Source organism: Mesocricetus auratus, unplaced genomic scaffold (genome assembly GCF_017639785.1).
Source record: "Mesocricetus auratus isolate SY011 unplaced genomic scaffold, BCM_Maur_2.0 Super-Scaffold_100021, whole genome shotgun sequence".
NCBI classification, from domain to species: domain Eukaryota; kingdom Metazoa; phylum Chordata; class Mammalia; order Rodentia; family Cricetidae; genus Mesocricetus; species Mesocricetus auratus.
Genome location: NW_024429202.1, coordinates 17,151,260 through 17,223,348, shown reverse-complemented (window position 1 = coordinate 17,223,348; position 72,089 = coordinate 17,151,260). Strand labels below are relative to the sequence as shown.

General features: G+C 39.8%; 1 protein-coding gene across 1 annotated transcript; it reads left to right on the top strand.

Moving 5' to 3' along the window:
- The first annotated feature begins 30,527 nt into the window (after positions 1 to 30,527).
- LOC106021321 (60S ribosomal protein L39-like) lies at positions 30,528 to 30,843 on the top strand. The gene has a single exon (XM_040729618.1). It carries the CDS (start codon positions 30,620 to 30,622, stop codon positions 30,773 to 30,775), a length of 156 nt encoding a protein of 51 aa, XP_040585552.1. The 5' UTR covers positions 30,528 to 30,619; the 3' UTR covers positions 30,776 to 30,843.
- Positions 30,844 to 72,089: the final 41,246 nt, after the last annotated feature.

Genomic DNA, 72,089 nt, shown 5'->3' with positions numbered 1-72,089 from the left:
TATGGTACTGCAAAAAAAACCTCATAGATCAGTGAAATAAAATAGGGAACTAGGGTACACATCCATGCAACCAATAGCCACTTTGTTTTTGATAGAGAAGCAAAAAAATACATTCAAGAAAAAGAGAGAGCACCTTTAACAAATGGCACTGGGAAAACATACATGTACACATTTAGAAGAATATAACTAGATCATTTTCTCTCATCTTGCACAGAAGACAACTCAATGCATCCAAAGCCTCTGTGTTAGACTTGAAACTACAAGAAGATTAAGGAGTGAGCACACTTAAATATATATGCCTAGTTAAGAACTTTCTCAATAGGACTCTGATTACAGAAGACAAGGTCAGCAGTCAACAAGTGTGATCTTATGAAATTAAAAGGCTTCTGTACTGCAAAGGGAACTGTTAACTGAGTAAAGAGGTAGCCTAGAGAATGTGAGAAGATCTCTGCCAACTATATATCTGACCAAGGAATCGTGCCCAGTATACACAGTGAGTTTTAAAAGCAAGCAACTAAATAGAAAAACTGAACAGACACAGATAAATACTTTAAAAAGTGTTCAGCGTCTTTAGCTATCATAAAAATACAAACTAAAACTATTTCATGATGTTAACTCATTGTATTCAGGAGGCTATAATCAGGAAAACAAAGAATTAAAAATGCTGACGAGGATGTGGAGAAGGTGGAACCCTTATTTACTGCTGGTGAGACTATAAACTAATACAGCCACTATGGAAATCAGTGTAGAGGTTCCTCAAAAAGCTAAGACTAGAACTGCCATATGATACAGCTATGTTACTCATGGGCATATACCCAAATGACTCCATATTCTACAACAGATATGCCTATAATTTTATGTTCATTGTGTCTCTATTCACAATAGTATGGAAATGGAACCAGCCCAGATGTCCTTCAACTGAATGGATAATGAAAAAATGTAACAGAAACACATATTGGGATTTTATTCAACGGTAAAGAATAATGAAATTATGGATTTACAGAAAACTAGATAAGTGTGGTAAATATATTGATTGAGAAAGACATTTTTGGCAAATTTTCCTTAGTATGTGTATCCTAGCTGTGAATTTTTACAGCAATGTGCTTAGCACTGAGTTCTGGTAAAGGCCAGAAAGGTGGCAATGGGTATTAGAGGGAGAAGGGGAGTGGGGAAGAGACCTTAAGAAAGTGGGGGATAATAGAACAGGTCAGATGTGAAAATGGAGCAAGGACTACTGCATGGTGGGTTGAAAGGTCTAAGCAAGGAGAGGGGACTGGAAGCACAGGAAAGAAGAGAGAAAAGGAAAAGTAACCAACTAAGGATATATGAAAAAAATGTGATCCTACAATTTTATAACACTATAATAAACATACATTAACTATATAAGTATACATGATACATATGCATATGTACATATATATATGAATTTGAACAGAAGTACTCTCCATGAGTGGACAATGCTCTTCCCAGAAGCAATTAAACAGAAATTCCAGTAGTAGGTGTGTGATACCTCCCTGTGAGGCCTCAGAGGCTCAAAACAACACAGGCTATTGCTACTACTCTTAGTTATCCACCAGAACTTGGTGGCAAGGCCTGTCTTAGCTAGGGTTCTATGCTATGACCAAATACCATGATCAAAAGGCAAGTTGGAGAGGAAAGGGTTTATTTGGCTTATACTTCAGCATTGCTGTTCATCACTGAAGAAGTGAAGACAGAAACTCAAACAGGACAGGATCCTGGAGGCAGGAGCTGATTCAGAGGCCATGAAGCGGAGCTGCTTACTGGCTTGGTTTCCTGGTCTGCTCAGCCCACCTTCTTGTAGAACCCAGGACCACCAGCCCAGGGATGGCACCATCCACCATAGGCTGGGCCTTCCCTCCATGATCACTAAACAAGAAAATGACTTACAGCTGGATCTCATTGAGGCATTTCCTCAACTGAGGCTCCTTCCTCTCTGATGACTCTAGCTTTCATCAAGCTGACATATAAAACCAGGCAGGACAAGGACATGGAGAAGTGGAGGAGCTAATTAAGAAGCTCCCTCTAGCTATCTTACTCCTTCTAAGGCTTAGTAAACATCACAGAATAGGCGACCAGAAGAATGAAAGAGTTAGAGGATGGAGAAACATGCAACAAAAAGGATGACTTTGTGGACATGTCATAGCTGTTATATTCATGAACTCACTGTATTAATTATCCATACGAGACTTGTACTAGATTGGGCCAGTCAACATTTCATCATGGGTGGGGAAATGGCTGATTAGGCCCTGTCCCTCCCTTCCTTATATCTTGATATCCTGAAAAACTAAGAAAACAAAAACCATGATAACTTTTAAGGTATGAATCATGGTGCTTGACAATTAGCAGTTGGTGGGATGGGGGAGGTGTTGCTTTCTTCAGTAGTATGGCTACTGATAAGTTTTTCTGGATTTAGGAAGTAACTTCCCACCCTCACTTGGAAATTAAACTCTAACTGTATTCTGGGAGCACACACAAGGAGAAGACATGAGTATAGGAGGGGGGCTTCTTGAGAATAAATGTTGTAGTGGGAGTAGAAAAAGGATGCTAGAAGGGAATGTGTGTGCGTGTGTGTGTGGTGTGTGTGTGTGTAATTGACTAAGAGTCATTGTGTAAATGTAATAAATTATATAACCACAAACATCAATTTGCTCTATGGAGAGTTCATCTGCCTGCCTCTTCTCAGGCAACTCAGACCTGTAGATTCTAGGTTTGACTCAGGAGCCCCTCTTTGCTGTCTCTTGTAGTCACTAGTCTCGACTGTCCTTAACATGAAATCTCAGCTGGCTGGGCTAGATTGTGATACTCTCAATAGAGACAAAAAGACATCATCATCTTCTTGGCCAGAGTCAAACTTAATAATCAAACAATGTAACATACTGAAAATTCTGGGAATGCTTAGACTGTTGAGCAATTTCCACAAATGTCGTCATTATTAGTGTCTAGAATTCCCAAGTAAACATTCTTGAAAAGTCTTGTTTAGAAGTTTGTTATTAAATATTGCATTTGATAAAGTGATAATAACAATGGGTATATTTAAAGAACACATCCTGTGTAACAAATGTACAAATGTATATATGATAGATAACAGATAGATAGCTACATAGATGATAACTAGATAGATGATAGATAGATAGATGATGATAGTTAGACTAATAGAAAATTATCCACCTAAAAATGTGACCAAATATGTATTTCCAAGAAATACATAGTCTTATTCTTTAACCACTCAGCAAGGAAAAGCAGCAATTTACTTCTTCCAAATAGCTAGAAACTAAAGGGAGTTAAGATACGAAAGAATTAGAGATCTACAAAAACAGAATTTGATAATTCATAAGAGAAAATAAATAAATCTAATTTAGATTCATTAACAATATATTTTAAAAGAAGCGTGTTATTAATAAGCATAATGTTAATTTATTATGCATAGTTTTATGAACTCACCAAGAGTGTATGGAAACTAACTCTGAGTTTCTGTAACAAGTGATTGCTTTATTAGGATAAATTTCCTCCTTTGGAGAAATAGGATTAATTATATATCAATAATTTGTATTCTTGAAGATATCGTGATAGTATCTATTTTCATTATTGAAAATCAATTAAGGTAGACCCTCCCAAATATATATATACATACATATATATGTATGTATATACATATATACATATATATCAATATCAATGAAATAATAGTAAATATATGATTGTACACTTGGAGCTGATTTTTTAACTTCATGAAACAATTACAGTAAAAACTAGAAAGAAAGACAAGCCAGGCATGGTGGTGTCCACCTTTAATCCCAGTAATCAGCAGGTAGAGGCAAGTGGGTCTCTATGAATTCAAGGCCAGCCTGTTCTACATAAAGAGTTCTAGGTCATCTAGGTTTAGTGAGATCCCATATAAACAACAACAACAGCGATGACTACAAAAATTACTAGAGAGACAATGCTCTACATGGAAGAAAAGCATGAAATAATGGTAAGAAGAGGGATGAGTGTAGAGTTTTCTATACCTTATGGTTCAAATTAAGATCTCAGCCATAGTTGTAGAGTGTGTAGTTGCTTTCAAGTCATGTTGACAGAAATAATTTTCATTTTAGCAGGCTGACTAGGGAAGGTGTGCTGGTGGAGATTTTATTTCTTTGAAAACTTCATTGCAACTTAGGGAAAATAGTTGAACATGGTGAAGTTCAAGACTAGTACTGATCACTGAGATGGTGGACACAGGACTCTGGAGAGTGGTGAGGACACAAGGAGAGCACGGTGTCACTGAGAAGTCCACTAAATAAAAAAGAGAAGGCACCATGGTCCATGAGCTCTTTGCAGACATTGATAGACATTTGGGTGAGGCAGAAGAAGAGGTCAGCTTGAGTACAGTACTTAGTAAAAAATGTCATTTGGATTGCTTTCAAATCCAGTCTCTGCATAGGCTTTTGGATAATTCACAAGCAATTGTGCCAAGTTTGGACTGAGGCTGAATGCACAAATTAAACAGCATGTGTAGATGATATAAAGAAAGTGGAAATTTCCTGTTTTGTGTTTTGAAAAAGAATTTAAACATCCTTAAGTAATGATCAGTATAAAGCAAGGCCAGAATCCCATCTATGGCAGACACTCAAGCTGTGGTCAGATGGATAACACTGGACAGCAACACGGGACGTGATGGGCAGTTGAAAGCATATGGTTTCTGGGTGAAGTGGGAGGAAGCCTGACTCACACAGCTGACTTAGGTCCTGGACAGGGCTGTTTCCAAAACCCTGGGACCTACAAGAAACTCTCATGTATGGATTTTAGACATAGATCTGGGGAGTGCCAGCCTACAATCCCACAGCCAGAGAGTCTGGGGAACGGAACCTTCATCCAATGGCTGATGGAAGCAGAGGCAGACTCCCACGGCTAAACACTGAACTGAACTCAAGGAACCCAGTAACAAAGAGGGAGGACTGATGAGCAAAGGGGTTAAGACTGGGCTGGTTTAACCCCCCAGAAACAGCTGACCTGACAAGGGTTAGCTCTTGAATCCCAGATTAATGGTTGGGAATCCAGCATGGGACTGATCAAGAGCCCTGAACGTGGGTGTCAGTGAAGAGGCCTAGACAATCTATTGAGCCTTGGGTAGTAGATCAGTATTTATCCCTGGCATACAAATGGATGTTGGGTACCCATCCAACAATGAGAGATGCACTCTCACCCTGGACTCTTGGGGGAGGGTCTAGGCCCTGTCCTGGATGAAATGACAGACTATGGACACCCCCGTGGAGGGCCTCACCCTCCCTGGGGAAATAAGGGGGTATTGGGGGGGTTGGTGGGAGGGCGTGGGAGGAGGGGAGGGAAAGGGAGAGGGACTTGGGATTGACATGTGAAGCAACCCTGTTTCTAATTTAAATTTAAATTTAGAAATAAAAATATAAAAAAAGAAACCTTTGAAGTTGAAGGGCATATGCCAATACTCGAGTTGGAATCTGCTATTGCCAACTTCTGATGTGTAATCTTCCCCAGATTCCATGAACTTCTTGGATAAGTTGCCTTCATCTAAAAACAAAACAAAACTACAGCAACAACAGCAAAATAGTTTTAAGGATTGAGTCAGGGAATAACAAGCGAAGAATGGTTTCTAGCAAGCCAAGTTTAGCCACAGGGTACTAGGGACTATGTTACCAATGATCTGGGTTCAAAGCTGTGGAAATAGTGGGAAATTCATCACACACACACACACACACACACACACACACACACAAATAAATTAATGAAACAAACAAATTAATCCACTGATATTTTTAGAAGCTATTTATAACATTTACTTTTACCATCAACATCAGATTTCTATACAATCCAGTTTTCCCGAGCACAAAGGTATAAAAGGCAGAACTGATTTTTCTGCTTGAGCATTTAAATCACACGAGGCTGACCTGTCCAATCACATCTGCTAGCACATTGCAAGGTAAAGGAATGTGTGCCAGTTAGACTTTCAAACACTTCTGAACTCCAGAATGGTGTTGCAGGAGCATACTCCTGACTATATCACAGTGAGGAGGGAGGAACAGAAACTTAAAAGAACCACTTTTCTTCTCTGTGGATCTGAGAACTTTGGAGGTGATATGATGGACAGAAAGTCACTCTTTGAAACAACAGACACCTGGAAAATTTAGGAGAATTTAAACATTGGGAAAAGATTTCTAGCAGGGACCCAATGCTACAGTTATTGTTTTAATTTTACCATTTCCAATGTTGTTATTTTTATATAATCAAACTGGTAAGACCCAAGGACAGGTAGATTTCAAGGATAATTAGACAATATGAGTTGTCTCATTTTTATTTGAAAATGCATTTGATGCCGACTTTGTGTTGTACAGCGTTCTAGATGCTGGACACAAAACCAAGACTCAAGTAGTCATTTTGTGCTGGATCACATTTGTGAAAACAGTGAAGGGCGCTGCACACGGCTGATCTTCTCTGAGCAGGGAGTACACAATGGCTCAGAGTAGTGACCAAGTTCATGTGCTGAGGAACAGTAAACAGTGGTTTTGTGTTTTAAAAGTTCTCTATTATTTTAATGCTTCTTTTAGATAAGTTATCATAAACTTTCTTTCTATAAACAAATGGAAATCTTGGCAAAAAGAACCTAGTAGCTGTCTTGGAAGAAACTCATGTTTTTTTTTTCTCACACACCAAGTAAATTAAAAATCACTTAATTCTCTGATGAAGAAGCCTCCACCACTCCATCTCTGCAGCCCCTGCTTACCCCAGCCAGCAGCTTCCATCTGCTCCTCCCCTTCCTCACTCCACTTTCGAGCTCCTTTACCTTTGTCGTTTTCATTTTTGAAAATGTTGCCTTTAATGTTTTCTTCTTCATCTGCACAATACTTTTGAAAGCATTAAGTTGTTGTAGGGGAAAAGTCTTTCGAAAGTAAGGAGTGAGTCAAGTTCCTACCAGAGGAACTCAAAAGGAGACAGTGATGTCTGCAGTGGTTTCATATAAATCCAGAAAATCTAGGTTCAGATATTCAGGAACATTGCAGGGGAAGATGAGTGTGGATTAGCAAACTCAATTCATTCTTTTACCACACACACACACACACACACACACACACAACACACACAACACACACACACACACATATACATACTGTGCACAAGTATTCAAGACGCTGGACATAAAATGCCTCAACTTAGTCTATGGGCTAACTGTAGGTTAAAATGTCAAATTATTAGTAAATTCAGACTATGGTATGAATCAAACTCCTAGTTAATGATGTCAGATTTTCTCTCTGGAAATGATTCTTTTCTATTAATTTCAATGTAACTACAAAGAGTGCCCCATCTCAATGAAATGTATGTGCTTCTCCTGGTTTCATAAAAGATATCAATTGAATCGCAGTTACAAACTGAATTGACAGCCTAATCTCACACACTCACTGTGTGTTTGAGCTGAGGACGTTCTTGGTGACTGACACAGTCCCAGACTAGAGACCCCAACAGTGGTTGGCACTGGGGAACTGGAACCTGTGAGGATAATTGCAAAGTGGAGAGTGCAGTCGAAGGACAGGAGGAGAAATGACAGCAGGCGACTTGGGTAAAGTAAACAAGAGCATAGCTGTGCATATTTCATTTGCTGATTATGAAAATCTATTCTGTTTTCTACACAAACCCCCAGACTAGCTTTTAGACCAAATAAAAGTTTTATCTCACTTATAAAATCTCAATAAGTTAATTTTAAATAATTGTAAAAAGTACAGTATATTCTACATAAAACTGATCATGTTTGTCAAGAGATCTCTGCTAAAGACATTGTTTCTGTGAAAATAGTAAAAGAGATTTCAGTATGGAAAGAATTAAAATATAAAAAGTTTGCTTTAGTAAAAGTGAAATAAAATGCTTATAAATTTGCAAAAATAGTGACCTTCACAGCTGTATGATGCAGTTTTTAAAATATAGATTTTTGTACCATTTTGGTTTTTAACATTTCATTAACAATACGTCTTAACTTTAACCACCCTCTTATCAAGTATAATTTGCCAAACTCGGTACATGACTGCAACCATAGGCTTAGTTGGAGGAATATGAAGGTGTGTGGGAACTTGCCAAAACGTTCTATTATTTGAGTTGTTGGACACTGTTGGTCAGGGTCATGACAAGTAATATTAAAGTTGACAGATGGAAACTCAAAATAATTTCAAAGTTATAATTTGTACTTAATTGAACTAAATTTATTCTGCTAGCTAACCCTGAGACAACTGTTCTATTTATAATTCTAGAGCCAGGCAAATCTTTTTGGCTCAGTGTGGGGGGGACTTACAGGCTTAAAGAAGAAGAAACAGGGGACTTCTTCCCAAATGGAGGCCACAGCTGAGCTGACTGTGTCCCACGTTCGATCTAAATCCCCATAGAGCGAACCGGCCTCTTCTCCCAGGGAAAGGGAATAAGAAACGGACATGAAAGGATCGGAAGACTTTGGAGCATTTAGGGAAAAACCCTTCCCCTCAGAGACTGGGACAGCTGAGAAAATGTGTTTCTGTGTAACAGAAATAACTCCCTAATCCCGTGAGACTTGTTCTTTCAGTGCTCTTGGTGGTTTCTGCACTCCTTTCAAGGTGGCTTTGAGTGATTAAGTAAGCATCAAACATGGAGGATGTGCAGTGCCGTGCAATTCCTGCTGTTTTCTTGTGGGTCCCACATTCAGAGACGTGTCAATGTGCTGCAATGGTTTCCAGCTGATTGTAGCCAGCTACAACTGGCAGGAACACTGACAAACAAGCCACAAAGACCCTCACTCTCTTCAACCAGTCTACATCTACAAACAAATCAATGATACTTCTTCTCACCCCACAAATGTTTGTTCAAATACTTCCCTTACATCATTGTCTAGAACTTCACATCTGAGATTTAATGCTAAACAGTGAAAGATGTTTCCGATTTCCTAAAAGCATGGAAAACGGGATGTTCTTGTGAGACTAAAAACACAGAAATTCTATTTCACATTAGCTTTTCTGTGTCTCTTTGTTCTAGTATCTGTCCATCTTTCCCAAAGTCTCTCTTCTGCATGCATTTGCTAGTTGTGTTGATGACTAAGATGATCAAATGAGTCTTAAGAGGCCCCAAATGAAGCTTGCTTTTCAATATACAAAGAGAACCAGCAAGGAGTCTCAAATGTTAAGTGTTTTGACAAAAGCTACACATTTTCATTTTCAAGACGATGCTGAAGAGGCATACGGGGCTGGCTCACAGATGTGCCTCTGGTCCATATTGATTTCCATGTTTTTAAAACAAAAACTGAGAGAATAAAGGAGAACTTGGGAACTAGAAGTCCTAGCAAGAGTCATCAGTATTTAGTGATTTGGTGGCATTTGAAGGCTTCTTACAGTTTGGGGGAGGAGACTGTTCTTGGCTGAGATCCCTGAGTACACACAGGGCCTGAGGGAAGCTGAGTAGAATTCCAAAACAAGGCAATATTTAGAGTATCCACAAAACATGGGCGACCTGCAGTCAGGTCTAGTTTCCTCTTCTTTACAAAGGTGCAAGGGTACCCTCCTGGGCCCTGGCTAAAAAACGAAAAAAAAAAATCTCACACCCTCTTAAATTTTCTGGACTTTTAAGACAGAAACTTCAAAAGTCATTGGCAATGCTTTTAATTAGCTGATTTAGCACTGGGAAAGTGATAGAAACTGGGTGATTGAAGTCACGTTGCTTTTAATTGTGATTTCTACCCTTGATTGTCCTTTGGGCTCTTTTCAGCAGTGTGTGGCATCATTTTTGACTTTCCTCATCTCTTCATCAAAAAAACCTTGCTGAATCTGTATAGACAGGCTGATTTGCATTGTGAGCTTGTCAATAATGTTGTATTTTTATGTAAATGGCGTGACCCTGTTATTATTTATTTACATTTTAGCGGCCTATAAAGTATGTCATGATATTTTATGCTGAAACCATAGACACTTGACACTCTGAGGCTTAGAATAATGTTGGTGTAAGCTATTTTTTCTCTCAAAGAGTAATGGAAGATTAGAGTTAATATTTAACAGCTTTAAAAGCCCAAGGTTTGAAGCTAGAACCTGTTGTCTTGAGGCCAAGTTGAAGTTACCATTACACAATTCTCACAATAAATATATGAACGAGTCAGGGTAGATATTATTACTACTAATTGGTAAAATATTAGATATCATGGAGAATAAGTGACATAAGAGGCCTATGTGACTAAGGTGGGTCTAAACCAGGAAGAGACTCTGTTCCTTAGACTTCCAGTTAGTATTTTTTTGCAAAGAAAGATGGGAATCGAACTCAGAAAACTGGCCACCAAATTAGCCGTCAATGTGATAGTCAGTGATCAATCAAACATTTAGTTTTGTTTCCTAGTTGGAGGGAACTTTTTGAACAGAGTGGAGTCAGTAATCTCCAGGATGTGGTAGTGAGCATTCCACATGCATTCTCAGTGACTGCTGAACAGTGATATCCACATCTTCTCGTCTCTTCTCTCCCTGACTAGCAACATTGCTAGGATGATTGTGTGTTTCGAATAAAGTTAGAACGTAAGACATATTGTGGCTCCCAGCTCACTTTCTCTTGCAGCATGTGCTCTTTACGAACCCAGCTGCCGGCCGGGCGCCTTTAATCCCAGCACTTGGGAGGCAGAGGCAGGCGGATCTCTGTGAGTTCGAGGCTGGGCTGGACCGACAGCCTCGAAAACAATACAGAGAAACCCTGTCTCGTAAAACAAAACAAACAAACAAAAAGAAGCCAGCTGCCATATTGTAGGGATCCTCTAGCAGCTGTGAAGTAGCCCATGTGGTAAGGAACTGAAGGTCAGTGTAACCCTGACAAATGTGCATATCCTTTCTTGAACTCAAGCCTTCAGAAGAGACTGCAGACCTGGGTGCTCTCCAACTGCAGGCTCAAACAGGACTGATGCACAATTACCTAGATAGGCTAGTCCTAAGTTCCTAGCACAAAAGTTATGTGAAATTACAAAAAGTTTGCTATTGCTTTAAGCCCGTAGTTAATAACCTGTGAGTCTAGACTCCCTGGAGGGTTGAATGGCCCTCTTACAGAGGTCATCTACTACCATCAGTAAACACAGATATTTATAACAATCCATAACAGTAGCAAAATTACAGTTAAGAAAAAGCAACGAAAACAATTGTATTGTTGGGGTTCAGCATAACATGAGAAACTGTATTAAGGGTCAAAGCATTAGGTTTGGTTTAAACTGCTAAGTTTGGGAACATGTATCACGAAACAATTGATAACCAAGAGAGAGAAAATGATAAACATAATTTCTCAATAAAACAATTTCAAGTGTAAGTGTCACGACAAAGATAAAATAGGACAAATATGTTAGGGGTAGGAGAACAGAAAGAACGGTTGGGCAAATACTGCAGAGAAGATTCCTCTGAGAAGTTACTTTTGAGTAGAGCTGTGGCCAATCATGAAGAGGCAACTGTGGAAACAGTGGGAGGGGAGACTCAGAGTGCAAAGGCCCCAGAGAAGACTGGCATGTCTGGAATTAGGAAGAAAACAAGCCTGGTGACCAAGGAAGAATGCAGAGAATGGTGAAGTGAGACACAGTCAGGGCTCCATTACAAAAGGTCCTGAAGGTCCTGGAAAACCTTTCGGGGAGTTCTTAGGTGGAGGAGACACATGATCTGAGTTAGACTTAGAAAGGCTCATCTGCTTGTGGGATGGGCACTGGGTTGCTGTATGGTAGGAATGCACACTGGAAAATCAGTAGGAAACCATTAGAAGAGCGACAGCTGCTAACTGAACTGAGTGACAGCTGTGGAAGTGAAAAGGACGGGCTGGAGTTTGGTGTACTTTAAAGATAGGACTGAGAGAACATCTTATAGAACGGGTGCGAGATATGAGGGATGACAGCTCAGCCGTGAGGCTTGGAGCTGAGAAACCTGCTTGGCTTGACTTTGTTGTTGTTTGTTTTCATGTTCTTTTTTTTTTTTTAAAGGACAGTGATTCAATATGTAACCCAAAACGGTCCTTAATTTACAGTCTTCTTGTTTCCTCTACCCAAGTGCTAGGATTACTAGCTTGTGTCACTATACTTGGGTACCTCCAGATTTTTATTTGGGACAGGCGTGATGAAAGATGTTAAAAACTGGATGCGTCCTTGTGGTCCAACACACTGTGTGGGAATTTTATTAAGAACCATTCAATATTCTATAGCTTCAAGAATTTCTTACCATTAATGACCTTTCTCAAGTTCACAAGAGATGATCTAGTTGGGAAAGTCAGCAAATACTGGTGTAGACTTGGCTGGCATGCTGAACTCATGAATCAGAAGGAATCTCTGCCAGGGAGACTGCATTGTTAACTGCTGGACAAAACACATGGCCTCCAGGAGCACAAGGCCAGTGGGGTCTGAGTCCAGCATTAAGATGACATTCCTTAAAGGAGAAAGCAATTTTTAGAAGATAAATTTCCTTTCCTGCAGAAGAACAATTATGTATAGTGTTACACCTCACTTGGGAGTTCTTTTACTTCTGTATTATGTAAACTTAAAGTTTTCTCAAGCCAGCAGGATGGTTCAATGGGTAAACATGCCTGCAGCCAAGGCTGAAGACCTGAGTTCAATCCCCATGACCCACATGGTGGAAGGAGAGACTAAACTACTGAAAATTGCTGTTTGATTTATGCACATGCACTCTTCCATGTGCATATTCTTCCCCTACACAAAGTAAGTAAATAAATGTAATTAAAATGAAGTCTGTATATTACTTATAGTCCCTACTTGATGATGATAAGAATTAACAAGTAGGTTAAGAGTTATATTCGTTTACCATAAGAAATGTAGCTATGATAATACTAACATTAAAAGGTAGTTGACAATATAATGAGAACTAACTTGTAGCATGAATAATAAAAACCCCAGAGACAGATACTGGGATTCAAGCTGAAGACTAGAGAAGCAAAGTGGCCAGTCACTACAGAGTGTTCATCTCTAACAATGCTTAAGCAGACAGGGTGGTCGTGTCCTCTGCGTCTCCGAACTGCGCTGTTCCTCAGACTGCCTAGACTGCCATGAGTTCCTGTCTCCTCCTGCCTGTTATTCCTCTCTCACCCAGCCACATCAGTCCTGTCTCCACTTCCCTAGTGCTTGAATTAAAGGCATGTGATCCCAAGTGCTGAGATCAAAGGTGTGAGCACTGTTTCTCTTTTAGACTGATTTACTCTCATGTAGCCCAGAGTGACCTTGCACTCATAGAGATCTATCTGCCTCTGTCTCCTGAGTGCCACCACTGCCTGACCTCTGTGGCTAGCTACTGTGGCTAGCTTTGCACTCTGATCTTCAGGCAGGTTTTATTTGTTAGATCATAAACAAAACATCACCACACTAACTCCTGAAAGTTTCGCTCTGACCTCCACAAGTACACGTGGTACACCCACCCCCCCCAACAGATTCTCACATACAGATACATAAATAAATGTGATAAAATGGTTTAGAAAAGAGAATTAATTATTTTATCGCTAGTAGTGGCTCCATGAATAATACATAGTGATTTGATAATGATAAGGCACACGTCTCTATGTACAGTTTATTTAGTAGGAGTTCCATTACCCTTTACCCCACAGATGTGGGTCAGCAGAGGTCACTGTGGCATCTGCCCTTCAGTCTCATGATAGTCCCTCTAACAGCGGTTCTCTTGACATTCATATACAGCCCCTGCTGCTTAACACACAGTCTAGCACATTTTGTAAAGCAAAATGAAAATTCATTCAAACAGCAAACAGATGTGACTAAGAAGAAGAGGATAGTTTAAAAATATTTCTGTTGCTATCAGCAATTATTCTGCCCCATGAATGGTGTTGGCTATTGGCACAGAATATGAATAAAGCTGTCTGGTTACTGAGAATTTAGAACAATAGCAAACTTCCATTTTCAGAACATGAGGTTTTTCACTAGAAACTCATTATACTCTCTAAACTACATTTCAAAGAAATCATAAAGTTTATATAAATCATGATTTTTTTTCTGTATGCTACCACAGATACAGCTATACATGAAGTGTTGCAAAAGATGTGAACTAATAAGTAAAAAATATTTCTAGCTGGGCGTGGTTGCCTTTAATCCCAGCCATGAGGAACCACAGGCAGGCAAATCTCTTCGAGGACCAGGCCAGCCTGGTCTACAAAGTGAGTTCCAGTACAGCCAGGACTCTGTCTCAACACACAAACACACACACACACACACACACACACACACACACACACTTCTTAGGGTTGGAGAGATGACTCAGCAGTTAAGAGTGCCTTCCATTCTTGCAGGAGACCAGAGGTAGATTCCCAGGACCCATGACAAGTGGTTTCCCTGTAAACTCCCGATCCACAGGATCTAATCCTCTCTTCTGACTTCTGGAGGCATTCCACTCAAGTTCACAAATTCATGCATAATGAAGAATGAAAATAAAAGCTTTCTTAAAACATTTCTTACACCTTAAAATAATCACATCCCTATTTTTACTGATGTAAAATGTTTCCTTTCAAACAAACACTTCAAATAAAATAATTAGAAATTACTTCTCTCCTTTACTCTTAAGGTATCACTTTATAGGAAAACAAGGAATCATAAATATACACAGCAAGTTGACTGCATATGTCAGTTATTTGGTTTACTCAAGGTAACATGAAGAAATTTAATGACTAAAAACAATAGGTGTTTTTTTTTCTCCTTTCTTGAAGACAGATGAGTCATAGCACAGCCATAACATGGACTAGAATTGATAGGACTCTCACAACTTCTGAACCTGAAATAAGGACTCCTAGTTAACAGGTACAACTCTGGTTTCTACTAGAATTGTTTCAAGGGTTCTGTATTAGTTAATTAATGACAAAAGCATCACTGTTTCAAGTTTGGACCAAAATACTACCATAAAACAGGTAATTTAAAAAACTGCATACAACTCCAGGGACTTCTAATAGTTATCAAGTTGGGTGTGATGGCACATGTCTGAATGAAGACAATGAGGAGTTCAAGACTAGCACAAACTATACAGGTGAAAAAAAAAAGAAAAGAAAGAAAGGAATGAAGGAAAGAAGGAAGGAAGGAAGGAAGGGAAGAAAAGGAGAAAAGAAAAAGATTTCTTGAAAAAACTGAACATAATCCAGTAAAAATATCACTTAAAATCTGGATGTTACTTATGACATTATTTTATAAATAATATTAAAGTCCACTAACTTTTTCAGTCTCTTAGATGCAAGTTTTTTTTTCCTACGCATTGAGCCCAATCTAACTCCTTGATTTTATATTTCTTACCATTATTTATTTATTTTTCACATCTTTTTCAAACAATAAATTCTTAAATGGAGATGACAGAGATACTTTTAAAAAGCAAAAAAAAAAAAAGTCCTTAGTGCATAGTGTTTGGTGAAAACATGGTTACTGTTAAATACTGTCCTTCAGTTCTGGTAATGGCTGAGAGACAGAATCTCATGCATGATTTGTAATTTACAGAACTGTGTGTGCCTCAGTTTATGAACAGGTGTCATGATACACATGGAAGTATGAAACTCACCTGCAGAATAATGATAATATATTACCCTTCTATTATTTCAGAAAACTCATAACCAAATCATTGTAAATTTAAAAGCTTAAGAGGAGGGCCAGGCAGATGGAATGCAAAGCTATTAATGAAGTATAATGAGAAATACTGGAAAGTAGCTATTTCTTTTTTCATGTATTGATTGGTTTACTAAAACTGTATCTATTGGACACATACCTAATGTAGCATTTTGAATACTGAAATGATCTATTTTGCAAGGTTGTTTCCCCTTCTTGGAAGCAGTTATCAGTTCTTCTTGGCTACAGTGAAGAGGAAACGACCTGGGTTAATGGAAAATCTGTGTACATATTTGCATAGATTTGTTTCGTGGATTGCAGTAGCTGCCACGGGGGAAGGCATGGTTCAGGAACGTGTGAGGACAAAGTGCAGGGTCCCTCTGCATTTCTGCTTTTCATCTCTGCAGATTGTTTTCTCTTTTGTAAAAATTCTTCCTCTTTTCTGATATTCCATACAATAACTGTTTTTGTTTTCATTTGCTATTAATCTTATAAAAGTATGCCCTGCCATATTGTTTCCTATTTCCTCACTATACATTTACTTTCAAAATTAATTTATTGACTTTGTAAAAAAATTATAGTAGTCATTATTATAATGGAACATAAGCAACATAAAAAGATAATTAAGAAAAAGCAGAACCCTCATGTAACCTTTTCACTTTTCAAATCTATAATAATGAAACATGAATATTCTTCAACAAATGATTGATGTAGCATGAACGCCACTCATTTAGGGTATTGTTCAACACTTATACACACACAGTAAACAACAATGACAATGAACACATGGTATACTCTCATCACTCCTAAAAGAGTCCCCACATCCCTGGTGTTCAATTTCTTCCATTGTCCCTACCCTTGGGAGACCATTGATGTGACTTTGTTGTTGTTTATTTGCATTATGTGAAAATTAAATCATGGAAAATTCTTTATTTTGCCTTATTCTTGCTGGATTTAGAATGCTAAATCAATAGTGTATTCATTTTAAATAGATTAAGGATAGTGTTTTTTTCTTTTCCTCATGACTTCTATTGTAAAGTACAGAGTCACTTAAATTATTTTCCCGTGTGTAACTCCTCTGTCTAATTTAATGATGTCCTTTTATTCTATTTTCAGTAGTTTGATTGTGATGTGCTTAGGCACTGTTATGTTCCAGTTAATCATGTTTGGACTTCCCTAAGTCTTTTGGACATGCAAATTTACAGTTTTCCTCAAGTTTCTGCTTTCCAATTATATCTACACAGAGTTTGTGTCTTATGTTTGATGATGTCTAGCTTCATCCTCTATTTTCTCTCTGGGACTTCAGTTTTCCATATAGATGCTTGAATTCATTCTATAGCTCTCCCGAGCCTTGTTTTGCAAAGGATAATCTCTCTCTTCCCTTCCTTCTCTTTCTTATAGTCTTTCCTGTTTTCCTTCTCCTTTTCTGTTTCTACCTGACTGATTCTTGTTGCTTAGAATTTGAGTTCACAGACTCTTTTTTTCTGCTGCTCTCACTCTGTTACGAAGGCTATTTATTAAGTGAGCACTTACTTTGGGGAGACTGAACAGAACTATGCTTTTTCTACACTCCGTACCTGATAATTCCTACAATTAGGTCACCTCAGAGTTGACATTTCTTTGTCTTTTCCCTTGAAGGTAGTTTACACTTTCTAGACTCCTTGTTGAGTAATTTTGGACAGGGTTATGGAAATTACAAGTGTTGTACCCTCCCCCATGGGGGTCTGTTGACCAGCTTGTGACTAGGAGCTTCTAGAAAAACACCTCTTATCCCCCTCCTCCTAGTAAGGCCTGCATGCAAGTTCCCATTGTCTATCCATCCTTATTGTCTAAATGCTAATTCCTGTTTTTGGTCCACCCTTTGCCGGAAGGCCTTGGTGGTTTTCCACCATGCCTGCCACTGGTATATAAGGTTCCACTCTTGTTAATATAAACTCCATTCTCCTTGTAAGAATGAGCCGCTGTCTTTGTCTTCGTTTACATCCTTAGCCTTTCACTTGGATAATTGTGAAGTGTTGTAGCTCCATAACCTTGAACACTGGTTCACTACAAGTACTCTGTGGGCTCTGTTATATTGCTTCACAAAAGGTTGACATTTTGGTTTTCGCCAGTAATTGACTAACTAGATGTAAATCCCATGTTCTCATTAGTGCAGTGATTGGCAGCTCAGGTATAAGCTCCTTCTTGGCTGGCATTTTTTAATTTGTCCTGTCAATGTGTGGTTCAGAGACTGGTCAGAGCTTTGAAGGAGAGAAGTTTGGGTGTTTGCTTCTCTGGTTCTACCCTTTCTTGGGCCACTCAGTAGCAGACTTTCTGCTCCAAGGCCTAATCTAATTCCTTGGTTTAAGAAAGATAAGGCAAATGGCCATAGCATTTTTTTAAACCACTTCCCTGGTCTTTCAGGTTTAATTGTTCATTCACTGACAACTTATCTTTTACTGGACCCATTTGCATCTGTTTCACAGGTATGATTTTCTTCACCAGACTCTCTCCTGCTGACCTACTGGTCTATGTGTGTTGTGACCTTTGTCATGGGTTGCCTGTGCCACTTAGAGTGATTTGTGTTCCAGCATCAAGATTTTCAATGGAGAGTTTTCAAAGCAGTTTCTTATAGGGCTCTTTAAAAAAAAACAAAAAAAAATATTACAGGTAAATATTTTCTACCCTGGCTCTGGGAAATTCGTATGCTGTTGAAGCTACTTAAGCTTTTCCCATCCCTGTCAGGGCAACTGCCTCATTATTTGCTGCCTGCCAGGAGTTCAAATCCTGCCCCCAGTGAGCTTCCTGGATAGTGTCACCATCTGTCTTGAAAAGATCCCATCATTTAGTCAGTCTATTACAAGATCCAGCAATTCCACTCTTAGGCATATACCCAAAAGATTCACATTCATACAGCAAGGACAGCTGCTCAACTCTGTTCATAGCAGCATTATTTGTAATAGCCAGAACCTGGAAGCAACCTAGATGCTCCTCAACTGAAGAATGGATACAGAAAATGTGGTACATTTACACAGTGGAGTACTACTCTGAAAAAAACAATGGAATCTTGAAACTTGCTGGCAAATGGATGAAAGTAGAAGAAACCATCCTCAGTGAGGTAACCCAATCACAAAAAGACAAACATGGTATGTATTCACTCATATATGATTTTAGACATAGAGCAAAGGTTTACCAGCCTACAATCCATACCTCCAGAGAAGCTAGGAAACAAAGAGGACTGTAAGAGAGACATATATGGTTCCCCGGAGAAGGGGAAAGGGACAAGATCTCTTGAGCTAATTTGGGAGCATGGGGGGAGGGGATAGGGAGTTAGGGGAAAGAGATGGGGAGAAGAAGAGGGGAGAGGAGGACCTGAGGGATCAGGAAGATTGAGTCAGGGGAAGAATAGAGGAGAGCAAGAAAAGAGATACCATAATATAGGGGGCCATTATTGGTTTAAAGAGACTGATAACTACCTTGTATGCCATCCTAGAGCCTTCATCCAGTAACTAATGGAAGCAGAAGCAGACACCCACAGCTAAACACTGAGTCGAACTCTGGAATACAGTTGCAGAGAGGAAGGAGTGATGAGCAATGGGATCAAGACCAGGCTGGAGAAACCCACAGAAACAGCTGACCTGAACAATAGGGAGCTCATGGAACCCAGATTGATAGCTGGGAAACAAGTATAGGATTGTTCCAGACCCCCTGAACTTGGATGTCAGCTTAATCTATGGAGCCTCTGGTAGTGGATCTATATTTATCGCTAGTATACGAGTTAACTCTGGGAGACCACTCCACATAGAGGGATACTCTCTCAGCCTAGACATACAGGGAAGGGTCTAAGCCCTGCTCCAAATGATGTGAGAGACTTTGAAGACTCCCCCATTGAAGGCCTCATCCTCCCTGAGGAGCAGAAGGGAGATGGGTTAGGGGTATAGTGGGGGAGAGGGGAGGAGGGAAGGGAGGGAGAGGGAACTGGGATTGATATGTAAAACAAGCTTGTTTCTAATTTAAAGAAAAAAAAGGAAAAAGAAAAGATCCCATTTTTTTGGTAAGACTTCACATTCACTTCCAATTGGCAGCTTTGACTTTGAGTTAGGTTTGGGCTCATTTTTATGGTTCTGGTGTTCTAGGTGGTTAAAAAAAGAAGGGTGTGTTTTACCTGGTATCTTGCTCTCCTGGATCAGCTAGAAGTCTTTACCCTTCTACTTCTTGTAGTCTGTTAATGAAGCCAGGATCTCTCTTCCAATCTTTGTAACACAGTTGTCATTCCTGTCACTGTAATCCCTGTCCTCTAGGCCTCTATTTAGGCCCTTTTTGTATTGCCATTGTTTCATTATCCAAGTTCATCTTAGGGGCTGCTGTCCTAATACTTCCTATAGAAACTGGCCTTGAGCCTGTCCTTAAACACATGCAAGTGTTTAGCAGCTCCTAAATGTCAAGAGCAGACTCTACTTCCAAAGTAATGATGGCTTTACACTTTCTACCCCTTGATGCGTCTATTCATAGCATGAGCCCTGGTTTCTTGCGATGTCTCTGCACTCACTGTCTCTTTTGTTGAACTACTTCCTCATATTATTCTAAATGATATGAAATGCCTTTTCCCAGTGCACATACATTTCCAAATAATATCTTTCTCTTTAGACAGAGTTGAGAGTTCTCTATTTCCATGAACAGGGGTCCATGGACATTTTATCTTTTGTTTTTGCAAACACTATAGTCTCTTTCTCTCTTCTCCCTCCCTCCCTCCTTCCTTCCCTTCCTCCCTCTCTCCCTCACTCCCCCATCCCTTTCTTTTCTCTCTTTCTCCCTTTTTCACTCATTATATGAGGAAAACTATGTAAAATTTATTTTTCATAGTTAAAAAGTGCTTTGCATATCAGAAAGAGAAAGTAAATTCCGATTCAAGAAAGGGGCATAAACAAAGGCAGGAAGTAAAATCATAATTGTCCCTGGGATTGAAATCCAGCCACTTGATTAGCTATTGTGCTTGGGACAAGCCTCACTTGCCCCATGAAGGAACAGTTACTTAAAACTAAATACAACATAGCAAACAGCAAAAGAACAGCTCAGTTCTTATGCAACTGACCTTTTTTTTTTTTGGAATTGTGATTTGTTTTAAGTAGCCATTGCTTTCGTTATTCTCATTTTCAACTTCCTTAAACAAAGGAAGAGTAAACAAGGAAGACAGCTTATTATTGGAAGTGTATCATGTGGATAGCACAACGACAAATTTTATGTGCCAGTTCATAGTCCTTCATAAAACACAGTTTTTAACTCTGGTGCCAAAGGCTTAAAAGCAGGTCAAGGTCTCAGCAGACCTCAGCTTAGCTTAGCATCAGAACTTAGGAGAGTGTGACAAAATATGAAAAAAAATTAGACTGCATTGAAGAATTAGTGCTCAGATCCTTGGGAAAATAATGGTTAAATGCTTTATATTCCACAAGAACTACGTAGAATCTTATCAAACTACCCTGACCTAGACTCATAAGCATTTGTAGTTAAATAAGTTTATTTGATATACAAGAGCCAGGAAGGCGGGGTTTCTCTCTGGTCCTCAGTGTTATGATTGAAGCTGGGACCCATCAGTTTCCTTAGTCTAGAGAGCACTATCAACTGCCTATTGTGTTACCACTAAGGACTGGATTCTACTGGATGCTTTTAGACACCTCACTAGTAGATACAGGAAGTCTTAAGGAGAGATGATTTGATAAATATGTATGCAACTTTCCATATCATGGATGATGAATACATTTTATTTATTTATTTTGAGAAAGCATCTCACTACGTAGCCCTGGCTGGCCTGGAATTCATGGATACCCCCCTGCTTTTGTCTCCCAGGTTCTGAGATAAAAGGCACATGCCACTATGCCCCACCAAAATTTTTAATTGGGTAATTTGCCTGCATGTATATCTGTGCCATGTGCCTGTAGTACGTGGGGAGGCCATAAGAAGATACATGTTCCTGGGAAACTGAAGTTACAGATGCCTGTGAGCTGCCGTGTGGGAGCCAGGGATTGGACCTACATCCTCTGCAAGAGCATCTAGTGCTCCTAACCAACAGTAGTACATCTTGTCAGTTCCAGTGACATCTTTGTAGTGGTGTAGGGTGAGGGCCTAGAGTCTCAGTAATTTACACTAGTTCAGTGGGTGTGTCTCTCTTGCTGCCAGAGAATTCTGGGTGGGACTCCACTTCTGCTGGAATTCCCTAGTCTTAGACAGCCCCTGCTCCTTGTCAGTTACAACCTCCTACTCCTATCTGTTTTGGGATTCTTGGTTTCCATGTGGGGCTTCCTGTGGCTGACACTTGGTGGGCGGTGGTGGTTATGAGGCCCACCTTAGTTGCTGGGCATTCCCTTTCTGGACAGCACATTTACTTGCTCAGCTTAAGGAGACTGCCACTTTTCTTCCTTTACCATGATGTCACGAGACCCAGGCTGAGGTCTGGGTGGTTTCTTCTCCTGCTATTTACTCCAGGGTGCCAGTGGAGAGTCTCACCCTCAGGCTATCCGGCCACACTACTCAACTCTACTTGTGGTACATCCAGGCCCTGGCCAGGCTCTCTCCAGGTAACTGTTCTTGCAGCATCGTCATCCAGGGGAGAACAGAGCTTCAGTTAACCGCTCCTAGATGCTTTTCTGTGGAATACCTCACAGAGGCTTATTGCTTTGTTCATCAGCTCCTCTCATAGAAATCTTTTTTTTATTCTGTCTTGTCTTTCACTGGGTTTCAGAGAATTAGCTTCTAATCTGCTATTTTATTCTTAAATCCTATATAGGAAATTAATGGTTAACTGCAGATTAACACGTACTGTTGTTTTGAATATTTTTTAATTAAGGAAACTTAATTAAACTTAATTTTCTCCAATCATTAGATACCATGTCTGCAAAATTAAGGTTTTAATTATTCTGGTGTCCTTATTACATCTATGTCTGCATATATATGCACTTATACAAAAGGAGGAACTTTCAAAAAGTCCTCCTTGAAACTATTTTCCCCTTTGCAGGTAATGCCATTCCCACACACACTGAGAACTACCTATAACAAAGAAATTGTTTTAGTAACAGAGCCAACTATCTTTAAGACGAGTTCCCCAGGAGACGGTTGCCCAGATACCCACCAAGGGTATATATCCATGCATGCTAATCCTGTGTAGGATGAAAATTGTACAGTTTGCTCCTGGAATACTCTTCTCTGGCTTCTTTCATACGAGATCACACAATTCTTCCCATTTCAGCTCACCGTGTCTGCCTTCTTTCTGTGCATTTCAATGCTATGACTTAAGGGGCCCAGTCTACCAGAGTTGGCTTGCCCTTCTCTTTGGATGTCACTAATTAACTCCACTATTACTTAGATGTCCAGGTGTGCACATCCAGACACATGAGATGTCTGTCCTTAGCTGCCCATTTCCCCCCCTGCTTAAAGGAGCCTAGCTTTCCATCCCAAGATGCTGGAATTCATCAAAGTCACAACCTCGTGACCTGCCTGGAGCTTGGTGTCTCAGTACAAGAATACCCACCAGTGACGATAAATGTTTCAAAATGGTTGGCATCATGTTCTTGTGGTTATTAGACATTGGAGAGTAACAGGGAGTACACACAAGTATGCTTTGAACTTTCTTTCTTCCAGAAGCTATTAGCACTCTCAGGACATCTTTCTCCCTTTCCTCTTAATCCTGCATCACAAAAGTCTTAATTCCTCTTTGGTAACAAAACGTTACTTCATGGAGTTTAGGGAAGGGAAAGACTTTGAAGGTTCAATGCTGTCAAACATTTAATCAAGTAGGGACCATCAAAAATGTTTGACAATCCCATGTGCCATGTCCCATCAATGTTTCTATGTCTGTCACGTTACATGATGAATATCAATCTTTTCAATCTCTTCTTTTGATCAAACCCCTGGTGTTCATTATTAGAGTATTGTCTAGTAGATAGACCCCTTTTCTGTCTCCCTCCATAACACTGGTAACTTGTGGGTGTTATTTTATACAACAAAGCCTACCATACCTATAGGCTCTGGTCACAGCCAATTAGACTCAGACATAAACTGGACCAATCAGAATCTCTTACCATGGAAATTTTGAAAGGGGATTGAGAGGTAGTTCTTTCATCACTTGGCTCTATATTTTGTTAAATTCCAGTTCTGCTTGCGCTGGCAGATGTCAGGAGGAATCACTCATGATACTTAGAGTCAGGGCAGCCTATTGGGTCTTTGTATCTTCATTGGGAAGAGTCTATCTCTCTAGACTTTCTATGCTGTTTGAAGGATTTAGTGTAAGTTCATCCCTCTATAGATGAAATTACACCATCACTAAGTGTCAAGTGGAAATCCTAATTATCTGTGTTTTCAAAGACCCCTTATTCCTCTTTGTACTCATAGTTCTGCTAGAACCATCAAGAAAGAGAAAAGTCTTACAACCCCCATATTTCTAGTTATTCCCATAGCTCCTCCTCCTCCTCTTCCTCTTTTTCTTCTTCTTCTCCTCCTTCTCCTCCTTCTTTTTTGTTCCTCAAGAGGGGTTTCTCTGTGTAACTGTCATGGCTGTCTTCAAACTATCTCTGTAGACAAGGCTGGCTTTGAACTCATGGAGAACTGGGTAAAAGGTGTGTCCCACCATCGCCCAGTTCTGCATCATCTTTTTGTGAGCCCATTTCTTACTTCCACTCAATTTCTAAAATCCCTCCACCACACCTCCTGGAGTTCTTGGTCAGTCATCAGCACAACTCTATATCAATGCCATTTTTTGAAAATTCCCCATTTTTTCTGACTGGTATCATGTTCCTCAGAAGTCACATTTTCTCTCACATCCCTCCTGTCTCTTCTGGGAATGGGGGGGGGTGGGTAGATATCTGCCTCCTCATTGCTGCACCCAGACCTATGATTCATTCTCTTTCTTAAAAATCTCTAAAGCTTACTTCCCTATCAGATCACACTATGCACTCTGGACTTCAGACTCTCCTCCTTCTGAGACTCCTGGATCAGTGGACTTCTTCAGAACATGCTGGAAACATACAGTTTAACAATTTCACAACTCAACTCTCCCCAGCCCGTTCTCCTCTTCTCCTCCCACAAAGTGCCTTTTCAAATATTATTTCCCTCCTGTTGGTAAAATAGATATAATGAATTCCGCTCAGGACATCTGGGGGAATTAGTAAGTGATGTTGCAAAAGAAGGCTGCATAAAGACTATCTGAGGTGCATCTGAGTAACTTAGCATTTTAAATTTGGAAACTGTGCCTTAAATAAAATCTCATGGAACAGGCTAAAAATATGTGAATGTGGAGTTGCTTTTGTTAAGATCTATAAAGATGGTGAGGATAGGGAGATCTCTGGAATAAGAGCAGGTAAGCCTGCCAGTCCCGGGATAGAATTTCTTCAGCTGGGGTCAGAACACCTAGAAAGCCATAGAAAATGTGGAGATAGCTTGCTAAGTAAAGCACCTGCTGCACATGGAGCCCTGAGTTTAGATCCCCAGAATCCATATAAAAAGAGTCAGGTATGCTGGAGTGTACTTATGACCCCATGCTGGTGGTGAGGAGACAGGAGGGAGATCATTGTCCAGTCATCCTGATGATCTTCAGACTCAGTGAGAAACTCCAATTCAAAAAATAAAAGTGGCTATCTGTCTGTCTGTCTATACATCCATACACCTACTCATCTTTCTATCTATCATCTATCTGTATCTGTTTATCTATTTATAATCTGTCTCCATCCATCTTCTATCTATCCATCCTTTTATCACCTATCTATCATCTGTTTCTATCTATCCATCAATTTTCTATCTATCTATCCTTCTGTAATCTTTCTCTCTTCCTTCCTGTCTACTATCTATCTATCTATCTATCTATCTATCTATCTATCTATCTATCTATCATCTATTATCTGTCATCTATCTTCTGTATCAGCTATATATGTCCATATTGCAGAGTTCATTTCATCTATCTGCACTCACAGAACAGAGCCAATTCCCCACCCACTCCCCAAGAAATGTTCACATAACAGTGAAGCTGGGAATCCCCATGAAATATTGGACTGGTAAAGAAACATCACCATGGAACAAATTTAGCAAGATAACACACAGAAACGTAGCAGCTTGGAGAAGAGAAACAACACTCAGGCTAGTGATTTCATTATTATATAGTGCCGCCTAGCTCTCATCCCCCTACAGCTTTTCCTGATCTATGTAATGCTCAAGGTCCATGTAGCAAGGTAGCACCGTCAACAGCACTATATACACATGCCTTTTAACACTTTGCATTTTCTTTTGTTCTTTTCCTTCCTTCGTTTTTCTTCTTTCTTTCTCATAAACTACATCTTTCCTTTTCCAAATACCTCCATTAAAACCCAGAGGTGGACATGGTTTATAGTATGTGGGTATCTTTCTCTGCTCTTTGTCTTTTTAGTCTACCATTAACCAAAACTTCCATGTCTCCCCTCCCTTTCCAATTTTTGCTTTGCTTCGGCTATTCCCACTCCTACGTCTGTCACTCTTTTCCACTTCCTATCTGGCAGCTGAATTCTAATCACTAGTCTTGCTGTGACTGCTTATCTATATTTCTTTTCTTTTCCTTTCCATTCATGCCCACTGTAAATAGTATATTAAAATATGTGATGCTATCAGGGTCTCTACACTCTAAAACAATCAATACTTAACAGATATCTCCTTTGTGGGTGGTTAGTTTTTACTCTATCAGAAGAATGTATTTATTAACCACTGAATAGTGACATTGCTGCAGAGAGTCCTCCACCTACAGAGCTGGACTGGAAATAGAGAGTGGTACCAGGGACACTAGTCTCATGGAGAAAACATCACCATGACCTCACTACAACTTTATCTCTCTTTATCATTGCAAACCCTTTCACTGAAAAGAGAAATGTCCCAAATTAAAGGAGAGAGAACAACAATGGGTTTATGTCTTAACCAATCCTTTAACTCCAAATGGGTAGATCACATTCTCAAAACTTAAATAACACGAAAATCCATGACAATATATCTCTACCAAAAGTTTTGGGGAACCCATGGAAGAGGGAGAGGAAGGATTACAGAAGCCAGAAGGGTTGAGGACACACAAAACCATGGCCCTCAATGTCAACTAAGCAGGGATCATAGGGGCTCACAGAGACTGAAGCAACAATCAGGGAACCTGTGTGGGGCTGAACAAGGTCCTCTGCATATGTGTGCTTGGTGTTCTTGTGAGACTCCTAACAATGGGACTGGGAGTTGTCTCTGACTCTTTTGGCTGCTCTTAGGATCCTTTTCCTCCTGCTGGGTTGCCTTGTCCAGCCTTGACATGAGAACATGTGCCTAGACTTATTGTAACTTTTTATGCCATGTTCAGTTGATATCCCTAGGAGGCCTGCTCTTTTCTGAAGGGTAACGGGGGAGGAACATATCTGGGAGAGAGGGGAGTTAGTGTAGGTGGAGGAGTGGAGGGAGGGGAAACTGAATGGGATGTAATATGTAGGCAAAGAATAAATAAAAAAATTATAAATCCAGTAACAATGGCCATTGATGAACTTATATAAAAATACAGACATAGAATTAAGAAGAATAGTTATGAATATGATCACACACTTAAAAGATGATACAATATTATCCAAGAGAACACAAAAGGTTGAATGAAATAAGGAAGTCAATTCATGGTGTGAAAATAGAATTCAATAAAGAGGTGAAAATACTGACAAGGAACAAAACAGAAATTATGATGGAAATGAAAAACAAAATAGTTCAAAAAACAATTAACATTATATGTACTGAATAGGCTGTATTCAGATATATATATATACATATATATATATGTATACATACGTAACAACAATTAAATAAAAAGAGGCCATGACTTCGAAAAAGAGTGAGGGGATTACATGAGAGGGATTGGAGGGAGGAAAGGGAAGGGGAAGATGATGTAATTACATTATAATCTCAAAAACCAAGATAATATTTTTAAAATATCAGTTTTCTCTATTAAATTGTTCCATTGTGTTGAGTGAAATATGGAAAGTGGTTCCTGAGGCACATTTAGTTACAAAAAGTTCAGTGGAAGCTCTCAACAATAGAATACATCATGTGGAAGACAGAGTGTCAGTGTTTGGTTGATGACAAGGTAGAGGTCAAGATAAATGCTAAATCTTTAAAAATGTATGAATGGAACATGCAAGAACTTTGTGATTCCATGAATTGTGCACATGGAAGAGAAAATTTCCATGCCAAAAGTATAGACAATATTTATAACAAAATCATGAAGGAAAATTTCTCAAATGTTGGAAAGAGAATTTTATTTAGATTTATAGAACACCAAGCAACCAAGCAGACGGTCAGAAAGAAATCCCCTGTGTCACATTATTGTCAGAACACCCCAGAACAAAGGAAGTATTTAAAAGCTGCAAGAGAGAAAGGCAGGATCGACAGAATAACAACTGACTTTTCAATTGAAACCTTAAGATGGCTTAGTGCGGTGCATTTCAAACTCTAAAATTTATAAATGCCAACCCAGCTTAACATATCTGAAACTCTCTCTCTCTCTCTCTCTCTCTCTCTCTCTCTCTCTCTCTCTCTCTCTCTCTCTCTCTCTCTCTCTCTCTCTTCTCTCTCTCTCTCTCTCTCTCTCTCTCTCTGAGGCAAAAACTTTCCATGATAAAAATAAACAAAAAAAGTGTGTGTGTGTGGGGGGGGGAGAATGTGGCCACCAAGCCAATTCTACAGAGAACACTGGAGGGAACACTTTGGACTGAAGAGAAGGATAAACACACCCATAATGCTTCAGCAGAAAGAAATGATTCTAATACACTCATTAAGCAAAGAAAGTCCAAGAAATTACTAAACATTATAAAATAAAAACAAAATGTCAGAAATAAATGCATACTTTTCAGTAGAAATTTTGAATATTAGTTATCTCAGTTCCTCTATCAAAAGACACAAACATAGATCTCACTGGAAAATGGGATCCTTCTTTTTGTTGTCTCCAATAAACAGATTTCATCATCAAAAACAACATGACTGCAGTGTTTTGAATGACAATGCCTCCACAAGCACATATTTGAATATTTGATTCCCAGTTGATAGAATTGTTCTTGAATTAGGAGGTGTATCTTTGTTGGAGGAGGAGAGTCACTAGGGGCGACTTTGAGGTTTCAAAATGTGAGATTCCCAGGACACTCCTACCTCATGGCTGTAGATCTAGATGTGTACTTTCAGGTGTTTCTTCATTCTGACATCATGGACTCTAAACTTCTGAAACCATGAGCCAAATTAAACTCTTTCTTTTATAAGGTATGGCATTTTATCACAACAATAAAAATGTAACTAAGACAATGATGATACAATTTCTTTCCCTATGTTTATGTGTTATATTACACATTTTAAATATATGCATGTTGTCTTAGGGTTTCTATTGCTATGAAGAGGTGTCATGGTGGCATATAGGCAGATATAGGGCTGGAGAAGTAACTGAGCATTGTACATCTTGACACACAGATAACAGGAAGTTGTCTGAGACACTGGGTGTTACTTAATCATATATAAGACCTCAAAGGCCACCTGCACAGCAACACACTCCCTCCAACAATGCTAAACCTAGTCCAACAAAGCCACACCTCCTAATAGTGCTACTCCCTATGAGCTTATGGGAGCAATTACATTCAAACTATCACATATGTCATATACGCATAGCATTTCTGTATGTTATCTTCTTACTATGTTCTTAAATTTAGTTCCTAAGAATTTTGTTAAATTTTTTTCTATGTTTATCACGAAAACTGGACTATAGTTTTCTTCTTTAAAAACTGTTAATTTTTGAGATTATTACATCATTTTCTCCTTTCCTTTCCCTATTTTTGTAAACCCTCCCATATGCATCTCCTTCCTCTCTTTCAAATTCACTGCCTCTTTTTTCATTAACCCTTGTTATATGTATAATTGTATATGTGTATACATATGTATTCCATATAAGCTTCTCTATCTGATTAATGTTGCATGTATGTCTTTAGGAATGACCATTTAGTATTGGATACTCCCTGGGGAAAACTATTTCTCCCACACTTAGCATTTTCTAGTTGACTATAGTTCTTTGTATAGTGTTGAAGCTCATGATCTTTCTCTTACATAGTCTTCTTCCTTTGCATTCTTATCATGTTTTGATGTAGGGTAATGCTAGTTTTGGAGAATGAATTGGTGCTATTCTTTCCTTTTCTAAATTATAAAATGATTTTTGGGCTGGGCAGGTACTCTCATCCTCCCGATACTCTTCAGATTGTACCATTGTGAGAGCTAATGCTCAAACTGGGTGGTGTCTTCCAAATATATTGGGAGATTGGGAGGGAAATACAGCACAAAGATTGTTAGAAGCAGAGGACCTTTCAAGACTGTCTTAGGCTTCTATTGCTTTGAAGAGACACCATGACCATGGCAACTCATAAAGGAAAGCATTTGATTGGGGCTGGCTTACACATTCAGAAGTTCTATCCATTATTGTTATAGCAAGAAGCATGGTGGCATGCAGGCAGACATGGTACTGAGAGTTTTACTTCTTGATCCACAGGCAGGAGAAGAGACAGTGTACCACACTGGGGGTAACTTGAGCATATATGAGACCTCAAAATTCTCCTCCACTGTGACATACTTCCTCCAACAAGGTTATACCTACTCCAACAAGGCCATGCCTCCTAGTAGTGTCACTCTCCATGGGCCAAGCACTCAAACACATTAGTCTATGGGGACCATACATATTCAAACCACTGCAAAGACCTCCAAAGAATTTGTCACTCTTCTTGAGAGATACCACTGTAGATATCAAGTCAGCTACTGGAGTTGCAGAGTTCTAGGGTTCTACAGCAGATAGATGCCTCCAGAATTTACTATATTTAATGACCCCAGGCTCAAGATGATCAGATGCTAGACCTATTCTCAGTTGATAAGATATGCTTTGTGTATTTTCTTTATTCCAATTATTCTCCTTTACCAGGACATACAGGTGCAACTTTTAGCACTCGCTATACTTAGAAGTCTGAGGCTAGTTTCGCCTTCCCTCTGCCATCGTGCGTTGTACGCCTGAGTCGACTTCTCACCATGTCTTCTCACAAGACTTTCAGAATCAAGCGATTCCTGGCCAAGAAACAAAAGCAAAATCATTCTATTCCTCAGTGGATTCGGATAAGAACTGGTAACAAAATCAGGTACAACTCCAAGAGAAGACACTGGAGGAGAACCAAGCTGGGCCTCTAAGGATTCATACAATCAATGGCAAGAATTGAGAGTTTGCACTGAATCATGGTCAACGCAAGCTATGCTACCAGATGGAGTTCAACATTTTTAACCTGGAGATTTGGTCATATTTAAGTTGGGAATGGTTTGTCCAGTAATAAAAAATATAGAGCCTTTCAAAAAAAGAAAAAAGAAGTCTGAGGCTAACTGTGCTTACCTATACTTAACCCCTTTTTTCTGTCATAATTATCTTGGGGCCTCTTTAATTGGCTTCACTTTCTTTTTCTTGTTTTCTCCACTTCGACACATTATTGCTTGTTTGTTTTTAAGTTTGGAGAAAGGGTCTTGCTGTGTAAACCAGGCAGGCCTAAAATTTAATATAGGCTAGCCTTGAACTCACGGTCTTCCTGCCTCAGACATGCCCCTCACAGCTGTGTGATGTTTCATCCTGGTAATTTTAGTGACATGATTTAATGTGAGCATTTGACATCTTTTTTCTTATAGCAGGATACCTGTAGATCCTTGGCATGGTGTCTTATAGTTAAATCATAGTATTCAAGAGTCTGAGGCAGAAGGATTGCTGAGTTTGAGGGCAGCTTTGGCTACATAGTGAGTTTCAAGTCAGCCTAGACGACAGAGTGGCATCCTGTTTCAAAATCCTGGCTGAGCCAGGAGAATTGCCTAAACACAGGACCATCCTGGGTACATGGTGAGTTCCATTCCTTGACCTTCTGATAAAAAGAGAAAACATAAGGAAAAGCATATTATTATAAAGTTTTAAAATACACTGTCATTGAGTTTTCAATTTTATGGACAATGGGGGGAAAATAATTGTTAAGATAAATAGAAATAGGTATGCAGAAGAAAATTTTTAACATCTAAAAATGAGTTTTTACTCTAAAATTTAAGGTAAGCAATAGGTTACAATTAAGCAATATTTGGCTTCGAATGAGATAGCAACTCAAGTCAATATATGTTTGGCACATTTCCAGAAAAATTTTGGCTAGAAACAAAAACCTACAAAGAGGTCTATGTTTAAATAGTATGGTTGTGACATAAACTGACAAATGCCAGGCCTTTCTGTCTGTCACTCTCCTGGCAAAGAAAACAAAGCAGGGACCCAAGGGAAGAGTGACATGTCCAGAAGAACACACAATTTTCTGGCTTTTGTCATTATGTCACACGTTTTGTTTCTTTTAAGATACGCCTTTTACATTTTATACAAACCTCTCACAGATCTGGGGGCAGGTGACAAGCAGTCTCAAAAATAAAAATATAAAAATAAAGACAGTGATGAAATTTAAAAATTATATCCTTTAATCAATAACATTGTGTGACATGAGACCCGTCAGCACAGACAGAATGCTAATATTATAAGAGAGGCATGGGAGAGTAGTGGAGAACTCCAACCTTTAATCAGTAGCACTTGGGCTTCGATACAGTTGAAAGCAAAGCTTAGTTTTGAAGATGATTCCTATTTAAGTACTATTTGTGGTTGATAAAAGATAAGAAACAGGAGGTAAGAGACTGGAAAGGAAGAAACAGAAGCAGCTAGTACAAAACACTGTTTGGCTATTTTATCCAGGGTTTCTTCAAAACGTTTGAAGAAAAAATGCCAGAGTTTGGTAGCTGTTTTATTGACCATGGAAAGACAGAAGCAACATGGCATCAGCCTTCACTGAAGTGCTCTTTGGATTTGATAACTTTGAGGCCCAGGGTCGGACAGAAGTGCTGCATATACAGTACAGGCTCGATACATGTCTGAATGAAGTCCTCATCTGGAATTTGACACTATCAGTGAACCACTTAGGTCTGGGGCCTATGAGTGTCGCATGAAACTAACCTAGGATATTTATTGCCTCGTTGTTCTTAAAACTTTAGGTATTTTCAGCCAAAAGCAGGTAAGTTGTCAAATGTTGTCATTAAGAGCCTCTTTTTTGTGTCTTTTGGTTCTGTTTTCTTATGTCTCCCATTTTAACATACAGTTTTCCCCCTCTATGCAGTGGCAAATACAGTAACTAGCAGATTCATGGTCAAGTCTTAACAGCTCATTTATCCCTGCACTAAGAGAACGTCTCTTTCTAAAAGTTCCAGCAAAAATTTTCATTTAACCTTCTTGAACCAGTCATCACTAAAGAGGATGGAAGGACTGACCGCTAAGGCTGTGTCCAATCCAATGCCGGTTTTGGGAGTACGGGTTGGCATAGGAAGGATACAAGCTTGGGATTTCAACAAGCCCACACAAACAACAGGCTGAGTGTAATGGGCCTAGTATGTCTGTGGAAAATGACTGCCACAATTATCCTGCCTCACCATCTCTGGTACAACCCACAATCTTTATTGTCCAGATGTTTGGAGACCCATACCGTATATGAATAGTTCAATATGGATTTATAGCTAGAATGTTTAAGCAATATCAACGAGCAAATATCTTATTTTAAACTTTCTCTGAAAGTATACATATACAACACACATATATAAACCAGTTTACTTGCATAATTGTGTGTTAGTTTCTACTCTTCAAAGCAAAAATGTTTAGAAAATTTAGCAGAACACCAAACTGTATAACCAGACCATCTGTGCCATAGAATCAGTGAATTACAGTTAGTGTTCAAATACATATAATAGATTATTTTATGCAACATCTTAACAGTGAAGCAGAAAGATCTATCAGTGTTTGCCCAATTTAAACAGGACGGTCACACAACACATTTTATTTAGTATAAAGAAATGGTAACTATGGCAGGGGTTAGTATTCAAAGGCTGGCCAGTAAAAATTAGAGAGACTGAAGACTAGAAGCATAAAGAGCAGTGTCCCTGCACTAGGACTGAGCTATAAAACTCAGGGGACAGTGCTCCTCAAGCTTAGTTGGAAAGGCTTCAAGTCCTGGCTCACTGGATGAAAGAGTAGTTACCATGCTATCACCCAATAAATGGCACGCGCTGGCGACATGCCTTACAGAGAGCCAAGAAAAGTTATTCAAGAAGTCCCGTTGTATAAAAGTTTCCTCAGAAACTGAACCATTCCACCCTGCCAGGAAGCTCCATAAACAGGCAGGTAAACTACTCAACACGGCTTCAGGAAGTCCCTGAAACTGACAAGATTCACTAGGTCCATCCCTGTCAGAATAAATAATAAAAGCTGAGAGTCTCTATCAGACCAGACAAGCTGCAAGGAAGACTCTATAACTAGACTAGCTGCTCGAAAGAAGCAGAAACCAGCCGAGCTTCCTAGAGCAGGTTAGAGCAACAGAGGCAGCTGAAAAGGACACTCTCCAACCTGCCAAATCACCTACAGGCTGTGCAGTGTGCTCCAGGTTCTCACAGCTTCTGTGAGTTGTCACTTGTGCTGGGGTGGGCTTTGGTGATGCAGCTGTCTTTGAGGCATTTCTGCTCCAGTAACTTCTTGCTCATAATCATGTAAATAACTCCAATAAAACTCTAGTCCACGTTGTTCTGTGGTGGGCTCCCAAAATGGCAAGAGCAGACAGGTGTTGCCTCTCCCCAAGAAAAGTTTTGTCACATAACTGTCTCACATGAGGGACCCCACAACAAAAGCACATACTGGGAAGAAGAGCTTTCTAGAAGCACTATCACTCTGCCCTTCAGAAACCTGACACGGCAGATGTCACAAATGCTGTAGGAATTAGAGACTGTCTGCCACAAATAATCTGGGAGGGTTGGAGAGCTGCAATACAAGCTACTGCCTGAGAAATACAGAGGACTGTGAACAGCAGAGACCGCACATCAGTACTGCAAGCACTTCAGAAGAGATGTGCCCTTCCCAGAGAAGCTGGGAATGGAACAGGAAGCTTCTGGGTGTGAGCTCTGTGATCAGGAGACTGAAATCTAAACAGGAGCCTCACTGTTAAGAAGCCACATTGGTATGTGTTGTCATGAAGTCTCCATACCTTACAAGAATAAGTTTCTCTTTCCTGAGCCTAACATATCTTGCAAACACGTTTTTCAACCTATGCTGAACTTGTCACGCTATGATGCATACCCACTCCTTTTGCCTTGCTAAGCCCCTGAACAATTGTGATGACTCCCCTATCACATGATGTGTTCTTGAACTTATCTATGTCACAGGCAGCCTTGAGCCCCGAGTCCCCCACTCTTCTGTCCAGAGGCTGCTTTCTGTCAACCATAACCCTTCCCCCACAAAAGTGAGGGGCTGATATCCTGATTGGGGGATGTGAGGGGTGACAGTTGTCTGGCCAGCCCCTTGTGTGCTTCTAAATACAGCTTGCTTTAATCAGACAGTTATGGAATTGCTCTCCCCACCCCAACCACCACCGACGCCACCGACCACCCTGTCCTGGGTCTAACAAGACTGTTTTCCCTTGGTGTGTGTCTTTAAGATCTCATACACATAGAGCTTCATGGATGAGAAACATATTTAAAAAAGGCCTAGACCCATGTTCATAAAGCAAAAAGACAAGGTGAACTTGTAACTGAGACTCAACACACACACAGATAGAAGCCCTGCACATGTTTATTTTAGTGCTATGCACATGCACACCTTGTTTGTGTCCATTGTTCTCCTTATTTTCCTGAGTTTTCTCTTTGGGTAGAGATGGTGAGGATGCACACAGAGCCTCTACCTCTCAGGGGTGGCGTGTGCACTGCTCCTCCAAACATCACAGGACCAGCTAGCTAACCTATAAGGGAAGAAAGTGAGAAACGATCAATTGGCGTGGATTTCAGAAGCAGGAGTCGTGTTCCAGTTATTATTTATTCTGCGGAATAATTTTAGTGATAATCCGAGGAAGTTATTTCCAGGTTACCATTAGACTGACTTTGAGTTTGCAGAGATGGCTCCTTGCCAAGCATGAGGACCTGAGTGTGAATCTCCAGCGCTGACATGGCTGAGTGTGTCACTAACCCTAGTGCTTCAGTAGAGGGGAGATGAAGATAGGCAGATACAACACAGAAGGTTCAGCCTGCAGCTTCAGTTTCTGCAGAGCCCAGGGTAGACATTAAAGAATGAAGTGGGGTTTCTCTCCCCATTCATTGCGGTTACTTACTTCTCTGAAGGAAGTAGCTTATATTGTGCTTTACATTTTAATTGTCAATACACATTCAATAAGTTGATTCTAATTACAATACTTTGAATAAAATAGTAATGGATTTTTGGTTGTTTTTTATAACAGATATATTAAAATGTTTTCATATGACTATACATTTTTATAAGTTTCTTATACTACAATTTTGCCTCTTCTTAAATCGCAGTAAGAAACCAGAATATTACTTATATTCTCCATGGAAAAGACTCATCATAAGTAGAAATGATAATATTCTCTATGCTAAATTTATATTATAAAGTCTTCAGTATCTATATCTAACTGGGCATCTCCTATTAAGAATGCGTTTTTTTTTTTAAATCATAGATGGACTAGGAATTATTACTTTGGCCACCAGATGGAGCCAATATTATTTCAGAAATGAGATGGATACTGATAATTTTCACACTTCCCCATTGTCTACTAATCCAGAAATTTTATATTTGATTCTAAGATTCGTGAAGGATTTCAGAATTAGAGCTCATTAATGAAATATATTCTCATCAACTGAAAACTATGTCCATCATTTCCTATGAAGAGTCATCTAAGCTTCTTAGGAGTAAAATGAAGGGATGGTTTAAGACAACATGAAGTGGAATTCTGTAGCACAGGCTAGGATTGTTCTGTCTATGCCATTCAAATATCATTGTGGTATCTGAATATCATTCTTTGGTGTTTCATTTTTCATAATCACAGAGTGCAATGCTGTTGTTATATATGAGAATTTAAGATATATTTTAGGAACAAGAAGTGCTAATTAAGACATCAAAATGAGATTCAAGGGACTTTGAAGTGGTTTCTATTTTGAAAGCTTACTGAATATCTGTACAGAGTAATGTTGAGCAATGTTGACTGAGAGAATGTAAATTCATGTGTTTGAGAGGGAAGCCTGAAGCTTCTTCAAGGTCTGAATAACCCTAAGTCAATTTAATTTCTACTAGGCAGACCTAGAAGTTTTCACAAATGATGAAGTTGCTTGTAAAAGTTTGAATGTGTAAAAACTGTAATGTGTTCAAATTAAACTTCTAAAAATTAGGTATTCAGGACAACTTTTAGCATGAAGAAGAAAACATGCACACATGCAAAGTACTAAGCATGCACTTGTACATGTATGTATCTATCTTATGTTGCCTTGAGTTATACCTTTGTTTTAACCTCCTACCTTTTAATATACTAAATATGTCTTCCAAAAGTTGATTCATATGTGAGTGCATGTATGTGTGTATATGTGTTCATGCATGTATCTGTATGCATGCCTACATGTATATATACATGTGTGTATGCATCCATGTATGTGTATATATGTATATATGTTTCATGTTCTATATTCACATACTCTGACCACATCAACATGAATGTCCAATGTGAACATGTATTACCGGTGAAAGGAGAAACACAAGTAGAAGGAAATGGTTAATTTAAAAGAAGGCTGAGGTGTCATCTTGGGAAGATGGTATGCGGTGGTTAGGTGGTAAGGAACTCAGCAACCATTCAGAGCTAGTAACCCCAGGGAATGGAATTCACACAATTAGTCTAAGCCTGTAGTGTGATAATGGATCTGACAATGATTTCCTGCCTAAGAGGCCAGACAGAAGCTGAAGGTGAACAATAGGAGAAGTTGAGTGTTTGATGTATAAGCTTAATGGGCATAGATTTGAAGCATCATGTGGTTCCTAGGTGACTATCAATTATAATACAAAAACAGGGGTTTGCTGTCGCTACGTTTGTATCTAAAAGAATTGTGTATTGATTGGGCTAATGGAAAATAAATTCCATTCAGGGAGCCCATTCTATAATGTGTAATTGGGGCATGAAAAAGGATAAAAAACCCAAACCAAACCAAAACAAAGACAAAATAAAACCACCACTACAACAAAAACCTTGATTTTTTTTTTGCAATACCCCAAACAAAAGCCAAGGAAGTAAAAGCCAGTGGCTAAGAATATGGACTCAAGAGTGAAACCATGAGTTCTTAGCCAACACTGCCTTCCCTAAGCTGTCTTCATTGGGCTCTCCAAGTCCTTTCCTTCTACTGAAAAGTAAAAGTGTCATTGCCATACGAAGTACTAGGAATGTTCCAGTCTCAGGCTATTTCTTACAGGAGCTACTTGAATACCGTGAAACGACAGAGAACAATGCAGAGGAGACAGGTTTGTTCTATTTAAGGAGGCAGCTAGCATCCCATGCCTCAATGCCAAGTCATCTAGGAGAAATGTGTGGAGAGCTGCCACTTTCCAGACTGCATTCAGCAAGTGACTGTTTGAGGGACAGGACATTCTTTGTGGACATGACCTGGGTATTTGAGCTGGCTCAGATAGTAGTTCCAGAATTGAGGTCTTAGTCTTTAAGAGATATGCAAAAACTTGTGATACCATCTTGGAAACAAGAGATTGAATTTGGGATCTTAAAATAAAAAGTATTCTTTCCAATACCTAAAATTGGCCATTAGTAGCAATCCCCTGAACTCACATGTTCTTGGAACACATCAGGGTCTCTGTGATCTCAGAGAAATATCAGTCAGGGCACCTAGAAAAACAGTTGATTCTATACTCGGCACCTAGATGATAGAAAACTCAGAAAAACCAAAGGGCGGGTCAGCACCCTAATGGAGGCCTCTGTGTGCTGGCATTTTAACTCATGTTCCAGAAGCTGCCCATATTCTGCAACAGCAGCTTTTTCATTCAGGTTCCAAGGCCAATGCTTGATTCATCATCGCTGCAAACAGCATCTTTACTCTTTTTTTAAAAAAATCCTTTTCCTTGAAGTGCAAAGATTTTCAGCACTGAGCACTGATTAACGAGGACATTCTTTTTGTCATCACAATAACCTCATTTTCATGAGGGATCAGGCTTCTTTTCTGAGCCCCTAGAGAGCATAAGCAAAAGATTCTCTTTTCGTAACGTCCCCACTGTCACTCCTGAAGCTTGCTCACCCAGGCTAGTTTCAAAGGGTTAGGAGCTATTTTCTTTTTTTTTTTAATTTTATTTTTTTTATTTTAATTTTAAATAGCTTGTTTTACATGTCAATCCCAGTTCCCTCTCCCTCCCCTCCTCCCGCACTCCCCTTCCACCCTCCCTCCCACCCTATTGCCAAATCCTTCCACATAGGGGATGTCTAGAGTCTATCATTTTACTCTTGGTAGGGTCAAGGCACTCCCCTAAGAGTCCAGGCTGAGAGAGCATCTCTCTTTGTGCTATAGGCACATGAAGACAGATTGTATACCAGGGATAGACATTGATCCACAGCTCAGAGCCCCATAGGTTGTCCAGGCCTTCTCACTGACACTCCCATTTGGGGGGTCCAGATCAGTCCCATTCTGGCCTCCCCACTGTCGGTCTGGGGTCCAAGAGCACTCCCCTGTTCAGATCAGCTGTCTCTGCTGGTTTTGCCAGCCCATTCTTTGCCAATTTGCTCATCATTCCTCTCTCTCTGTCACTGGGTTCCTTGGGTTCAGTTCAGTGCTTAGTTGTGTGTTTGCCTCTGCTTCCATCAGTCCCAGGATGAAGGCTCCCGGATAGTTATAGACATCAAGTTCATTATCAGGAATGGGCATTCGAGGTGGTCCTTCCACTATTGCTTAGCTTGCCAATTGATGTTATACCTTTAGATCACTCGAGGTCACTCTGGTGCCTGATCTGTCTTCGATCCTATGATTCCCTCTTCCCCCTATTCTACCCCCACCCCCTCAACTTCCTGTTCCCCCATGACCAACTCCCTTCCTCTTTACCCCCTCTATTCTTCCCAGGTCCCACTACCCCCCCTCGCCCTGTTCCCCATCCATTCAGAGGATCTTGTCTCCATCCTCTTCTCTTGGGTACTATGCATATATGCATATCTTTTAGGTTCTTTCCTGTTTCCCAGACTATCTGTGGAAGTGCAGACTGGCACTATCCTGATCCATATCTAAAATCCATATATGAGTGAGTACATACCATGTTTGTCTTTTTGCGACTGGGATACCTCACTCAGGATGGTTTCTTCCAGTGCTATTCATTTCCCTGCGAATTTCAAGATTCCATTGTTTTTTTCTGCTGAGTAATACTCCATTGTGTAAATGTACCACATTTTCTCTATCCACTCTTCAGTTGAGGGGCATCTAGGCTGCTTCCAGGTTCTGGCTATTACAAACAATGCTGCTATGAACATAGTGGAGCAGATGCCCTTGTTGTATGAACCTGCCTCATTTGGATAAATGCCTAAGAGTGGAATTGCTGGGTCTAGTGGTAGATTAATTCCCATTTTCCTGAGGAATCTCCATACTGATTTCCAAAGAGGCTGTATGAGTTGGCATTCCCACCAGCAGTGGAGGAGTGTTCCTCTCTCTCCACATCCCCTCCAGCATAAATTGTCTTCGGTGTTTTTGATTCTAGCCATTCTGACAGGAGTAAGATGGTATCTCAGAGTTGTTTTGATTTGCATTTCCCTGATGGCTAAGGATGTTGAGCACTTTCTTAAGTGTCTCTTGGCCATTTTAGCCTCCTCTACTGAGAATTCTCTATTTAGTTCTGTACCCCACCTTTCAAGTGGATCCTTTGGTGTTTTGGAGACTTGTTTCTTGAGTTCTTTGTAAATTTTGGAGATTAGCCCTCTGTCAGATGTAGGGTTAGTGAATATCTTTTCCCATTCTGTGGCCTGCCTTTTTGTCTTTTTGATTGTGTCCTTTGCCTTACAGAAGCTTTTTAGTTTCAGAAGGTCCCATTTGTTAATTGTTGATCTCAGTGCCTGTGCCACTGGTGTTATGTTTAGGAAGTGGTCTCCTGTACCAACTCGTTGAAGAGTATCTCCCACTTTCTCTTCTAAAAGTTTCAGTGTGGCTGGATGTATGTTGAGATCTTTGATCCATTTGGACTTAAGTTTTGTACAAGGCGATAAACATGGATCTATCTGCAGTCTTCTGCATACCACTACCCAGTTATGCCAGCACCATTTGTTGAAGATGCTTTCTTTTTCCACTGTACAGTTTTAGCTTCTTTGTCAAAAATCAGGTGTTCATAGGTGTGTGGGTTAAAATTAGGGCTTTCGATTCGGTTCCATTGGTCTACCTGCCTATTTTTGTGCCAATACCAAGCTGTTTTCAGGACTATAGCTCTATAATAGAGCTTGAAGTCAGGTATGGTGATGCCTCCTGAAGTTCCTTTATTGTATAGGGATGTTTTGGCTATCCTGGGCCTTTTGTTTTTCCATATAAAGTTGATTAATGTTCTTTCCAGGTCCTTGAAAAATTGTGATGGAATTTTGATAGGGATTGCATTGAATCTATAGACTGCTTTTGGCAAGATTGCCATTTTTATTATGTTGATCCTACCAATCCAAGAGCATGGGAGATCTTTCCATTTTCTGGTATCTTCTTTGATTTCTTTCTTCAAAGACACAAAGTTCTTGATATACAGGTCTTTCACTTCCTTGGTTAACATTATCCCCAGATATTTGATGCTGTTTTTGGCTATTGTAAAAGGTGATGTTTCTCTGATTTCTTTCTCAGTCACTTCATCATCTGTATATAATAGGGCCACTGATTTTTTTGAGTTTACCTTGTATCCTGCCACATTGCTGAAGGTGTTTATCAGCTCTAGGAGTAACCTTGCGGAGTTTTTGGGTCACTTATGTAAACTATCATATCATCTGCAAATAATGAAAGTTTGACTTCTTCTTTTCCTATTTGTATCCCCTTTATCTCCTTTTGTTGTCTTATTGCTGTAGCTAGAACTTCAAGTACAATATTGAAGAGATATGGAGAGAGTGGACAGCCTTGTCTTGTTCCTGATTTTAGAGGAATTGCTTTGAGTTTCTCTCCATTTAGTTTGATGTTAGCTGTTGGTTTACTGTATATTGCTTTTATTATATTCAGGTACGTTCCTGTTATCCCTGATCTCTCTAGGACCTTTATCATGAAGGGGTGCTGGATTTTGTCAAAGGCTTTTTCAGCATCTAGTGAGATGATCATGTGGTTTTTCTTTCACAGATTGTTAATATGGTGGATTACATTGATAGATTTTCTAATGTTGAACCATCCCTGCATTCCTGGAATGAAGCCTACTTGATCATGGTGGATGATTTTTCTGATGTGTTCTTGAATCCGGTTTGCAAGTATTTTATTGAGTATTTTTGCATCAATGTTCATGAGGGAAATTGGTCTATAGTTCTCTTTCTTAGTTGTGTCTTTGTGTGGCTTGGGTATCAAGGTAATTGTAGCCTCGTAGAAAGAGTTTGGCAGTGAGCCTCCTGCTTCTATAGTGTGGAATACTTTGATGAGTATTGGAATGAGCTCTTCTTTGAATTTCTGGTAGAATTCTGCACTGAAGCCATCTGGGCCTGGGCTTTTTTTGTTTGGGAGACTTTTGATGACTGCTTCTATTTCATTAGGGGTTATAGGTCTGTTTAGATTATTTATCTGTTCTTGATTTAGTTTTGGCAAGTGATATCTATCCAGGAAATTGTCCATTTCCTTTAAATTTTCAAATTTTGTGGAGTACAGATTTTCAAAGTATGCCCTGATGATTCTCTTGATTTCCTCAGAGTCCGTTGTTATGTCCCCTTTCTCATCCCTGATTTTGTTAATTAGCATGTTCTCTCTCTGTCTTTTGGTTAGTTTGGACAGAGGTTTGTCTATTTTGTTGATTTTCTCAAAGAACCAACTCTTTGTTTCATTGATTCTTCTCAATGTTTTCCTGGTTTCTACTTGATTGATTTCAGCCCTCAATTTGATTATTTCCTGGCGTCTGCTCCTCCTGGGGAGTTTGCTTCTTTTTGTTCTAGAACATTCAGCTGTGCTATTAATTCTCTAGTATGACTGTTCTCCAGTTTTTTCATGTGGGCACTTAGTGCTATAAACTTTCCTCTCAGCACTGCTTTCAAAGTGTCCCATAAGTTTGTGTATGTTGTGTCTTCATTCTCATTGAAATCGAGGAAGTCTTTAATTTCTTTTTTTATTTGTTCCTTTACCCAGGGATGGTGCAATTGTGCATTGTTCAATCTCCATGAGTTTGTAGGGTTTCTGCGATTTGTGTTATTGTTGAATTCTAATGTTAATGCATGGTGGTCTGATAAGATGCAGGGGGTTATTCCAATTTTTTTGTATCTGTGGAGATTTGCTATGTTTCCTATTATGTGGTCAATTTTAGAGAAGGTTCCATGTGGTGCCGAGAAGAAGGTATATCCCTTTGTATTTGGGTGGAATGTTCTATAGATGTCTGTTAAACCCAGTTGGGTCATAACTTCTATTAATTCTTTTGTTTCTTTGTTAAGTTTCTGTCTGGAGGTCCTATCTAGCGGTGAGAGCGGAGTGTTGAAGTCTCCTACTATTAGTGTGTGAGATTTTATGTGCATTTTGAGCTTTAGTAATGTTTCTTTCACGAATGTAGGTGCCTTTGTATTTGGGGCGTAGATATTTAAAATCGAGACTTCGTCTTGATGTATTTTTCCTTTGATGAATATGAAGTGCCCTTCTTCATCTCTTTTGATTGATTTTAATTTGAAGCCTAATTTGTTAGATATTAGGATTGCTACGCCCGCTTGTTTCTTGGGGCCGTTTGATTGGAAGATCTTTTCCCAGCCCTTTACTCTGAGATAACGTCTGTCTTTGGTGTTGAGATGTGTTTCTTGTATGCAGCAGAAGGAAGGGTTCTGTCTTCGTATCCATTCTGCTAGTCTGTGTCTTTTTATAGGTAAGTTGAGGCCATTGACATTGAGGGATATTAATGACCATTGATTGGTGATCCTTGTTTGCGCTTGATTTATTGTTAGTGAAGTTATTTTGTGTAGTTTCTCCTCCCTTTTTCTTTTAGTGTTTTGTAAAGTATGATTCTATATTGCCTGTGTCTTTGTGAATGTAGTTATCTTCCTTGGCTCTAGGTTTTCCTTCTAGCATTTTCTGTAGAGCTGGATTCATGGATACGTATTGTTTAAATCTGGCTTTGTCATGGAATATTTTGTTTTCTCCATCTATGGTAATTGAGAGCTTTGCTGGATATAGTAGTCTGGGCTGGCATCCTTGTTCCCTTAGCGTTTGTAGGACATCTGACCAGGATCTTCTGGCTTTCATCGTTTCCATTGAGAAGTCAGGTGTAATTCGGATAGGTCTGCCTTTATATGTTACTTGGCCTTTTTCTTTAGCTGCTCTTAATATTTTCTCTTTGCTCTGTAGGTTTGATGTTTTGATTATTATATGGCGAGGTGACTTCTTTTTCTGGTCAAGCCTATTTGGTGTTCTGTAAGATTCTTGTACTTTCATAGGCATATCTTTCTTTAGGTTAGGGAAGTTTTCTTCTATGATTTTGTTGAATATGTTTTCTGTACCTTTAAGTTGAAGTTCTTCACCTTCTTCTATACCTATTATTCTCAGGTTTGGCTTCTTCACGGTGTCCCATATTTCCTGAATATTTTGTGTTAAGGATTTGTTGGTTTTGAGATTTTCTTTGGTTGACGATGCTATGTCCTCTAATGAGTCTTCAACACCTGAGATTCTCTCTTCTATCTCTTGTATTCTATTGGTGATGCTTGCATCTGTAATTCCAGACCGTTTACCGAGCTTTTCTATTTCCAGCATCCCTTCATTCTGTGTTTTCTTTATCGTTTCTATTTCAGCTTTCAATCCTTCAACTGTTTGAGCTGTTTCCTTAATTTTCTTGGTTGTTTTTTCTTGGTGCTCTTTAGATTCTTTGAGAGATTTGTTTATTTCTTGAATTTTTCCCCCATTTCATGGATTTTTTTGTTTGTTTTTCTTCTATTTCTTTAAGGGATTTCCTCGTTTCTTCTTTGAGGCTCTCCATCATCTTCATGAAATAATTTTTAAGGTCTGTCTCCTCTTCTTCATCTATGTAGTGCTTTTCAGGTCTTGCTGGTGTTGGATCCCTGGATTCTGGTGGGGTCGTGTTGGTGTTTCTATTGCTGAGTGATCTCTTATTCTGTCTTCTTCCCATCTCTTCTTCCAGTGGGTGCTGGTGGGGGCTTTCTGTTTCCACTGGTCTCCTTCCTTACTGCAGCTGAAGCTGAAGCTGGCCTCGCTGGGGTTGGGGTCTTGGAGGGGCTGATCTCTTTCCTGAAGCTGGGCTCGCTGGGTTGGGGTCTTGGAGGGGCTGATCTCTTTCCTGTGTGGGCGGCTCTTCTGAAGCTGGGCTCGCTGGGTTGGAGTCTTGGAGGGGCTGATCTCTTTCCTGTGTGGGCGGCTCTTCTGGAAGCCGGGAGCGGCCCCGAAGATGGAGGGGGATGGGTGATGGGCGGGTGGTCCCAGCGGGGGACCCAATCTCACCTGAAGCTGGGCTCGCTGGGTTGGGGTCTTGGAGGGGCCTGTGTGGGCGGTTCTTCTGGAAGCCGGGAGAGGCCCCGAAGATGGAGGGGGATGGGTGATGGGCGGGTGGTCCCAGCCAGAGACCCAATCTCACCTGAAGCTGGGCTCGCTGGGTTGGGGTCTTGGGGGGCTGATCTCTTTCCTGTGTGGGCGGCTCTTCTGGAAGCCGGGAGCGGCCCCGAAGATGGAGGGGAATGGGTGATGGGCGGGTGGTCCCAGCCAGAGACCCAATCTCACCTGAAGCTCAGGAGCTATTTTCAATAAAGGTCGAAATAATTTTATCTTAAGTCTTTATTTGGCCAAGGGGACTCCCCCGCCACCCACAGCCACCCGTAAGCCCCATGTGATGCAGAATATATTAGGAATTGTAATCACTTTGGTGTCCTTTCTACTCCCAGGGTTCTGAAGTTAACAGAAGAGAATGGATCAGTAAAGAGAAAGTAAAAATAAATAGCGTGTGTAAGTGAAACCAGGTGCACCATTTACTCAGTAGTGAATAGCAGACAAAGCCAAAGAAGACAAGCTAGCCTACTCGCCACCAAGGAAGCCAAGGAATGGGAACCAGGGCTGAGAGAGGAGAGAAGCCTGCCTCCACGAGATTTGTGCCACTGTTCTGTAGCCATTTCCTCTGAGATAAAAAGTTCACTATTAAAACTGGGCTGGTTTAACCCACAGAAACAGTTGACCTGAACAAGGGGGAACCCTTGGACCCCAGATTGATGGCTGTGTGGAAAGCATGGGACTGATCCAGACCCCCTGAATGTGGGTGTCCGTGAGGAGGCCTAGGTAATCTATGGGACCTTGGATAGTATTTATCCCTGGCGTACAAATAGACTTTGAGTGCCCATCCCACAATGAGGGATGCTCTCTCAGTCTGGGCTCTTGAAGGAGGGCCTAGATCCTACCTTGGATGACATGACAGACTCTGGAGATTCACCATGGAGGGCCTCATTCTACCTGGGGATCAGAGTGAAGATTGGGTGGGGGACTGGGGGACCTGGTGGGGAAGGATGGGGAGGAGGGGAGGGAGAGGGAGCTGGGATTGACATGTGAAACAAACTTGTTTCTAACTTAAATAAAAAAAGGAAAAAATAAAGAAGGAAGGTTATGCGTTCTAAAGGGAGGATGCTTAGGAGTCAGGGAGTAAGCAATTCAAGAGCTTCAGGAGGTCCCTGAAAAAGACCATCTGCACAACGTTTTTTTCTCTTCAACAGCTTAAGGGAGCAGCAAGGAATGCTGAGAGACTCTCAGAGAAGCAGAGCTGCCGTGGAGACACCTAGGCCAGCTAAGCTGAGACACCAAGACTAATTAAACTGCCTGGACAACAGAGACCAGCCTAGTTGTGTGAAGGGGCCCAGACCCACTGAGCGGCAGAAGTTGTGAGGTACACTCCAGGGTTCCAACATTCACGAACTGTCATCCACATTCCAGTGTGTTTTTTGACGATGCAGCTCTATTTGAGTCAGTACTCAAATCTATAAGTGACAGCTCCCCCATATTCCTGTAAGTAACCCCAGTAAAACTCACTGGTTCACCAAGTCAGATTCTCATGGTGTTTCTTTTTCTTGGTCTATCATCAGTTTCCTATCTGGGGTGGGTAAACATTTGTTTACATCTCTCTGGGAATTGTGTCACACACAACACCACCAAAGCATGTGCAGTTCCTGGGGACTGATGCTCTCCTGCCAAGATGGCATAATAGGGCTCCTAAAAGTCACTCTGAGGACTGAATGAGGCTGTGCAGTGTGCAATGGCTAATATGGTACATCATATAGTAATTGGTAAATATATGGTAGACACTCCTCTGATTTTCATATACTTACTAAGAGATGCTCTTTGTCATATAATCTTCAAGAAAATGAAATTTCTTCAGGTTTTTATGTTAAAGAATAAAACCAGTGCCTTGTTTAGTTTACTAGAAATAAAGTAATACATTTGATTAAACTCTCCCAAATGTGTAAAGGAGACCAATTTTAGATGATACTCTAATTTGTTTATGTAGAAATATTTGAATACTTGGTAAAGTCAGCGTGTAACCACAGGGACAGGTCATCCACAAGAAGGGCCTTGGAAGTGACTGACTTTAGGGAAATTACACCACAGTAGAAACACAGGTTCTGGCAACCCATGTCTGGATCACTGTTCTGTGCTAAGAGTGTATTCCTCCAGGAAGACTCAAGTGGATTTGCAATGGGCATAGTCAGTTTTCACCTGACTCAACCTTGTCCGAGGCAAGCCTGAGAACAGGTGAAATCATATTCTGCTTTTGGCTTGAGCAGGAACCAAAGAGAAATGACTGATAATGGTGACCTGTTTGATGATTGCTGGGTACCAGATGTTGAGGAAGCAGTCTCTCACTCATCCAATAGGTTCACTAAGGTTCCACATGGTCAGAACCATCTGAGGTCAGTTTTATCCAGGAGGGAACTGAAACCTTGAATGGTTATAGAGAAAACATGGCCACTAAGAGGCAGAGCCAGGTTTTCCATGTTGTTTTGGTTAATGCTGACATTTATAGAGTCTTTCTTTGCAGCTAGGTCTCTTTCCTACACACTGCACACATTCACAGTCTTTCAAAAAAATCTCTTCTAGACCTTCAAAATACATCCCGATTATGATTTCCCAGCATTCCCATTTCCGTGAAGTTACCATGAAGCCGTCCTCTTGCACTTGCATTCCAAAATCATCCTTCCAGCAGCCCAGAGCTGATCTCTGCTTTTGATCTCGTATCTTTTTTCTTTTGTTTATTCTTTGTGTCTTTCACATTATGCCATTCCATTCCATTCATTTCCCTGTCCCTTTGTATCTACCCTCTGCCCTTGCAGTGCTCCCCAAAATAAAATAAAATAAAACTTAAGAGAGAAAAACGAACAAAAAGTGGGGGATCAGTCTTGTCATGGAAGCTGCAGTGTGACACAGGGAGTCATGCAGTAAACCCCTTGTCCGTATATCTTTACTTGCAAGTGTTTGGAAAGTCATTGGTCTGTTTGGAGTCCTCGGGTTTCTGCTGCACTGTCGTTGCTGGACCCTCATTGGTTATCCTGGGACTCCTCTTGGTCATCCTGCTGTTGCCCTGTGTTGGGGGAGATCCTGCCGCTTTGGATCTACAAGGCCAGTCCAGCAAAGCCCCAGTTTTCACTCCCCTTTTACCGTGGGTTCCATGGAATTCCCCACACCTTTCTTTAGTTGCTCCAACCATGAACTCCCTCCAGAGGGAGGGCTAAAAATTCCCTTAGTACCACTAGTCACGTCTTAAATATCATTGCTTATCAAAAACTTCTTAACCATTCAAGTTAATGACATCTGACCTTTGGTGGTTTGAGTGAGAATGCTCCCTATTGGTTCGATGTTTGAATACTTGGTCCCTTAGGCAGTGGCATTGTTTGGATAGCTTTAGGAGGTATGGGCTTGGGGGAGGAAGTATGTCATGGAGGTGAGGGTTAGGGCAGACTTTGTGGTTTCAAAACATCACAACTGTCTGTTTGATCTTACTAAACCTTGTGCTTACTTCCAGATGTGAGTCCTCAGCTTCTGTTCCTGCTGCCAATCTTTATTCCACCATCATGGAGTCTCATCCTCTGGAACTATAAGCCCCAATAAACTCTCTCTTCTATAGTTTGCCTTGGTCCTGGTGTTTAGTCATAGCAGGAGAACACTAGCACACTACCCTTCCTCAAAAACATCCCAATTATCTTAATACAATATTTGTATTCATTCCTTGAGAATTTGCAGAGTATTTTGATAATATCCACCCATACTCCTCCCCCAACTCCTCTGAGACCTATCCACTACTCTCCACCTCTCCCAACTGAGTGCCATTGGTATGTATGTATGTATGTATGCATGCATGTATGTACGTGTTTATGTATGTATGTATCTCTCACCAGGTCCAATTTATGCTGCCTATATACTCACAGGTATGTGTGGTCGTCTGCTGGAACATGGATAGCCTATAAGAGACCACATCCCACCCCTGGCAATCATCAATTGCCATAAGCTCTAAGTTAGTGTTAGTACCTTATAAGCCCCTCTCCCATCCACATTAGAGTGCTAACTGAATTCCTCCAGTGCAGGTCTTTTTATGGACAACTACTGCTGCTATGAGTTCATGAGAACAACAGTCCTGTCAATTTTAGAAGACATTATTTCATAACATTTCTTCCCAATCTCTATCTCCTAGAAAAATCTTTCTTCACTTCCTTTGCCCTGAATGCTCCTATTTGGGCCAAGAATGTCACACTCACTTATTCTTTGCACTCTGACCAGTTGTGAGTCTCCATAATACCTGTCATCCACTATGAATCCCCCATTCTGATGTATGGTCATCATCTCAGCCACAGAGAACCCAAGGGATCAGATGTGATATGCAAATGCCCTATTTCTTCAGAGGCTTCTCAGATGACTGAAGTAAGGTCAGAGTTCTAATTTCTAATCTTGACTCTGTAGTTTGTCCTGACAAGCTCTCCACTGATACAGAGGAAATTATTTTATATAAGAGACAACTCTGGCATACCTGGAGTCAGGTTCTCATAGGTGATTTCTTGCTTTGCTATGTTCTGTGAACTGCTATCTAGCACTCCAGTTCTAAAGGGTGGCCATATTTCACAGCATCCTATGAACAGCCAATATCTTAGTCACCACAAACTACGAAATCTTTTGATGTCCACTGCTTTCTTAATGTCAAAATTCCCTGGTATCAAAACAGCATTAATTTTGTTCGGTCAAACATTTTGTCCAGATTTTAGATTTGGCAAACTATTACATATACTAGTGGCTATGTGGTTTCTATTGTGTAATCATTTGTATATTTTGTGTGGATAAGGAAAAGACTGGTTGCCAAAGAACCAACCCAAACTATAAGAAAGAGGTTGTGTACCTGAACCACATAGTATCTTATTCAAGTGAGGAAGCAAGAATGAGACAGGAGGCTCTCCCCCACCCCCACCACTGAAATGTGACTATAACTAAAGATCTCACTTGTATTGCTCTGGGAGGTATAAAGGCAAAACCAACCAAAATCTCAATATAACCGTGAAACATTATATTTTAATTCTGTTTTTATTTTTCCCAGAGTCTGCTTTGGTAAGAGACAAATAGCAAGGGAAGCTGTTTGCACATAGTGAAAATATCCAGGCAAGTTCAGTGAATGCCTGCTGTCTATTTTGCTGTGTCCTACATCCTTATTTTAGACAACCCATGAGGACGCTGACCACGTTGTTTTTTTCCACATGGGGAGGAGATGACCTGCTTGAACTGGCTAATCAGAGTATTCTCTCCCCCTGGATGCAGATTTTGCCCAGTTGCTAACATGCAATCCAAATAAGCAGAGCATTCACTTGGCAGACTGATATGAACTCTGTGGAATGAGGTGTGTGGTGTCTATCTGGAATGGTAGATGTGAGGGGAGACATGAGGATGGTGGGACTGAGCACCTCCTCAGACAAGTGAAGAGAAATGTTGTGAATTTAAGCTGTCACTGAGGAAAGTATGCAAAGAAGGCAGAATGAGAAAAATTTTCATCACTTGAATTTGCAGAGTTGGCTATGGTCAAAGTCAACCAGTTTCTTAAGAACGATTATATAAGCCAAATGAATTTCTCTCCCCTGTCTTAAATGACTAGTATGGTTTGGGATTTCTTTCTCTTTTGACTGAAAGAGTCACAACTAATGAATCAGAATTTCATGTCGGCATTTCCTAAATTGTTTGAGATCTCATTGGATAACAACTAAAATTTATGTGCAAGATCATGACCTGCATTCTAGAATAATGAAGAAATTCAAATACACTTAACTTAATGTTTCTCCTTGTCATTCTTTCTTTCTTTTCTGTTTCTTTCTTCCTTCTCAGCTTCCATCTCCCCGTCCGCAAGTATTAATGAGCTGCAGCTATTGTAACAGAAGTTAAATGTTATGCATATTCAATGTTAATAAACTTCATATTTTATAAACTCCGTATTTATTCAGATACCAAGAAAGCTATATAAAGTAGTATATACTACTTGGTTAACACATTTTTCCTAGAAGATTGATCCACATGTGTGTGCGTGAATGTGCACACACGTCTGTTTGGCTACTTTTGACTTGCTAGTTATACTTCTTGACCAAATTGTAGCATATTTTAAAATTTATTTCATTATCTGTAATGAGAATTAAGATATCTTAAGCAAGAATGGAAAATGAATGTTATATATATGTACACATACATTGCCTACACATATACACACTTATGCATATACAAGCACACACTACTTACACACATACGCAGACACATATTGCCTATACCCACATGCACACATTTCTTAAACACATACACTCATGCTCACATGCACATATTGTTTGCACATACATATACATGCACACAAACTACCTACATACATGCTCCCGTACTGCCTACACATACATGCACACACTGCCTATACATATACATACACAATCATGTACATAATATCTATACAAATACATGCATGCATGCACACGCGTGTGCGCACACACACACACACACACACACACACACACACAAACTGCCTGTTCTAGGAGTAGGCGCTCAGTAAATGGTAGTTATTTTTATATTATCACTATCACATTACTTTCACTCACTATTTTTAGACTCTGGAAGGAGAATGGCATAAAAAGGTATTCTTACTCAGTTTTTAAGAATAGCTAAGGAAAATAGGACATTGCTAAGTAAGCAAGAACATTTGTGTCTCTGTCTCATGCCTACATTTGCAATAATATGAATAGTCGACAAGATTAAGTTTCTTTTATAGGACTCTCTATATTTTCTATCCTTAAGACAATGACTTTTAGTTTTCGACCCTGATTTTAAAGAGTCCAACAAAAAGATACAACCAGTAAGGTGTGTGAGCACCAGTATTAAAGTCCAAAGGGAGAGCCTTCTCTCTGGCAGGTTTAGTATACCTGTGTTAGAACAGAGAAAACCATGCTTCGCAGGGTTAACTGCTCATTTGAGTGCAGGTATCCTTTAAGCGAGATATTTTTACTGAATCCGGTAAAAAAATATATGTGACTGCTTAATCATTTCCATTCAGGATACATATATTTTTTTCAGTGGCTTAAAACCTCTAAATATGCAAAGTACAGAGCCAGGAAGGATAGAAGGAAGCTGGGATCAGGTAATGGAGGAAACATCACCTAATGTTGTTTTACCAGCTTTTCTTAGGCTGAGCATTTTTGGTTTGTTTATTATTTCAGTGACTCAGTAACAGACACATATTCATGTCCCTGGCAACTTTGATCCTTAAAAATAACTGAATATTTTTAAAAGTACAGAGGATTTTCTTTGTAATCGTTCACCGTGGCCTTGAAATAACCTTTTATCTTTCTCATGCTAGGTATTCGAACAAAAACAATGTGCTCTTTCACACAGGTTCAAGGCTTTATCAGATGCTTTTAGGTCCCTCAGATCACTTTATCTTCCACCAAGTACTAATTGATGAAGAGTTTGTGTCCATCTTGCTTTCTGTTTTAAATCTGTAAAGCTTCCAGCATTGTGCTTTTATATATTTTGCCAAAGGCAACAAAGTTACGAAAGGACACACTCAGGGAGAATTCGTGCACCACTTTTTTGCCATGTCAAATTTCAAGTATGGTTCTTGCTGTCATCACTTATTTAAAGTTCTTGAACTTGAATATCACCATGTGGATAAGAAAGCCTTGGTTTCAGAGAATGTGGGGAAATTATTGTTTTCATGTGAGGGAAGAAAAACTGATTGACTTTTCCACTAGACCTGGAACCTATAAGATACCAATTTGCCTCACTGTTTTTTAATAAGCAGAAACTACTTGGGAATTAGTAAAAGCTCATGAATGATGTAGGCTTCTGTCATAGAAGCAAAACATCTCAGGTAAATGATCTGTGGGGAAAGATTTTCTTGGACCCATTGTTCCATTGATAATCAGTTGACCTTTGGGCCAACTGAGGCAGAGCTCCATGGGGAATAACACGTCATAGAGCAAAATGTTCATTTGTGGCATTCAGGAAGCAAAGAGAGAGAACAAGAAGGAGTCATGGGTTTCAAATTCCTTTAAGTATAAAGCCACAGTGGCAACACCCTCCCATCATTCTCTATCTCCTGTACCTTGCAGGTTTTACCACTTTCCAAAAGGCTACAGCCTGGTGACCAAATGCTCGACACATGGGCCTTTGTGCTATCCCAGACCTAAACAATAGTAGCTAGCTTCTATAATACATTTCCCTTACTGTTTTATCAGTTAAATCCTCCAAGTTATAAGAGGCATGTGACTATGCAATGACTCTAGCACATTCCTCAGAAATGTGTTTTAGAGTAGCTGTGAATGAGAAAGACACATGAATGTTTTTATATCCTAAATTATTATAAAATGTACTAAGATGGTGAAAGAAAGCCATTATAAATATGCGTTACTTCTTTATCCTTCCTTCTTTTTCACTATGGTTCAGTACTGATAAAAACTAGATAATAAGATGCTAAGCTGAACTATCCCATTTGGGAGGAATTGTTCTTAAGTGTTGCTGGAATGAAGATATAAGAGCTGGTAATATTTTATTAATGCAATGTTTGTTTGTATAAACCCCCAACACACTTTGTTCCCCCCATCACCATATCATATTTTCTAGTAAAGGACTTTTCTTTCTGTTTGATATTCAGTTTCCATTTATCTCGCCAGAAAACATCACTAGCTCTTTCCCCAAAGATTCTGACAGACCACCTGGATCACACCCCTCTCTTCTCAGCTCAACCTTGGGCACTTGCTTCAGATCTATTGCTCTCAAGTTTTAAGGAGAAATTGCTACTCCACATATGTGGCCATGGTTAGACTCACAGTTTGACAACTGAAATCTCACAAAGGGCAAGTTGAAACAGGAGGATTCTCTGTAGAAATAACTACTGTAAGTTCTTTAAAGGTAAAGATTCAGGAAACGCTACCCAAATTGGTGATAAAATGCTATCATATATGAAGATGGTTAAATCCCAGATGAAGCTAAGAAAAACAAGCATTAGCAGACATAGAACTGGTCGCTTTCAGGAACAGCCCCTTGTCTTTGGAGTCCCGTGATTCATCAACATGTCCTTGGCCAAACTGTCCTACTACTGGGGCCCTTTGACTACTCTCTGTCCTTCTTTTTGTTTCTTTGGATGTATCTCATGGACTTTTACCTTCTACTTGTATTGCCAGGGTGGGTGTGTTGGGTATGGGATGTGGGGTGAAAATAACTCTAGTTTAGAGGCCCACCTTTTTAAAGAGCTCCTCTCCGCTTGAGAGATTGGAGGCCTCATTTGTATCAGCATCTTCTAAGATCACCAGGATTTACAGTGACTAGGTTACTTGTAGAGCTCTTGGCAAGGAAGGGCTATATTTTACACCCAAAAAGATAAAGCCAGGGATGGGATACATTTTCATAATAATGTTTTTAACAAAAATGAGATCTCCTATTTTCTAGGCAACTATGTTTTCTCTCTTGTTTTGCTCTGAGATTGGTTATATTTCCAGCCAATGAATGGTATATCAACAAGCACCATGACAGCATATGCCTACGCAAAGCTCATCCCTCGATGCCTGCCCTCTTGTAAAGCTTCTTTCAAATGTCATGACATGGGAGAACAGCTCCTGTCTGGCAATCCAGCCATCTTGAGCTGTCCCTAGGTCCCTGGTAGATGAGTACAGCCATGTTAGACTCAGCAAATGGAATATTAAACAGTAAACCCACAGGGTTGGAAATAACAAAGTATTATGGCCTAAGTAACTACATTTTAGAATGATTATTTAATCAATATTACATAAATGAAATAACAATCCATAGTCCATTTGAAAAATTCACTCAAAAATGCACTTACAGAAGAGAGACTAGCTTCCCCATCAGGAATGATACCTTTTCTAATATATGTCTTAATTAAGAGATGTAACAAACCTGCACTTACGCATGCAGTTTTGCAATGGTTCAAAGCTCTCATGGGCAATGTCAATTTTATATATTTCACTGATCCTTGCCTCTGGTTATTAGTAACTCTCTTCTAAGAAATGTGAGCTACCACCAAAAATAAGAAAAAAAGAAGAGAGAAGAAAAAAGCAACAACATCCTGACAGGTTCTGTTATCTTTGCCCTCCATTTGTCCCTGTCAACAGTCCTTAATCTGTCACCATCAAGTCTGATTGCATTCCTAATGTTTCTATGTACTTAGAAACAGTTTCTTTTTAATACATTGTAGGATCACATTGTTTGGAGAGCAAAAGTATTTTGGGAGCAAATCAATAGCAAGATGCATTCTCAAGGGAAATATATGAGGAAACAGGATCACTTTATAACGATGTGCAACATATCCCGGGCTAACTTTCTGAATTCTCCCTGCAAATGCAAAACTACAAGTCAGATTATACATCATAGCTGTCTTAGAATCTTATGCCTGGGTTAGTATCAAACGTACAGATAATAAGATGCTTGGGACACACGAAAATTCAGTTCTGTTAACTCAAATTCTATTAACTTGCCCTTTTATATTTTAAAACAATGTACATAGACCCGAAGTGAATTTTGCACACGTAGAATTGACCCAGTCAGCAGAAAAACAAGAAGCCATCTCCAGTAAAAGCCACATATGCTGTCTCTGCTTCAAGAGAGATTACCCTTTAGAATAACAAGAGTGAGAGAAACATCTGGTTTTAGCTCTGGCCTGCACAGAGATTGGGAGTCACAGCAAATCTTGATCCCTTCTTTCTATATGAAAAAGGAGAAAAATTAAAAATGATTTTTTTTGTACTTAAAATTCTGTTTCTCCCAGATCTGGGGCCAGTGGTACATCTGGAATTCAACCACGGTTGCCTACCTTTAGCAGAAACTTCTATAAGGAACACTCCAAAGATATTTGGCATGAAAAATACAGGCTGTGAGAATGGGAAACTGATAAGATCTGCATATCCAGCAGTGTTCCCAAGAATCCTGTCATATTCTTATAGTAGACACCCAGGGAAGCTCAAGCAATAGTCAGGGGAAGTCCTGTCATGAGACGCTATCTAACTCCAGCTCAGAGGAGGCCCAGGAGAGTATGTTATTAAGGCATGCAGACTGAGTGTCTTTTTTTTTTCTTGTCTCATACTCTATGTCCTGACCTCAGGCTCCCCTCCCTCCTTCCTCTTCTCCCAGCTTCCCATCTCCCCTCTCTCCAAGATCAATTGTTCCTCCAAAGTTTCCCTTCAGAAAAAAGGAGGCCTCTCAGTAGGTGTCTCAACAAATCATGTCCATGAAGAAAAGAAACAAACAACTAAACAATTAGAAAGTAGATTTAGACACTATTTTATTAAAAATCACTTTAAATGAAATTTGTCTAAACACACTAAATAAAAAAATCAAATATTATCAGAAGGGATAAAAAAAATAAACCACACAAAGATCCAAGAATACTGCATCCACAGGAAGTCTATTTTAAATATAAAGACTTAGGTTAAAAAGTGAAGGCAGGGCCGGGCGGTGGTGACGCATGCCTTTAATCCCAGCACTCGGGAGGCAGAGGCAGGTGGATCTCTGTGAGTTTGAGGCCGGGCTGGACCAACAGCCTCCAAAACAATACAGAGAAACCCTGTCTCGAAAAAACAAAAAGAAAAAAAAAGAAAAGAAAAAAAGTGAAGGCAGAAGGAAGACATACATGCAATGTGAACACATAAGAAAACCCAAACCCTTTTCCAATGTCAGGTGGTTAGATTTTATAACAAGAAAGGTTATTAGGGATAAAGAGCCATTGCATAGTGGTCAGGATATCCTTCCCTAAGAAGGCATACTAATCCTTAATATCCTTAATTTTGTACACCTAACAGCTTGTTAAAATATAAGAATAGAGGAATAGATGGAATCATTATAGGTTTGAGGAGAGAGCTGACACTAGTGAGATTTCCAGATCTACAAGGATAACACCAACTGGCAAACTAAGCAATAGTGGAGAGACTTCATTAATAGCCCCTCCTTGATGATAAGGTTGATGGCTACCCAATATGCCATCCTAGAACCTTCATCCAGGGACTGGTGGAAGCAAAGACAGATACCCACAGATAAACACTGAACTGAACTCCTGGAACCCAGTGACAGAGATGGAGGAGTGATGAGCAAAGGGGTCAAGACTGTGCTGGTGAAACCCACAAAGACAGCTGACCAGACAAGGGGGAGTTCTTGAACCCCAGACTGATGGCTGAGAGGCCAACAGGGGACTGATCCAGACTCCATGAATGTAGTGTCAGTGAGGAGGCCACATAAATCTCTGAGGCCTTGGGTAGTAGATCAGTGTTTACCATGGTGTACAAATGAACTTTGGGAGCCCATTCCACATAGAGGGATGTTTCCTCAGCCTGGACACATGGAGAAGGGCCTAGGTCTTGCACTGGATGAAATGACAGACTCTGGAGATCCCCCCAAGTGGGGATCTCTTCACCCTCCCTGGGGAAAGATGTGGGGATGGGGTGGGGGGCTGGACGGTGGCTGGTGGAGGGAGAAGGGAAGAGGGGTGCGAGAGGGAGCTGGGATTGACATGTGAAGCATTCATGTTTCTAATTTAAATACAACCATATACTGAGGAAAAAACAAAAAAATAAATGAGGTAAAAACCCAACAGAGTAGAAAAGAACCCACAAGTGTTTTGGAGTAGGTGGTAGGTGGTTGAGTGTCTCTGGAAGTCTATACAAAACAGTCGAATGGCAGCCAATCTCAAATCTGGGGAGTGACAGGAGGGCAGTTTGAGTGCATGCCATTTTAATCCCTTGAGTGTCTATTTTAAAAATCTACTGTGTATTTAAAAGTAGGAAACGGGAGAAGGAAAACAGCCTTGAACTGGGCCTGCATGAAATGTGGACTGTAGCACCCTTCCATGAGCACTTCAAAGATCGTGTGGAGTACATACATCAGATGGTACCGCAGAGCCACATAAACACTTGACAAAGTCTTAATAAGCTTTTCATTTGTTTCAGGTATTGCTGACTTACAACTTAGCTATAGTTTTCAGATGTAAAGATCTAAGAAAGACCTATTTATTTTTCAGTGTCCCAATGCTCTATGTTCTGTTGTATGTGATAGTCCCTTTCTTTCTTAATGCTTGGGAATTTGGTCATATGCCATCCATTGGTGTCAGTACAACAGGCAACTAGAGCACATTTTATAAGTCATCTTAGCTTCTTATAATGGTTTTTTTTTAATTTTCCATTTTAAATTTAGATAAGAAACAAGGTTGCTTCACAAGTCAGTTCGAGGTCCCTCTCCCTTTCCCTCCCCTCCTCCCGTGTCCTCCCCCCATCCCCCCCGTTATCCCCTCATTCCCCCAGGGAGGGTGAGGCCCTCCATGGGGGTGTCCATAGTCTGTCATTTCATATAGGGCAGGGCCTAGACCCTTCCCCAAGAGTTCAGGGTGAGAGTGCACCTCACATTGTTCTATGGGAGTCCAGAGTCCGTGTGTATACTTGGGATGGGTACTGATCTGCTGTCCAAGGCTCAATAGATTACCTAGGCCTCCTCACTGACACCCAGATTCAGGGGGTCTTGATCAGTCCCATGCTGGATTCCCAGGCTGATGCCTGGGATTCAGGAGTTAACCTTTGTCTGGTCAGCTGTTTCTGGGGGTTAAACCAGCCCAGTCTTAATCCATTTGATCATCAGTCCTCCCTCTCTGATACTGGCTTTCTTGAGTTCAGCTCAGTACTTAAGCAGCCACTAAATGAAGTTTCTGTTTCCCAGACTCTCTGGCCATAGGATTGTAGGCTGACACTCCCCAGATCTATGTCTAAAATCCATATATGAGAGAGTACATGCCATGTTTCTCTTTTTGTGACTGGGTTACCTCACTCAGGATGGTTTCTTCTAGTGTCATCCATTTGCCTGCGAATCTCATGATTCCATTATTTTTTTCTGCTGAATAGTACTCCATTGTGTAGATGTACCACATTTTCGCTATCCACTCTTCGGGTGAGGGACATCTAGGTTGCTTCCAAGTTCTGGCTATTACAAATAAAGCTGCTATGAACATAGTGGAACAGACATCTTTGTTATATGAATGGGCATCTTTTGGATATATGCCTAAGAGTGGAGTTGCTGGGTCTTGTGGTAGGTTTATTCCCATTTTTCTGAGGAATCTCCATACTGCTTTCCAAAGTGGCTGAACCAGTTGGCACTCCCACCAGCAATGGAGGAGTGTCCCCCTTTCACCACATCCTCTCCAGCATAAATTGTCATTGGTGTTTTTGATTTTAGCCATTCTGACAGGAGTGAGATGGTATCTCAGAGTTGCTTTGATTTGCATTTCCCGGATGGCTAAGGATGTTGAGCACTTTCTCAAGTGCCTCTCAGCCATTTTAGACTCCTCTATTGAACTCTCTATTTAGTTCTGCAGCCCACTTCTTAATTGGGTCCTTTGCTGTTTTGGTGACTTGCTTCTTGAGTTCTTTGTAAATTTTGGAGATCAACCCTCTGTCAGATGTGGGATTAGTGAATATTTTTTCCCATTCTGTGGGCTGCCTTTTTGTCTTGCTGACTGTGTCCTTTGCCTTACAGAAGCTTCTCAGTTTCAGTAGGTCCCATTTATTAATTGTTGATCTCACTGTCTGTGCTACTGGTGTTATGTTCAGGAAGCTGTCTCCTGTACCAATTCGTTCAAGGGTACCACCCACTTTCTCTTCTAAGAGGTTCAGTGTGGCTGGATTTATGTTGAGGTCTTTGATCCATTTGGACTTAAGTTTTGTGCATGGCGATAAACATGGATCGATCCGCATTCTTCTACATGCCAGTCTCCAATTATGCCAGCACCATTTGTTGAAGATGCTTTCTTTATTCCATTGTATATTTTTAGCTTCTTTGTCAAAGATCAGATGTTCGTACGTGTGTGGGTTAATACCCGGATTTTCAATTCGATTCCATTGGTCTGCCTGTCTATTTTTGTGCCAATACCAAGCTGTTTTCAGGACTATAGCTCTATAATAGAGCTTGAGGTCAGGGATAGTGATGCCTCCGGACGTTGCCTTGTTGAACAGGGTTGTTTTGGCTATCCTGGGTCTTTTGTTTTTCCATACAAAATTGATTATTGTTCTTTCAAGGTCTGTGAAGAATTGTGCTGGGATTTTAATGGGGATAGCATTGAATCTGTAGATTGCTTTTGGCAGGATTGCCATTTTTACTACATTGATCCTACCTATCCAAGAGCATGGGAGATCTTTCCATTTTCTGAGGGCTTCTTTAATTTCTTTCTTTAAAGATTCAAAGTTCTTACGATACAGGTCTTTCACTTGTTTGGTTAGCGTTACCCCAAGGTATTTTATGTTGTTTGTGGCAATTGTAAAGGGTGATGTTTCTCTGATTTCTCTTTCAGCCCTTTTATCATCTGTATATAGTAGGGCTACTGACTTTCTTGAGTTGATCTTGTAACCTGCCACTTTGCTGAAGGTGTTAATCAGCTGTAAGAGTTCCCTGGTAGAGTTCTTTGGATCATTGATGTAAACTATCATATCGTCTGCAAACAGTGAAAGTTTGACTTCTTCCTTCCCAATTTGTATCCCCTTGATCCCCCTTTGTTGTCGTATGGCAATAGCTAGAACTTCAAGTACCATGTTGAAAAGGTATGGAGAGAGTGGACAGCCTTGTTTTGTTCCTGATTTTAGAGGAATTGCGTTGAGTTTCTGTCCATTTAGTTTGATGTTGGCTGTTGGTTTATTGTATATGGCTTTTATTATGTTTAAGTATGTCCCTGTTATCCCAGATCTCTCCAAGACCTTTATCATGAAGGGGTGTTGGATTTTGTCAAAGGCTTTTTCTGCATCTAGTGAGATGATCATGTGATTTTTGTTTTTCAGCTTGTTTATATGGTGGATTACGTTGATGGATTTTCGTATGTTAAACCATCCCTGCATCCCTGGGATGAAACCTACTTGATCGTGGTGAATGATTGTTTTGATGTGTTCTTGGATCCGATTTGCCAGTATTTTATTGAGTATTTTTGCATCAATGTTCATGAGGGATATTGGTCTGAAGTTCTCTTTCTTGGTTGTATCTTTGTGTGGCTTGGGGATCAAGGTTATTGAAGCCTCATAGAAAGAGTTTGGCAAAGACCCTTCTGCTTCTATTGTGTGGAACACTTTGAGAAGAATTGGTATAAGCTGTTCTTTGAATTTGTGGTAGAATTCTGCACTGAGGCCATCTGGACCTGGACTTTTTTTGGTTGGGAGACTTTTGATGACAGCTTCTATTTCCATAGGGGTTATAGGTCTATTCAAATTGCTTATCTGTTCTTGATTTAGTTTTGGCAAATGATAGCTGTCCAGGAAGTCATCCATTTCCTTTAAAATTTCGAATTTTGTGGAGTACAGGTTTTCAAAGTATGACCTAATGATTCTCTGGATTTCCTCAGAGTCTGTTGTTATGTCCCCCTTTTCATTTCTGATTTTGTTAATTTGCGTGTTCACTCTCTGCTGTTTGGTAAGTTTGGACAAAGGTTTGTCTATCTTGTTGATTTTCTCAAAGAACCAACTCTTCGTTGCATTGATTCTTTGTATTGTTTTCCTGGTTTCTACTTTGTTGATTTCAGCCCTCAATTTGATTATTTCCTGGCGTCTACTCCTCCTGGGGGAGTTTGCTTCTTTGTGTTCTAGAGCTTTTAGCTGTGATGTTAATTCTCTGGTATAACTGTTTTCCTGTTTCTTCATGTGAGCACTTAGTGCTATGAACTTCCCCGTAGCACTGCTTTCAAAGTGTCCCATAGGTTTGGGTATGTTGTGTCTTCATTCTCATTGAATTCGAGGAAGTCTTTAATTTCTTTTTTATTTCCTCTTTGACCCAGGGATGGTGCAGTTGAGCATTATTCAATTTCCATGAGTTTGTAGGTTTTCTGCAATTTGTGTTGTTGTTGAATTCTAATTTTAAGGCATGGTGGTCTGATAAGATGCATGGAGTTATTCCAATGTTTTTGTAGCTGCTGAGGTTTGATATGTTGCCAAGTATGTGGTCGATTTTTGAGAAGGTTCCATGTGGTGTTGAGAAGAAGGTATATTCTTTTTTATGTGGATGAAATGTTCTATAGATATCTGTTAATCCCAGTTGGGTCATTACTTCTATTAGACCCTTTGCTTCTTTGTTGAGTTTCTGTCTGGTATTCTTGTCTAGTGGTGAGAGTGGTGTGTTGAAATCTCCCACTATAACTGTGTGGGGCTTTAGATGAGATTTAAGTTCTAATAATGTTTCTTTAACGAATGTGGATGCCTTTGTATTGGGGGCATAGATGTTCAGGATAGACACTTCATCTTAGTGGGTTTCACCTGTGATGAGTATGTAATGACCTCCTTCATCTCTTTTGATTGATTTTATTTTAAAGTCTAGTTTGTTAGATATTAGGATTGCTACCCCTGCTTGTTTCTTGGGTCCATTTGATTGAAAAATTTTTTCCCAACCTTTAACTCTCAAGTAATGTCTGTCTTTGAGGGTGAGGTGTGTTTCTTGTATGCAGCAGAAGGAAGGGTTCTGTCTTCGAATCCAATCTGCTAGTCTGTGTCTTTTTATGGGTGAGTTAAGGCCGTTAATATTGAGGGATATTAATGACCATTGATTGCTCATCCTTCTTCGATTTGCGATGGTTGTTGTTGGTGGAATTATGGGTGGAATTTCACCCCTTTGTTCTTTTGGCTGTTGGTAGAGAGGGATTCTCTAATGCTTATGTTTTTCTGGTTGTAGTTAGCTTCCTTGGGTTGGAGTTTTCCTTCCAAAATTTTCTGTAGGGCTGGGTTAGTGGACACATATTGGTTGAATCTAGTTTTGTCATGGAATATCTTGTTTTCTCCGTCTATAGTGATTGAGAGCTTTGCCGGGTATAGTAGTCTGGGCTGGCATCCATGGTCTCTTAGTGTAGGTAGAATATCTATCCAGGACCTTCTGGCTTTCAGAGTTTCCATGGAGAAATCAGGTGTAATTCTGATAGGTCTGCCTTTATATGTTACTTGACCTTTTTCCTTAGCTGCTCTTAATATTCTTTCTTTATTCTGTATGTTTGGGGTCTTGATTATTATGTGGCGAGGGGATTTTTTTTGTGGTCCACTCTATTTGGTGTTCTGTAGGCTTCTTGTACCTTCATTGGCATGTCTTTTTTAAGGTTGGGAAAGTTTTCTTCAATGATTTTGTTGAATATGCCTTCTGCCCCTTTGAGCTGGATTTCTTCTCCTTCTTCTATACCTATTATTCTTAGGTTTGGTCTTTTCATGGTGTCCCATAATTCCTGGATGTTTTGTGTTAAGGATTTGTTGGATTTAAGGTTTTCTTTGGTTGATAAATCCATTTCTCCTAATGTATCTTCAACACTTGAGATTCTCTCTTCCATCTCTTCTATTCTGTTGGTGATACTTGTATTGGTAGTGCCTGACTGTTTGTCCAGCTTTTCTATTTTCTGCCTTTCTTCAGATTGTGTTTTTTTAGTGTCTCTATTTCAGTTTTCAACCCTTGCAGCATTTGCATTGCTTCTTGCAATTTTCTGTTTATCTGTTCGTCCATTTGTTGCCTTTTATGAATTTTTTGGTTTGTTCTTTCTTCCATTTCTTGCATTTTTTGGTTTGCTTTTTGTTCCATTACTTGGATTTTGTGCTTTGTTTCTTCTTCCATTTCCTGCCTTTTTTGGTTTGTTTCTTCCTCCATTTTTTTCATTTTTTGCTTTGTTTTTTCTACCATTTCTTGCATTTTTTGCTTTGTTTCTTCTTCCATTTCGTGCCTTTTTTGGTTTGTTTTTTCTTCCAATTCTTGCATTTTTTGGTTTGTTTTTTCTTCCATTTCTTGCATTTTTTGGTTTGTTTTTTCTTCCATTTCTTTGAGGGATTTTCCAATATCCTCTTTTAGGGCCTCTATCATTTTCATGAAAGTGCTTTTAAGGTCGTTCTCTTCTGCTTCCTTCGCGTTAGAATATTGGGGTCTTGCTGGTGTGGAGTCTCTAGAATCTGGCGGTGTCATATTTGTTTTTCTGTTGCTGACTGTGTTTTTGTATTGTCTCTTTCCCATCTCTTCTTCTAGTGGGTGCAGAAAGAGCCCCTTCCTGGTCTGGGGACCAGAGTTCCCTTTTGGTGGGTGCTAGTAAGTCCGGTAATCTGGTGGTTCTTCTATACCTTGTCCAAATGCTGGTCCGTGGGTGTAGAAGAAGAACAGGAATCTGGGGCGCTTAGCCTCCTACCTGGTCCCCTGGATCCTATGCTGGGTCCTGTTGTACCTGATCCGGAACAGCTACTCCCCTGGTCTCCCTGGCTCCTCTAGTTTCCTGGTCTCTTTGGTGGGAGAGAAGATCTGGAGTCTGGGGTGCTTGGCTCCCGCCGGGATTGGGAGCTCTGTGCAGTTCCCAGGCGATCTGCAGGCTCTGGAACACAGGCCGGGAAGCTGGCCTGTTTACCTGATGATGCCAGAGGGACAGCTACTTCCCTGTACTCCCAGCCTCCTCTAGTTTCCTGGACTCGTTGGTGGGAGAGAAGATCTGGAGTCTGGGGTGCTTGGCTCCCGCCGGGATTGGGAGCTCTGTGCAGTTCCCAGTTGATCTGCAGGCTCTGGAACACAGGCCGGGAAGCTGGCCTGTTTACCTGATGCTCCCGCCGGGATTGGGAGCTCTGTGCAGTTCCCAGGCGATCTGCAGGCTCTGGAACACAGGCCAGGAAGCCGGCCTGTTTACCTGATGATGCCAGAGGGACAGCTCTCTTATAATGGTTTTTAAATTTTATTGATAATGATATTAAAGATTGCATTACATTATTTATTTGCACATGTAAACGTGTGTGTGTGTGTGTGTGTGTGTGTGTGAATGCCATAGTCAGATGACAACATGTAGCAAAGGAGTTGATGATTTCCTTCCACCATGTGAGTCCCTAGTATTCATCTCAGGTCATCAGGCATAGTAGCAGTGACTTTACCCAGTTTGCCATCTCACTGGTCCTGTCTTAAGTTTTGAGAAGGTTCAGTGCCCCAGTGCAGTGAGACCGTGTTACCTGGTAGAACGAACAGTAAGTTATACATGTCACCGCTTCCACGAGTTCCTCTGTTTGCTCAGGTCTCACAAGACAAAACCTAGAGATGTGCAAGAACAGAGTGTAGGCAGGAGATAAAGGGCTGAAGAACCAGATATTGTTCCCTACAGATGTAAGTGTTTTTCTGAGGTCAGTTCTAAAACTGAATTGCTAGTTTAGGTGTGGTGGGACGATATCTACTGATACGTGCTGTAAGTGTAAATTTAATCACTGCTGAGTGTCCTCACTTAATACTTCATAAGAAATATAAGAAAGTTAATAACGATCCAAACATACACAGCTATCTCCTCACTTAATACTTCATAAGAAAGATAAGAAAGTTAATAACAATCCAAACATACACAGCTACCAATCTCCGGTACAGAACACCCTGCTGATGAAGAATGACATCATTTTAGTGAAACTTTTGAAGCATTTTGACATTTTGAAGCTAAGATCTCACAAAAGGTCAAAGGATCAAAAATTAATTCTAAATAAAGGTTGGCTTATGCATCTTAAGGCAGGCCAGTTTTATGTAACACGTACTGTGGCCACTCAAGGCTGCTGGTGCTGTGGGATTGGTGTTGCTGGAGGAACAACCTTTGTCTGTATTTACTCAGAAGTGTTCATAAGGTGCTCTCTCTCCTCCTGGTTTCCTAATTCCCGAGTCTTTCACTGCCCTAGCACTCTCCAAAAGCACCGCCTTATTGACGTTTGTCTGCTTCTTTGCCTTTTTACTTTTTAGTCCTAGATGTTTAATGTAAATGTGTTTCCAACATTAAAAAAATCAAGAGAAATTGACATTTTCAATCAAGAGGAAATTACAAGAGACAACATTTACTTTCTGGCACAACGTATGAAACAGTGATGTTCAAGACACTGAACATCTGGGGAGGAGACACATTGACCCTGAAGAGTAAGAAAATGAGCCAAGGGAAGCACATATCTGCACTTTGGCAGACACTAGAGAGGGATTCCAGGTAGGGGGAGTCACATGTCTGCACTGTGGCAGTCTCCAAAGCCTCCAAGTCATGGATGAAGGTAGTGTCCAGGGATGGCCCTAAATGTCATAGCTTGAGCCACATGCCCAGAGCTGTAAAATTACCAAGTTTGCTCATCAGAATACTGTATGGGAGAGTCTTGTGAACTGAAGGAGCCCTGCAGATACTCAGAAGGCACCCATTAGGTATCCAGGGAAGTCTTGGTCAAGTAAGCAACCCCCCATGAAAAGAACACACAGTAAGACTGGGGGAGACAGTGCCTAGCAATCAAACACACAAGGGGATGCATAGTGCTAGTTCCTACCCGCCAGACTTGAAAACTGCATACTTAGTAGGTACATGGGATCTTCCATTGTTGTGAATAATTCATTCTAGGCTGAGTACTGCTTCCTTTCCTTCTGAAATATCTTCAAAGCAACAACTGAAGCAAATTGTTAATATGTAGCTTATGCCTTTCTTAGACTAGAAGCTAAGAATGTCTATAGCAATGCAATACTGCTCACAGAGGTAAGACAACAGATGGCGTCTGTAACAGTCAATGATGTACATAATATTATGGAAGGACTGTATTTCCAGCACCAACAGGTCAATGGTTATGTGCTATATCAAAAATAAATGATATAATTATACAAATTTGATAGTGAAAAGCAATATGTAGATTAGTTATTAACATTATTAAATATTTCAGAGGAGGCAGTTTTGCATAAGAGTTTAGTACACTGGTTTCATGTTTCAAACTGCCTGAGTTTCTTATTCTAGGTGTCAGGATAAGCATTGGATGCTGGGTGAACTGCCATGAATACAAATGATTTTCCTCTTTTTTCCCTTTCCCCTCCCTTCTCCCACCCCCACCCAGGTCTTACTCCCTCTCTCCTGCACAGCATCCCAGGGACTTAATGTAGCATTCCAGTAACTATTAGTATACCCAATCTCTATTTCTGGCTGTCTTTGTAAGTTGCCACACAGTTCTGGCTTCTGTGTGATAAGGGGACTAGGTTAGTTAGCTGAGTGTTTATTTCTCTCAAGATACATAGGGTATAATCGTAACATGGTTTCTTCTATCTTCCTTTTGTTTTTTTTAACATTCTGAATGGGTGATATCTGCTCCTCTGATCTCCAAAACAATCTGATAGTATTGATCATTTGTCCTCTTACAGAATCTTCTGCCATATTTTGTTCAGAAACTATGGATCATACTATTTCTTTAACTTGGGTATGGATCAAGCTCTTCAAATTGTTTAAAAGATTGGAATACAGATGAAGTTCACTTGAATATATGTGTGTATTTTAAGTTGAAGATAGACTATGTACTTTCCAGCAGTAAAATGGTTTTATCAATTAATTAATTATTTCCCAATACTGTATTTGAATAAAACTTATAATCCTGGTATTCCATCTATCATTTCTCTCCCCCCTCTCTTTCTCTCTCTCTATCAATCTGTCTTCTTTCTATTTATCTATCAACATATCTTTCTTGTTACTTAATATATTTCCTTTCAGTGGTAAATTTTATAATTTTATTAAATGCCTTCCTATCCTACACGTGAGTAATTTTCTTAATTCTATTATCTATCTATCTATCTATCTATCTATCTATCTATCCATCTATCATCTTTATACCCATTAGTCTACTTATGTACTTGCAGGTTGTCATATGTTTAGCTCTTGAATCTTCAGATCCACCCACTATCAAATGAAAAAACATTTTTTTAAATTATAATGTACAGTATTATTCTTACAAATTAGTAGGCAGTAGTTTGCATTGCATTTACATGAAACTGGATATTAAAAATAATCGAGAGATGACTGAAGTATTCAGGCTATATGCCTTCCTATAAATAGGAGCATGTACATATACCCAGTGGTGCTGAGGACAATTCAGTGACCCTTGTGCACAAATATCAAGGATAACTCCATGTGTACGTTCAGTAACAACAGGGATAACTCTTGTTTCCTTTACCTTTCCCTTCAGCTGTCATGTTTCTTCCATTGCTTTTTAGCTTTACCTCTTTCAGTTTTATTTCAAACCTTCATTTAAATGTAAAGAAGATATATAATTAAAACATGACGTTCAATAAATGAAGTATTACTAATGCTGTGTTCATAGACTGAAGGCAGCATAGTATTGCAAAGGTATGTGGTGTATTGAGTGAAATGCAGCAACTCTGAAATGTGAACAGACACACAAACTATCTTGTTACACCAAGATGAAGTGCCTAGCAGAAGTTTTTGTGGTTTGGTTTTCCTCTTTGCCACTAACGTACCATAAATGATTTAATGTTGTGTCTCTATCTCACACTTATAGAAGAAACTCAATATGAAACCTGTTTAAGCTCCAAGATGGGTTGTTACTGTACAACTTTAGAGTAGATGAGCCATGTCTCTTTTAACCTTGTAAATAACCTGAATCCTTAAGCATTATATCTGAGGTTAACCACTTATTTTATCTAAAAGATAGATCATTTATTTGCTTAGCTACATACAAGTGAACACATATGCAAAGAAAAATATTGAAGACAGTGAACACATATGCAAAGAAAAATATTGAAGACAAGTATAGGAGACAAAAATATTACCTAAATACACTGTATAACCAACCAGAAAGTGTATGCTTCAACATTGGTATTGAGTTCTAGAAAGTGGAAGGGAAATGTCTCAAAAACAAAACAAGCAAACAAACAAACAAACACCTAATTTCCTGTTTGAATGACAGCTTAAGTAGAGTGAAAAGTTAAAAGAGTGAATTACCAAATATTAAAAGCTTCAAAAAACCTCAGGTAATAGCAAACCTTTCTAAAGATACTTCTTGGGATAGTGGGTTGCACTTTGGGTGACTGAAAATTCACTTTCTAAATAGGGATGTTTTGAGGGTGAAAAGAAGATGACTAATTATCCTAGATAACAAGTGTAAACTTCAACTCTCTTGGGAAATTGGAAATGTGACATTGAGTGTGAAATAACAGATTATTTTGTTGCTTTTTTAGGTAGAGTCTCATTATGCAGTGCCTCCTGGCCTGGACTTCTCCATGTAAACTGACTGGCTTCAAAGTAAAATGACAGACTTGTGGATTTATCTATGCTTGCAAGCTGACAAGTTAGCCTGTTATATAGTATATATGTATCCATAAATACAAGGATGCCTATATTTACATGCACATTTGTATACAAAAATCACAAACTCACATTAACAGAAACACAGAACTTCTGGCTGGACCAAGAAATGAGTCTCCTATTTTATCACAAAGCATTTCAAGTCAGTTTCTTATGCCAAGAATTCCCATATGGGAATTCTGTAAGAGCCAAGCTTAGCTGCACATAAGAAATGAATACCATATTGGAAAGCTCCAGAACTTGCAAAGGGCAGCTTGTATGTTTGTCTACCCTCTTTTCTGTGTGTGTGCTAGGCCATGGGGAGTATGGTCAAGATATATTGTATACATGCATGAAATTTTCAAAGACTAAAACAAAAAATGCAAAATGGGCTTGGCAATAAGAGTGAATGGAGATAGGTATATCTCATTATGAGGTATATAAAAAGCCTGTCTAGGAGAAGTGGGATAGATAGGGGCTTTACCACTTTCTCTGCTCTGGATATAAACAGGGGACACTTGGGAGATAAATGTCTATAGCTCTCTGAAAGTTTTTGTCATTAATGTTATTTGATAATCTTTTAACCCAGGTGCCAGTGCTCTTTGCTATAAAAACTTACAGTATTCAGAGTCTATACACTTCTTCGTTGCTCCCTAGTTAATTGACAATGGAGTGTAGGACAAACTTTTCAAAACCAAGGAAAGTTAAGGTGAATTTCATTGTTTTCAGTGTGGACTAATGTTCTCCTAGGCTTCTCAGTGCCATTGAGGCCAAGTTTGATTGAGCCTCATGTTTGATTTGCACATGCGATGAAACCAGATAGATTCTATACAAACTTTTCAGGTAAGAAATATGAGCCTCATGTTGCTTTTGTTATGGCCTATGAAAACCCATCTCAAAGGTGCAGAAAACATACTCAACAAAATCATAGAAGAAACTTTCCCAACCTAAAGAAAGACATGCCATTGAAAGTACAAGAAGCATACAGAACACCAAATAGAGTGGACCACAAAAAAGTCCCCTTTTCACATAATAATCAAAACCTCAAACATACAGAATAAAGAAAGAATATTAAGAGCTAATGGTGGAAGTCCTTCTGTATATATGTTTGTACTATTGGTTGATGAATAGACGATTATTGGCCAATAGGGAAGCAAGACAGGTGGGACTAGAGGAGGTGGAGGATTCTGGGAAAAGGAGGCACAGTCAGTTACCATGTAAGACACCAGAGGAGCAAGAAGTCCAGACCCTTTCTGCGGTAAGAGAAGATCACATGGAAATACTCAGATTAGTGGTTATGGGTTAATAATTAATTCAGAGCTAGCTAATAAGAAACCATAGCAAACGGCCAACAGCTTCATAATTAATATAATGTCCTGCATGTTCATTTGGGACTGACGCAGCTCTGGGACCAGACTGGTGGGAAGAATGCTCGTTACAAGGAGCAGGAAAGGAAAAAGGACAAGTAACATATAAGAGCAAACCTATCAGAATTATACCTGACTTCTCTATGGAAACTCTGACAGCCAGAAGGTACTGGATAGATAGATATTCTACCAACACTAAGAGACCAAGGATGCCAGCTCAGACTACTATAAACAGCAAAGCATTCAATCACTATAGATGGAGAAAACAAGATATTCAGTGACAAAACCAGATTTAAACAATACATATCCACTAATCCAGTCCTATAGAAAGTTCTGGAAGGAAAACTCCAGCCAAAGGATGTTAACTACACCCACAAAAACATAGGTAATAGATAACCCCACTTTATCAACAACCAAAAGAAAAACGAGGGGGAAATCAACACACAATACCACCACCACCACCAAATCCAAAACAATCAAGAACAAACAATCAATGGTCATTAATATCCCTCAATATTAATGATATTAGCTCTACTATAAAAAGACACGGATAACAAAATGGATATGAAGACAAAATCCACCCTTCTGCTGCATACAAGAAATACACCTCAACTTCAAAGACAGACTGTACCTCAGAGTTAAGGGTTGAGAAAAGATATTCCACTCATATAGACCCAAGAAACAAGCAGGAGTAACAAACCTAATATCTTACAAATTAGACTTTAAAGTAAAATCAATCAAAAGAGATGAAGGAGGTTATTTCATATTCAACACAGGAGAAATCTATCAAGATTAAGTCTCACTTCTGAACATCTATGCCCCAAATACAAAGGCAGCCACATTCATAAAAGAAACATTACTAAAACTCAAATCACACTAAAACCTCACATAACTATAGTGGGAGACTTCATCACCCCACTCTTACTACTAGACAGGCCAACCAGATAGAAACCTAACAATGAAACAAATGAACTAACAGAAGTTATGACACAATTGGGTCTAACAGACATCTATAGAACATTCCATCCAAACACAAAAGGATATACTTTCTTCTTAGTGCCACAGGAACCTTCTCTAAAATTGACCATGTACTCAGCAACATAGCAAACCTCAAGAGATACAAAAAAATTGCAATAACCTTCTGTATCTTACCAGACCACCATGCTTTAGAGTTAGAAGTAAGCAACAACACAAATTGCAGAAACCCTACAAACTCATAGAAATTGAAGAAAACACAATTGTGCCATTCCCAGGTCAAGGGAGAAATAAAAATGAAATTAAAGACTTCCTAGAAATTCAATGAGAATGAAGATAACAACATACCCAAACTTAGGGGACACTTTGAAAGCAGTGCTAAGAGGAAAGCTCATAGCACTAAGTGCCCACATGAAGAAACTGGATAATAGTTACACTAGATAATTAACAGCACAACTGAAAGCTCTAGAACAAAAAGAAGCAAACTAACCCTGGAGGAGTAGATGCCAAGAAATAATCAAATTGAAGACTGAATCTATAAAGTAGAAACAAAGAAAACAATACAAAGAATCAATGT

Bases quoted from the DNA above. Each gene is read 5' to 3' on its own strand.
- LOC106021321 (XM_040729618.1), top strand. From the start codon at position 30,620: ATGTCTTCTCACAAGACTTTCAGAATCAAGCGATTCCTGGCCAAGAAA.